This window comes from Rutilus rutilus (genome assembly GCF_951802725.1).
Source record: "Rutilus rutilus genome assembly, chromosome: 13".
Classification (NCBI taxonomy): domain Eukaryota; kingdom Metazoa; phylum Chordata; class Actinopteri; order Cypriniformes; family Leuciscidae; genus Rutilus; species Rutilus rutilus.
In genome coordinates, this window is record NC_140218.1 from 37,360,461 (window position 1) to 37,432,300 (window position 71,840).

Genomic DNA, 71,840 nt, shown 5'->3' on the forward strand with positions numbered 1-71,840 from the left:
AATGCGTGAAAACCTGTTAAACGTTTTGAGAAACACGTCTGTTTCAAGAACTGAATTAATGGTTTGGGAAATTGGGCCAACTGAATTAGTTATAATGTGTTAGCAATCGAGAAAAACTGTAAACATTTTAAAATATTGCTTATTACTTACAAAGCACTGAATGGTTTAGCTCCGCAGTACTTGAGCGAGCTCTTAACGCATTATAGTCCGTCACGTCTATTGCGATCTCAAAATTCTGGCCAGTTAATAATACCTAGAATATCAAAATCGACTGCTGGCGGTAGATCCTTTTACTATTTAGCACCAAAACTCTGGAACAGTCTTCCTAAAATTATCCGGGAAGCAGACACACTCTGTCAGTTCAAAGCTAGACTAAAAACACATCTCTTTAACCTGGCATACACATAGAAAATGATATATTCCTATTATTCAAATCAGTTAAATGATTATTAGGCTGCATAAATTAGGTCAGCCGAAACCAGGAATCACTTCCTATAACACACTGTTTATATGCTACCCTTGGGTCAAATGATGCATAGTCATCATGACATTTCGACTGCTACGCAGAAGACATTTGGGGAATTGTATGTCCCGATAAAGCCTGGTACCACGGATGCATCCTGTATCCTGTCCTGCTTCACCGAGATTAAAAAATTGGATGTTGAAAATAATTTCTGCAATTGAATGACTCCAAATCAGAGGTACTTATAATTACCCCAAGTGTCCCCAGTAGCATTAATAATCTCTCCTCTAGTCTGGGTGCCTCATCTAATAATGTTTGAAAAGAGACCCGCAACCGAGGCGTCATCTCTGATTCAGGCCCGTCCTTCGATGCTCAGGTGACTGAAGTGGTGAAGTCCTGCTTTGCACAACTGAGACAGCTAACGAAGGTCAAGTCATTCCTTTCTGCTGCAGATTTAAAAAGGTCATTCATGCTTTTATCTCCTCCAGACTTGACTATTGTAATGCACTTTATCTGGTATTAGCAGGCAAAACATCCAAAGACTGCAGCTGATTCACAATGCTGCTGCCAGGCTTTTAACACTCACTAAGAGAAGTGGGCACATTACACTGAGCCTTGCTGCCCTTTTCTGGTTACCTGTGAGTTTTACTGCTTGTTTGTAAAGCCTTGCATGGTCAGGCTCCTGATCTGCTAACTCCCCATGAGCCTGATCGCTGCTTCAGATCCTCTGCTAATGTGCGGGTGTACTTCAGTGCGGGCCGCTCAGCTGTGGAAGACCTGGGCAAGACCTGGGGAAGACCTGGGCAAGACCTGGGCAAGACCTGGGCATCTCAGGCATTCCAGCACGCTATCCTCCTGCACATCTCTTCTCAAGACTCAGCTTTTACTTAATCTCATGTTATTTGTTGTAATTATTTAAATGACTCTATCATTTTATCTTTTAAGTTGTATCTTTGTTTTTGTTTTATTAATGTTCTTATTGTCCACTTTGTAACTTTTTTTGAAAGATGCTATATCAATATAGCACAAATAATAATGAATTATTAAAACAAACAAATAAATAATCATCTTGGCAGTGACAATTTTAAGGGAATTTTGAGCATAATTTAAAAATGATAGCCAGCACATACACTAGATTTCAGACTTTCATCCTTCACAATGATGGGATCTAACTCCTCGCTATAGAAGTGATGCAGTCTCATATTCTGGTCAAACCTTAGGGATGTGGATAAAATCAAGCTCAACCAATAGACTCTTTCAACCAAAGTTTTGTTTTCCCAGCAGTGACATCAGAGAACATCATATCATATGACACATTTTTTTTTATAGAAACATTTTAATTATATATACATATATATAATTAAAATATGAAGTATTTTTTGTTGTTTTTGTAATTTTATTAATAGTTGAAATTTAGTTAATTATTATTCATAATTATAATTATTTATTTTATTATTATTTTAAATAATGCTTTAAGTTTAAGGGGTGAAAGGGTTTAAGTAGATCATAACTTTCTTATGAAATACCTTTTTTTTTTTTTTTACAGTACCTTTTATTGTGGGACCACAATTTGAATTAATTCAGTAAAATGACTGCACTGGCTATTAGTGGCAAAGACTAAAATAAACAATGAAAAACTGATAACAGGCATATGACATTACAATTCTAATAAAGGGTTACAGGTTTCTATGGGCATGTTTTAACGATAAAACCGAAATAAAAAATCTATTCATTTTGATCTCTAACTGTATGTATCCAGAACTCCTCCTCCTCGCTAACACCGTTTGCTGTCCGATAGATTCATGAGATTTAATGCCCACTCTTGTCTTGCTGGGCATTGTGATGCACGCCATAATAACAGAAAATACACCTTTTGAAACATTTGCTGTTTGGGACTTGCCTAATTTAGGGGTTAAAGATTATCCAAAACTTCTATCCAAAATGGTTTGACCAGACCCAGACTACATTCCCTTATACAGTACCGGCCAAAAGTTTGGAAACATTACGATTTTTTTTGGAAAGCTCGCCAAGGCTGTATATTTATTTGAACAAAAATACAGTAAATACAGCAATATTGTGAAATATTACACTTTAAAATATCTGTTTTAATATAATATGTAATTTATTCCTGTGATCAAAGCTGAACGTTCAGCATCTTTACTCTTCCTTGTACCTTCAGAAATCATAGTAAAATGCTGATTTTGTGCTCAATTATCATTCATTATTACTGGTGCTCAATTATTAATAATAGTTCCTATTTTTATCAATGTTAAAAACCATTTTTGCATGCTTAATACGTTTTGTGGAAACAGATACATTTTTGTCTGGATTTTTTGATGAATAGAAAGTTCAAAAGAACAGCATTTATTTGAAATAATTTTGTAATAATATTAATGCCTTTACTGTAACTTTTGACCAATTTAATGCATCATTACTAAATAAAAAGTATTATATATTTTTTTAATATTTATTACTCATCCCAAACCTTTGAATGGTAGTCGCTTTACACACTAAAATATGAAGCATCACAACTATTTTCAACATTGATGATAATGAATGTTTCTTGAGCATCAAATCATCATATTAGAGTGATGTGTGAAGGATCATGTGACACTGAAGACTGGAGTAATGATGCTGAACATTCAGCTTTGATCACAGGAATAAATTACAGCTTAAATTATATTAAAACACTTTATTTTTCACAATTTTACAGTTTTTACTGTATTTTCAATCAAATAAATGCAGCCTTGGTGAGCAGAAGAGACTTCTTTCAGAAACAAATTTTAACTGGTATAAATTATATATTAACACACACATACATATCCCAAAGCTTAATTCCTGTCAAAAATTAAAGGTGTTACCCTGACTAAGGTCTATAGGTTACAAATATGGCCAAAACATATATAAATGCAAAAATGCTTACATAAAAAATGCAAAACCGTTGTCAAAATCAAACCACATCCTTGCAAATAAATATTCCAGCAACACTTCTGATCTTGATTTAAAATCAGTTTATTGAAACACATTTCTAAAGAGCATCTGGACCTTCGGGATGAACTGTATTCAACAGGTACAGGTGGCAGGAACACACACTGAGGGAAGGTTAACATCACGTGGCCTACACACCGGACCGCCACACAGAACACACAGTGAGGGAAGGTTAACATCACGTGATGTGAACAGGTGACCTACACACCGGTCTCATGGCTTCCTCTATTCCTGCGCTCAGTGACAGGCGTCAGGGATCTCGTGATAGTAAAGACGTTCAGGCAGATTCACATTCCGCCACTTTATACATTGTGAACTGTTTTATTGTAACTGTGTGTATGTGTTTCTGCCAGAGCGTGGAGTAAACGGCTGCATGATCTAAAACAGCAGGCAGATTTACACATGACCATAAGATGTGAAGACCAAGAAATCCATGTTTAGTGAAAAGCAGGGTTTATTTTTCAAGAGTAAAATTAGGACAAAAAACAGTGACTACAAAAGGGATTATACACTTCTTTCACCAAGCAACTGAAATAACACCGTACACTGCAGGTCTCGGCCAGTTCAGTTACTTCAGCTCAAACTGTGATGGTTTGCACTAGAAAGCTTTAAAGCAAATTATGCCACGTTACAAATGTAAAAAAGTCAGAGAAATCTAGTTTTAATGGATTAATCAAAATTACATGATTGCCAAAAAGTACTAAACAGAAACACAGATGATTCCACCTATTCACGTATGAAGGCAAAAAGAAATAGAAATTCATAATCAAACATTTAAATCCAGCAAGAGACAAATGTGTAAATATTAAGAACTAAAAAAGCCAAGCTGATCTCTAGAAAGTACAGAGAAAAACACAAATGCTTTTAAGAATGTGAATGTGTCACTCATTGGGATTGGGATTGGCATCAGGATACTGGGAGAGGTCAAAGGTCAGGACTTTACTGATGACGCAGTCTCCTTGCTGTTGAGACAGAAATGCATAAGTTATTTGTACAGTGCCTTTATTTAAAACTACAGTCCTCATGGTTTGAAAACAGCTTTAAAGCGCGTCACACAGGCACGTTTAGTTCGGTTTCTATAGCGTATACACTCACCGCCACTTTATTAGGTACAGTACACCTGTTCATCTGCTGTTAATGCAAATATCTAATCAGCCAATCACGTGGCAGCGCCTCATGCTTCAGGCATGTAGAGATGATGGAGACGATCTGCTGGAGCTCAAACTGAGCATCAGAACGAGGAAGAAGAAGATTTGTCTTCCAGAAACGGCTGATCTACTGGATTTTCACACACAACCATCTCTAGCTTACAGAGAATGGCCTGAAGAAGAGTAAATATCCAGTGATCTGCAGTTCTGTGGGAGGTCAGAGGTCAGAGGAGAACGGCCAGACTGGTTCCAGTGTAAGACAACAGTAACTCAAATAAGCATAAGTCTGCAGAAGAGCATCTCTGAACGCTCGACACACACACACACACACACACACACACACACACACACACACACACACACACACACACACACACACACACACACACACACACACACACACACACACACACACACACACACACACACACACACACACACACACACACACACACACACACACACACACACACACACACACGTGAATCTCAGCAGACTGAGGCCACAGTTCACACAGGCTCAACAGGACAGCAGAAGACTGGAGAAGCGTTGCCGGGTCTGACGGGTCACACTCAGATGGCCGGGTCCAGCATGAAAGCCTGATCATCCTGCCTCGTGTCAGCGGTTCAGGCTGCTGGTGATGGTGTGTTGGATATTTCCCTCAGTCCAGTTGAGCGCTAGGGCTGTCACAATATGCATTCGAACATGACGTGAAATATCCGAAATCGAACTATAAATAAACTATCCGGTTTTTAAAGTGCCATGTGTAGCGCATTTATTACAGTCTATGATTAGACCGTTTGCTTTTTATTTTATTGTTTGCCATCTCATCCAGTGGCGGCCGCTCTAAACGTATTGTAGCGTAGGCACATGACCACATCAAGCGAATAATAGCCAATAGCCAGCTTGTTTCGAAAATGGAAGATAACGACAAGACTAAAGAGACCGCGCTGTAATTCCTGCCTATTACACACACACACACACACACACACACACACACACACACACACACACACACACAGAAAAGACGCGTGTCAGTATCGAGTTCTCTTTCGGGCTTGAACAGACCATAACACACACATTATGCCAAATGTCCGTTTTGTCGAGTGTCCTCATAAGAGCAGTCTTAAATGATTTAAATAAAGTCTTAAATGAACGTAGAGATTTGTGAGAAAATGGGACGCGTGTCAGATCGTGTCTCTGTCAGCAGCGCTGGTCTTAAAGTGTCATTAATGTTAATCAAAGAACCAAGGTAAGAGTTACTCTCTTATCCCTCACTCAGAAACTCCCTCACGAAAAGAAAAACTCTTCATGAAGTAGCAGTGAAATTCAGCGACCCTGTGGCGTTTCCTGATGGATCGAGGTTGTTCGTTAACTTCATTTTACTCGTAGATATTCGAATACATCGCTTGATATTTGATATCCGTTCGAATTAGATTTTTCTCAAAAGTGACAGCCCTATCGAGCACCATTTACACACCAGAGTAACTGTCCATCCCTTTATGACCACAGTGGACACATCTACTGATGGATCCTCCCAGCAGGGTAACACACCATAACAAATCATCTCTAACTGGTCTCTTGATCTCACTAAACTGTGAGTTCACTAAACTCAGCCGGCCTCGTCTCCAGATCTCAGTCCAGTAGAGCAGCTTTGAGATGTGGAGGAACGGGAGATTCACATCATGGATCATGACGATACGGACCCGAAGCTCTGAGGAAAGTTTCCAGAACCTTGTTGGATCTGTGCCCTGAAGAATTAAGGCAGTTCTGACGGCAAAAGCGGGTCCGACCCGGTACTAGCATGCTCTACCTAATAAAGTGGCCTGTGAGAGTGTCGCTGGATAGGTAAGCAGGTAAAGTAGAACGTGTGTATAATAGCTGTCAATTCAATTTAATCTTTTATTTTTTCCATGATATTGAATATTATCTGTATGTTTTGGGGTAAATGTACAACATTTTGTGTAGTGAGTGACGAACACACTTCCCCCAGAATTACTAGGCGATGAGTATCACTGCCATGATTACATATTTTGGTCATATTGCCCATGCCTACGCAGTTTCATCGAGAAGCTGATTTAAAGTCACTATACATCACAGTAATGTACAGAAATAAAGCATGCGTGTGTGTGTGTGTGAACTCTGACCTCTGGATACACCCCGATCAGGGAGTCTGCCTTGGTGTAAAACTCCTCTTTCAGAGAGATCACGATAGCCTGGAAGTTCTGCACCGACTGATCCTTGATGTAGTTTGCGACCTACACAACACACACAAACAACAACTCAGCACACGTCAATCTCAGAGAATGTTTTAGGTTATGAAAATCAGGAGCATTCAAGTTTTGTTCATGGTAGTGGTGACGCTGTCTCAATCATGAAGTTTGGGCTGTCAATTCACAATTTTTATTTTATTTCTAATGTTATTTAACATGTAAGAGTTACACAAACCTTAAAGGGATAGTTTGTGGAACATAAAATATGATATCTTAAAGAATATTTATAACCAAACAGTTTTGGTTACCAAAAAAATCCTGAGTAGGGAGAAAAAACAACAACAACTATTCCTTAAAATGCCTTCTTTCTGTTTTCCACATATAAAATCATAAAGGTTTGGAGTGACATAAGCTTGATGACAACAATCTCTTCAAGAACAAGTCACTGATCTACATCATCTATGAATCATACAGTAAAGCAGCGGTTCCCAAACCTTCTCTGCCAGCCCCAGTGTGACGGGTTCCTCGTCAAAGATTTATCTGAGAAACAAACCTTGCCAATGTTTGTATTGTCCAGCGCTGCATCGATCTCATCCAGCACGAAGAAGGGAGCAGGCTTATAGCTGTGGAGAAGGAGAAGGTCGTCAGTTACACACTGCTGAAGGATCTGACATGAAGGAAACACACGTCTACACACCTGTGAATGGCAAACAGTAGAGCTAGAGCAGCCACAGTCTTCTCTCCTCCAGACAGGTTGTCCATGGGCCTGAAACGTTTGCCTGGGGCCACACAGTTATAGTTGATGCCATCCAGGTATGGCTCCTCGGGGTTCTCAGGCCCCAGAAAAGCCTAGCAAAACACACACACACACACACACACCAGTGGAAAGATTTGTCTTAGTGTTCGGGAGAGGATTAGTGCTGCACTGACTAACTGAGAAAATTAAAGCATAACCTCGACAAGCCCTACACAATCCTGAAAAATAGTGTTCACAGAGCAAGCTGGAGCAGAGGCAATGCAGGTTTACACACGCACGATCTACACTTCATGGGTTGAAAGCATATGGTTTCATGTGGCCAGGCTATACACAGTTACTTTTGTTGTTTATGCAATCAAAACCACACTTGCTTTGCTGTCATGGTTTGCGTGTCTAAAAACTTTGCTTGCAAGTTGCATCTCAGTGGAGTGTAGACTAGAAGATCTGTTCCTACGCCCCTCTCGCCTAGAGCGTTTGTTCGGCCACATTCACTATGTAGACTGTAATCATTTAGTCATTATTAAGTCATTTTAAGATAGATCAGCAAGCGTCAGTAACAAAGCCCTGTGATCACAAATAAACCAGAGCAGACGAAACAGATGTTTTGATGTGTATGCGTCTTATTTCATTGGAAATATCAATAACTACCGGTTTGATTTTGCATGTTAATACATTCTCATTTACTGTAACAGCTTTTATCGTGAACAGTGGAAAAAGCTCTAGTGTCAGTTTGTCACTGAGTGAGTTTATGACATTAGAGAACAATGTTCCCAAACTTCTGTGAGAGTGACAAATAGAAACAGGCCTTTCATTGTAGTGCACAGATACAGCGCACTGAGATGCAGCTACACTTGTATTCAGAACGATTCAATTCGCAAGCAATTCCCGCAAACAACAAAACTGTGCAAATTCCTTCTGAAAGTTGTGATGGTTATTTGTTGTAGTGCTAAGGCCCCCATATACTGGTGTGGCAGCACTTCCAGCAAAACCAGGCCAAAATGAAGTTTGTTTTGTGAGTTAGAAATGGCATGCCAAAGTGAACTGGTAAACCCCTCTAGATGACCATTAGTCCATGCCTTTTTAATGTGGAATTTTTCTTTGCTTCATTTCTTCTGATCAGTCCATTGAGGTCGGCATCCGCGTGTAACAACATGCTCACACTGAAACTGTTTTTCCACTGTGTACACTGTATAAAGTGGTATATAATTAAACGTGACTTGACTGCCGAACTGGTACAAACATATCTATGATGTTAAAAAATAAATCCCGAAGAACGAAAAAGAAGTTTGCCGTGAGTGTATGGTGGCCTTTAGAGATGAAGCATCACTGTACCTGGGCACTGCTGTTGCGGGACAGAGCTTTATAGATCTCATCGATGTTGGTGGCCACAGACTCAAAGCAGGCATTGAAACGGTCAAATCTCTCCTTCTTTATCTGTTCAAACGCCTGCTTGGCTTTCTTCGCCCTCTTCCTGGCAGCTTCAAACTCTATGACAATAAAAAATAAATGACATTAAACAAACAAACAAAAAAAAGTTAATGCAATTCTGGGTGAGCTGCAACAGACAAGCTGAGTGATGCAATACAAACAGTGATGACGCTTGTAAAAGTTCCTAAAGAGATGGTAAAGAAATCTATATGAATCGAGTGGTTTAATCCAAATCTTCTGAAGTGCTTCCGCTGACCATATTTAATGTGTTTTGGTGGACCAGAGATCTCCCAGGTTTAAATATCATCTTCATGTGTGTTTGACAGATTAATGAAGACCCTTGCACTATTGTGTTTCCGCTTTACAGCTGAACTGAACTCTGTTTGCATTGATTCTCTTATTTTATCTCTGTAAAGCTGCTTTGAAACAACCTGTACTGTAAAAAGCGCTATAGAAATAAAGGTGACTTATTGCTTATTGACTTAACTTATTAACACGAATCCTACTTATTATAATTATTATATATCGTACAATGTTTTGGGTTTTTTGGCCTGTTGTCGGCTTAATTTATAAACCTGGATTTTGTGTTTAGTTCACCTACGTCTGATTAAATGTGTTGGGAGTGTGTATATATACACATACATACACAGTACCGTACAAATGTCTTAAGGCTATTATGAGCAAAATTTGCAACAAGAAGTCTGTGGAGCAGTCATAGAAAGTGTAGCAATGGCATAGCAATGTAGCAATAGCAATGTCTTTAAGTGATCTGACACTAAGTGTTGGCATTGGAAATGTGTACTTGTCAATAAAAGTATATGATATATTTAACCCTTTTGTTGTGCCTTAATCAACCCCCCCCCCCCCCAGTCCCCAAACACCACACCACCGCAAATAGAATCTAATTCTGTGGGAAACACTGCAATATATTTTGCTTTAGTTTTGCAATAAACGAAACAAATTTTGCAATATATGGAATTTTACATTTTGCAAACATAATTTTTTATGTTTGTACGACAACAGACGCATGGCTCCATCTGATCTCGTATGGAAGACATCTCATCATCGAGTTAGTCTTGAATTACATTAAAGGGACATGTTTCGCACATGTGTTCAGGATGAAGAAGTTCATACAGATTTGGAACAACTTGAGGGAGAGTAAATGGGGACAATTGTCATTTCTGGGTGAACTGTCCCTTGAAAAGAGAACTGACCAACGAAATCCATTAGAAACGTCTATCTTAGTGCCACACTAAAGCAAAAGTAAATAAATAACTGTTTTAAAACAATTTCTAGCATGCCTAAGACTTTTTATCTGTCATTTTTTTATGCCATAAGCACATTTCTTTTCCATGAGATACTAGCTAAATAATATAAATGATCAGACTGTGGACAGTGGCATTAACTGCTTAGACTAGTCTTACAAGTTAGTCATCTACATTTTTTCTTTAAGACTGGTCATCATTTTTTTAAGCAAGTTATTAAAACCCCCAAGGGTAGATTACCCCCTCGGCTAACTGCTAGTGGGTCACACTAGTCCACAAGACTCAGTCTGAACGTAAAGACTGTGTTTATGCAACTTTTCTTCTCATGCATGTGAATGCCTGACCGTCACTGGTCTCCTGGAACTTGTCCCTGACGCTCTCCAGCTTCTCCATGGCCTTCATGTTGGGCGCACTGATCCTCTGCAGGATGCTCTGCTGCTCATTGAGTCTCTGCTGTAACGTGTTCATCTCCGCCTTGAGCTCCTCCTCTGACAGAGAGTCCTGCAAGCAGCATCACTCACGTCACATTCTGAACACAACGACGTGCTTCTGAGAGTGTACACAGTAACGCAAGTCTCGATGTACCTTTAGGTCTTCTGACAAGCTGCTGAAGTCGATCTCAATGAGCGCTTCCTTGGCTAGGACAGTGCTAGATGCCTTCTGACTGCTGCTGAGGGTCTCCTCGGCCTGAGAACTGCCCTGCAACACACACACACACACACACACACACACACACACACACACACACACACACACACACACACACACACACACACACACACACACACACACACACACACACACACACACAAGCAGGATATCCGGTGGGGTTAGCAGATACACTGGTAGAAAGCTTCAACACAACTACATGCTCTTTATTAGGATTTTTACCACTGCTTATATCCCAATAATAGTTACGTTTTATTTCAAAAATAGTTTTAATTCATGAAAACTATGAAAAAACAAATGTGGGAAATTATACGAATGGCAATTATGTAGTCAAAAATGTTAACATAATTCATAAGCATCTTATATTTTCAATTCTTTTCCTGGGTTATAGTTTTTAACGGCATTGACGTTCCAGTGAAGAAGTCACCTCTTCCTGGCTGATGTCGTCCATAGTGCCTGAGCGCAGCGGGAGTCTGATGTCCTGCATCTTGCAGGCCTGCAGCAGATTGTGTCTGTCACTGCGCTTCTGCTCCAGCTTGGTCTCGATGGCCGTCACCTCCTTCTGCAGCTGCGTCAACTCCCTGACCACACACACACAGGTTTCTCCTTACAACATCATACTCATTTTCTGGGAAACATCTACGCATGAAAGCAGTGAAAGGTCTCACTTGTTAGCTCCCCCTAGTTTCTTGCGGATCTCCTCCATTTCATGGTTTTTATCATTAACCTCAGATTTCTTGGCCAAGTGCTGGTTTTTCAGATCCTGCAGTTGTGCCATGGTTTCATCAATGATCTTCATATTCCTCTGCTCTTCCTGTTTAAAAATATGACATGAAACTCAGCAAGCATTCTTTCTAGGCTCGATCATCATGAGAGTATCTGAATGATCTCTACCTTCTTGAGTCTCTCGATCTCGCTCTCATCTTTCTTGACCGTCTGTTCCCACATGATCACCTTCTCCTGGTCTTCCTTCAGCTGATTCTTCTCGTAGTCCAGCTGGATCGCCAGACGAGTCTTTTGAGTCTCAAATTCCAGGCTAACACAGAGAGTTTGAGGAAAGGATGAATTATCAGTTACAGAAAATAAGATGGTTATGATAATTGTCATAATTCTCCATCAGATGCAAATAGTCAAGTACTCTCCACAAATTCTGATTGACCTTGTTAAAAATATAAAAAGAATAATGATCAATGTCAGGCTGAATTTGTTGTTTTTTGTGCCATTTTCTTTGGTGTTGTGATGTAGGACATCTTTGTTGAAACAATTTATCCACAACAAGCAGATTATTTCAATGATCTCACCGCTTTTTTGCAATCTCATTTTGTCTCTTGACTTTCTCTTCTTCAAATTCACGAATGTTACGAACTCCAATCTCTTTACAGAAGTCCAAAAACACCTCGTCCTCCACCTGGAACGAAAGACAAAACACCCACATGACCGCTGATAGGTGACAGATGAACCACGGTAAAGCTGTTTTAGGTGACTCTGCTGTGTCCTACCAAGTTCATGCGGTCCTTCAGGTCTTTCATATCTCTCTCTCGTGACTGGACGATTCTCTTGATGTCATTAATGCGTGGACTAAAGTTAGCAAGCTCACTCTCCAGCTTTGATTTTTCCTGAAATCACCACAATAACAAGATATTTTTCACACTTACATATGAGAAAAGCAAAAAAGCAGGGAAACAAATTAGTTCTGATTTTAATTTCAGATCGGATGAGCCACATTCAAATTTGTTGAAAATACTGTTTTGCAACAAAACGCAAACCTGTGACCAGCAGTTGACCTTAATATTAATGTGTTAAGTGGCAACGCTGCTTGACAACTGTGAACGGTTTGCAGTTAGGCATGTACCATTACATCACATAGCAATAGTTTTTGATTATTAGTCAAGTCAGCTTTATTTACAATACAGATTGTTCAGGGCCTGAACTTCATTTTGGAAAATGGGTAATTTAAAACACCCTTAGGTGGGGGGATTTTTTATTTGAGGGGGGCTTTTTTATTACATTTACATTATTTAGAAATTCACAAGTCGATATTCTAAAGTGTTATATTCCTTAAACTTCACTGTCCTATTTGAAAGTGTTATTAATCACAATAAGCCGCGACGAAGGACTCGATGCGGTGCTGACGAACACACAGCTGAAGCTCCAGCGCAGACGCCGTCTCTCAGACGCAGGCGATCCGAGTTCTCTTTCACAGCTTATTGAGCTTGAATGGTCAAATACACACACAATTAAATGCACGTCAAATGCAGATTGTGTGGAGTAGGGATGCACGATATTGCATTTTGGCCGATATTCGATATGCCGATATTTTCAAACTAATTTTGTCCGATGCCGATACACACATTTTCCCCCTGATATATTTACACTTTAATTTTTCTGAAGAGAAATCCAATTCTCTCTCCTGTACTACCTTTACCGTATTACACTCATGTGTTGTAGATAAGGCAAGACAAACAAAACAACATTTGATTCTACCATAAATGTATGATTTTACAAATGTAGACAGACATTCACCCCTGAAAAATAGGCAAATTATTTCACTTGGAGAATAAATGATATGCCAGTGCCACATTTTATTTTTAAGTTCAGACTTCAAACTTCAGTCCTTAGGAGTAAAATAAATAAATTTTAAAATAAAAATAATGTACATCTTCTACTTGAACAGGTCTACCAAATGCTCCCCTGTTTTCGGTGCTGATGCAGTGGCGACCTGTTCATGTAACATGTAAGGTGGTGCTGCCAATAAAGCAACTAAAAGCAGTCACAACGAACCGCAAAAGTAATGATTATGAATATGTCAAATATAGCAAGGAGACATTTTAATTGTTTATTAATAAACAAGTGTTTTCTGTGTCGGCTGCAAAGATGAAGCTGACGATGACTAGCGATCTTCGCAGTAGTGAGTGAACGCGCCAGAGAGAAATGCACATTTCGGATTACATAGTTTTCTTTCGTTTTGAATTGTTCTGTTTAAAAATATGATTTCAAGCGTTCTGTAGATAATAGATATATTTCTCAGGTCTGTGAGGCAAGTAGGCTATGCTGAGTTTCGTTTCATTTATGAGACTAGCTCCAGTTCAATCGCGGGCGCCTCTGTGTCGTGATATCTATTATCTGCTTTACTTATTATTTATTAAATCCAGGCAATTGGTTGATGAAACATTGATTAAAATTAAGAAACAATTAATATAAAACGAAATTCACTTAGAAAGGCTTTGTGCTTCTGCTTGAGGTCTCTGTGGAAGTTTTAAAGCAGTCTCTTTTAGTGCCGCTTTCAGAGAGCTCACGTCCGTAACCGAGAACTGTCACTATTTTTCCTCATAAATGCGAACACGAAAAATACAATAAAATGAATATTTTATGCTCTGTGGCGAGCATAGTAGCTTGGAGAGTTTACATTAGTAAGCTACAGGACATCGTCTTTCAAAACATGACCTGCACGAAAGAGAAACAAAATTACTGCGTCATTGTACCCAGCACTTCTGAAAATGCATTTGCGAATGCGTCTCTGTCCCCAGCACATCTCAAACCAAACTGACACCCATGCTCGAAATGCCTCCACATTAAGTTGACACGTTAAGTTGCTGGCCCTCATGCACGGTCGTCACATGTACATAGGAAACACGCCACCCTATCAGCAAGGCTCATCGGCAGAAATATTCATATCTGCCGATGCCGATGATGGTCATTTAAAGCTTTTATCGGCCGATACCGATGTTGTGCCGATATCATCGTGCATCCCTAGTGTGGAGTATTCACATAAACACAGTCTGTTGTCTTGCACAAACTTTGCAAAACTGGATGTGTACCAGTATATTAGATCCGTGCATTTGTTCTTAAAGGGACAGTAGCCTAAAAACTGTTGCCATCATTTTCATTAATGTTAATAAAAATTATATATAAAAAAAGTCACACTGCTTTTAACAATCAGTTTAGTAACATTATGAATCAATTTATATTTAATTAATTCAGTGAAGACTATACAGGGTTTTATTTTTTTAGCATTTCTTATAACATATTAAATAAAACATTGTTTTGTACCTACTGTACCTGAACAAATTAGTTTATTCTTTTATTTATTGACCAGTTTTATATTTGCAAAAGTTTTTTGTTTTTGTATCAAGGGATTTTATTGATGTACTAAGTAGTTTTTCTATTTGTCTCAGGCCTTACAGAAGACTGCCAGTCGTGTGTGTAACGATTGCAGTCAGCTTAAAAAAATATTTGTTTTATAATATTGGGAAGAAAAAACAAGTCGTTCCAAACGCTGTATGGCTTGTAAACCTTGAAATGAGAAGTTGAGTAAGTGATGGTACCTGCATGTTCAGGGACAGGTGTCTGGTCTTGGTTTGCTCCAGATCACTCTGAGAGTATTTGAGTCTCATCTGCAAACCATGAGCTTGAGACTGAACCTGACGCAGCTCTGCCTCCTTCCTCTTGGCCTTCATTTGCTCCTAATATCAACATGCAAACAATCAGTCACGGCACATCTGCTCAAATCCCATAAACACCCTTCTAATTCAGCATGACTTACTTTAAGCTCCTCTGTGAGTTTTTCCTTTCTGTCCTTCAGTTTATCAACGGCCTTCTCATCCCAGCGCCGAGCCTTGGCCTTCAGATCACTGGCACCTCCGGAGATCACTCCAGACTTCTGGAATAACGTCCCGTCTAGAGCCACAGTCTAAGCAATACATAAAACATGTCCAGAATCAATAAACTACATCAATTTCACACAAAGAGTGAGTAGTGCTTGCCTAAGCAGTAATCACCAACTCTATGGTGTTTTGGGTTGCGGAAGCATTCAGATTAGTCGCTGGGGTGTGTGATGGATTTTTAATAGATAAGATAGTAAACTATCTTTAAAACTAACCATGATTCTAACATCTAAACCTTACTTCCCTTTTTTAGGCCTATCATTCTAACACTTGAACAAAATGTACCAAAATGTTCTGTTCTTTGAATATTGTGTCCATGAAAAATTCTGAAGACCAAGACAATATCAAAAATATACTGTCTGGAATAGTCTCATAACATTGAGTAATCGACTCTTAACCCTTTACTTATTTTTTCTGATGATTCGAGATAATTTTGCTCATGCCAGTAACAGAGGGTGAAAGGCTTGCTTTTACAAACTGAACCAATCATATTGAAAGAAGGTGACGTGAGTTAAGTCATGAGTTAGTCACGTCGATCTTACTGTTGTGTCTGTCTTTATCCCATAAAACCTGAAAAGTATTATTCTTTTTGGGTGAGATTCTCTGAGAAATGCTCGAGAACTCTCCCGGCCGTGATTAAAGCATGTGAAGGACATCGTCTGAAGTCTGTCGGTTATTATTGCTGCGCAGCAAGTTAGCTAGTGGAACAAGTTATTTAGTGAAACACTAGAGACCTTACTACCAAGTGACTGTGTTCGATAGGGGGCGAGATGTTGTTCGACTCTTTGTGAGACACTGAGGCGGGGTTAGATTGCGGTCAAGTAACTAATTCTTGGGCATTTTATTTATGCGGTAAGAATAGCTACGCTTAGGCGTCAACCCGTGCGTTCAGAGGCAACTCAACTGAGTATAATAGTTTCAGGTGTCAAGCACACTCGGTTCACCCTAAGTCAGGTGCGTAGGGAGAAACAGATCCGATTTAGTGACTTTTTTTCCCTTGTACCTTGTGTCTGTATGGTCCCCCAAAAGCGATCCTGCGAGCGTCCTCCACGTTCTCACAGACCAGGGCGTTTCCACAGGCATACTGCAGGGCTTTCTTAATGTGTGGTGGCTCATATCGAATTACATCAATCACCAATTTGGCACCACGCAGCTCACGTAGCTTCTCATCTGTGGGCTTGACCTGTTGAGGACATTATAATACATCAATCAACAAGCATGGTTCACAACACATTCAGTGAAACACACTCCAGTGACATCACCTCCAGGTAGTCCAGGGGCAGGAAGGTCTCGGGTTCGCCACGCTGCTCTTTTATGTACTGGATACAATCACGACCTGTCTTCTCAGAGTCCACAATGATAGCATCCATGTTTTTGCCCAGCACCTTCGTGACAGCGATCTGGAATTTCTTCTGTGTGGGCTGGCACAGGTCAATCAGTCTCCCGTACTGGAGTGTGAGAGGAGCATATGTGAGCATACAAATAATATAACACACATACATGTACAAAAACAATCTACAAACCCCATCAAAACGGCAGCTTTTCAAACAAAGATAATTCATATCAGAACTTGTGCACCTAAAAACTACAGCCTATGCAATGGCAGTGAAAACCAAAGTCACATTTCAGAAAATAAATATGTGCAACCCTTTTATAATTTGGTATGTGTCCATGTTCAGAATTAACTAATCAAGCTCATGTGAAATAGCAACAGTCGTCTTCACCTTACTCTGATTAACTCTAAATAAATCTTAAATGGTTACGAAGAATCAGCTGGATCTCATTGTTGAAATGTATCACTCAGGTGAGGGCTACAACATTCCCAAGGCATGAGATATACCACGGCACACAGCAAAGACAGTCATCAACGAGTGAAGAAAGTATGGCACAACAGTGACATCATCAAGAACAGGTCATCCCTCTAGAATTGACAATGAAACTAAATGTTCAGGGAGGCTTTCAAGAGGCCAACAGCAGCATTACATGAGCTGCAGCTCTTTCTAGTTGCTCTATACATGTGACAAGCCTTTTCTGACTTAACAACAAACAAGCCCGGCTAAACCTTGCAAAAACAAACCCAGCCTCCTAAAACCATGTGGGGAAATGCGTTACGATCTGAGACAAAGACTGAACTTTATGGTCAAGACTGTAGACGGTATGTCTGCAGGGTTCCTGCAGGTTTCAGTTAGTCAAATTTAAGACCTTTTTAAGACATTTTAAGACCATAAAGATTGAAATTTAAGACCTACCAAAAAAATATTCAAATCAAAGAATTCATTTTATTTCAATGAATTCAGTAATTGAAAAAGCATTAACTTAATTTACAGATAAAGCAATCACATTAGTAACTTTCCAGACCAAACGTGTGTCAGAGAAAAGAACAGAATCAGATATAATTTTTTATAGAAAATTGTACTTTGCATATTATAGGCCTACTGTAAAAAACACATAATTAGTTGATTTTAGTTGATCAAAGTTGATCATAACTAGAGATGAAATGGCATGAACATTTCATTTAATTATTATAGTGCCAAAAATTACCACTGTTATCACAGAATCCTGTTCAAAAAGTACTAATACTAGTACTATACTAATACTGGGAATACAAGTTTTATGTCGAAAAACAGCAAATAACAAATAAAATTAGCATCAATACACACTAACATAAACATTAAAATAATACGATTAAAAATGACAGCCAGATTTTAAAAGTGTCTTGCAACATGTTATATACTAACATGTACAAGTTCAAATAAAGTTGACAAAAAAGTTTTTTATAAAAAGATAAACCTCACATATTTCAGACTTTAATTTATCTTTTTTGACTCATTCTTTTTATAAAAAATTATTTACTGACATTTACAATACAGTTTAGCTTATCTTTTATTATTAATAGTAAAATTTGGACCGATTTTCCCGTGGCGTCTGTCGTTGCTATGCAACCATGCACTGCGCTCTCCACAATGACAAACGTTTTAGTGGCTAATGGATTTCCACCGCCGAAAAGCGCTTGCTGTAGCTCTGTTACAAGATTTATTTACGGAGAAGAGAAAAACACCCGTAGTGTTTGGGTGCACCCGCATCCTTCATGTCTTTTTTCATGTCGCTGCGCCTGGAAAAAAACGAGCGCGTCGCTTCAATTATAAACGCGCTTACCGCGCGCCTACATTTGAATGAACTTGAGCACGAAAAAGACGCGATATGTGAACGGCCTCTTGGCGAGCGACTTCGATACTTTTTTGCTACTTTGTAATAATTTTCTGCGGCCAGCGTTTCTGGAAATGAACGAGGGTAAACTCTTTTTTAAGACCTGACTAAATGAAATTTAAGACCGCGGATGAAAATCTGGCTGTTTTTAAGACGTTTTAAGGCCTTAAATTTAAAGTCCAGAATTTAAGACTTTTTAAGACCCCGCGGGAACCCTGTGTCTGGCACAAAGACAACAGCACATCGGAAAAACATCACTAACATTTGGAACGACATGAGGGTGAGTAACTCTGTGTCTGGGGAACTGACCCTTGAATAGCTCCTAGCACCAGACAAGTTGGGCACAAGACCTTCTGGCGTCTGCTAGAAAGCTGAAAATGAAGAGAAACGTACACCTCTCGGCATGACAATGATCCAAAAGCCACTCCACTTGAAGGTTTTTGACGGACTACATCAACACAAAAACAAAGGCTTTAGCAAAGAAAGATGAACTGTTCAGCAATGGCCCAGCCAGAGCCCAGACCTGAATGCTCTATGGTGGACCTGAGAAGGTATAGGAGACCTCTGTGTGATTTTACAGATCGGGATCATGTTTGTAAAGAAGAGTGGGAAAATATTCCCAAGTCAAGATGTGCCTTTCTAAACACACCTCAAGTAATAGTTCAGGGGTTTGTACACCTATGCAATCAGTTAATCCAAGCTTTTTATTTATCCTTTTCACTGTGCTTTAGTGCCATTGCATAGGTTGTAATTTCACAATTCATTAATTATACATTAAACGTGCACAAGATCTGATATGATTTATCTTCGTTTTGTTTTTTACATCACAAAAAAGCAGCCGTTTTAACAGGGGTGTGTAGACTATCTCCACTCTATATGAAATGAAGGCTAAAGGAGCCCCTTCTCACCACTGATCCAGGATACAGCCTCTTGATGCTCTCCAGGATCTCAGCCTTGCGCTGCTGTCTGCTGTTCTCCTGTCTGTCGATGCGAGCATCACCCAGCTGCTCCATCACCTGCACAACACACATCACACACTTCAGCAAACACAGCTCTTACTCACGCCGTAACCTTTCACTCCTCTCAAAGATTGCCTGAGTTCAGGTCGCTGTTCTCTCAGGTATAGCGTGATAATGTACAAAGATGGCACAGCCTAGTGTCATTCTGAATGATCATGAAAAAGATGCATTGGGATTGGCATTTACAGACATTCTGAACTCAATTGGAGTTAGACAACACGTGTCGGGACCTACTCATTGTCGTAATCATACTCTAGATCTAATATTATCACAAGGAATCAATGTTGATGCCGCTGAAATTCTGCAGCAGAGCGATGACATCTCAGATCATTATCTAGTCTGGTGTAATGCCTAGAACTCGATACTGCGACAGAAACTTTTAACTCTTTTCCATCACTTTAGACACAGTTGCTCCTTTGCGCTTAAAGAAGATTAAAGAAAACAGTCCAACGCCGTGGTACACAGCATTTGATGGTAGGACAGTGTTATTGCACACAGAAAGGCTTTAAAAACTAAACTAACGAGAAATAAATTCCTTTCCAGAAATAAATGGTTTCTGCGAGGATTTCCAGTAGGGATGAGCCGAAATAAAGTCTGGGCCAAAACTGAACAACGTTTTATAATTTCTAACATTTATAAGTTCAAACCGAAATTTGAGATTGTAATAAACCGTGGAGTCAGATAAAAGTTTAATTGGAATTAGATTACTTTGCCACACTGTAAAGAAAGAGCGCTCTGCGCAGGAAACCGTCTGCCACGCCATTGGCTACTGTCCTTGGGCCAATGGGGTGGACCGTATACATGCATTTGGTCTCAGTCGAGAGCTCTGACTCAGTGTCTTCTAAAAGCTGCTTTAACGTTTGCCTCTCAGACTGTACCTGGTTCAGCTCCATGTTGATCTCATCTATCCTCCGCTTGGCCTGTTCCACCTCTTCGGTGAGCTCCTCTTCCATCCTCTTCTGCTCGTCCAGAGACTGTCTGAAGAGCAGAGCGAGAGCGATGAAGCGCACACACTCACAGCTGTTTGCTGGGTCAGATGTGGCGTGGTGATGTGTTTGTACCTGCTGGTGGTGATGTAGTCCTCCAGCTTCTCAATGCGCTTCTGGTTCTCCTCGATCTCTCTGATCTTCTGCTTGATCTTGGCCTATAACGACAATCACAGCAAATCAAGCTACTCCGTGTGTTTATTTTCTCTTAATAAGTGAAGTCTGCAGTAACGTGTCGCACCTCCGTCTCTATCTTCTTCCTCTCCTCCAGGTCCAGGCGGTCCTGGTCCGCTTTCTGGTCTCTGTTGAACTTCTCCAGCTCTTGAGCCAGTGTGGCAGCTCGCTTACTCGCCTCCTCCTTCAGACGGTGATATGCCTTCACCTGAGCACACACACACACACACCACAGTTATACTGCACGCTAAGGAAGCTGTTATTTAATAATTTTCAAGGCAATGCTCTGCAAGTTTACATTTACCCTAGTAAGTATACTTTTAGCCACAGTACAACGATAAGTGCGCTCAGAAGGAGAGAGCTTTAGATTAGATTAACTAAAATGAGTGACAGCCTTTTAGTGATTATAAAGCGAGAGCTCTTTGCACGCAGTAGCCTTGACTTGCTTTTCTGTTCAAATCAGCAGTGGTTTGAGCGTGTAGATGATTTGAACAGATGGTTTATGCTGGGATGTGTAGGGTGGAGCCGCTGATCAGCTGTACCTGGTTCTCTTCCAGCTGCAGATCTTGCCCCTGGCTCTGGGCCTCCTCCTCCATGCGCTCCTCAAACTCCTGTCTGGCCATCTCCACCGACCCCTGCTCCCGGTCCAGCTCGTCCATGTCTCCCTTGCGCTTCTTGTAGCATTTCTGTGCGTTCTGCAGAGACTTACGGGCAGCCTCCAGTTTCTTTATCTTGTGAGCAGTATTCTCCTTGGCTTTAATGTACAGAGGCCTCTTCTGATTGAGATCTGCATCCTTCTCCCTGTACACATGTCAAACACAATCAGTTTACATGTCACAACTAGCGGAGCACTAATCATGTATAATCATATGTGATCAAGAGATCTCCAGACTGTTTTCCATATCCTTATGGAATAAATTCTGCAAGAGCTCAGGGCTCTACATTTCGTTTGTCTTTAAGCTATTTTTATTTATACATTTTCATAGTTGAACTTAGGGACTTTCTGCTCGGTCAGGTGATCAAGCAACATTTCGCGCCAAGGGAAAATATAAAAGCTGCCTCACGATTGTTTTCAGAGGTCCAACAAAACCTGCAGGATATACTTGATACCCTTCAAAAGTTTGAGGTCAGTAAGAATTTTTATTTTATTTTTGGGGGATACTCAATACTTTTATTCATCAAGGATGAGTTAAACTGATCAAAAGTTACAGTAAAGACATTTATAATGTTAGAAAATATTCTATTTTAAATAAATGCTGTTCTTTTGAACTTTCTACTCAAAGAATTTTTAAAAAAATGTGTCCACAACTGTTTTCAACACTGAAAATAATAATGAATGTTTCTTGAGCATAAAATCATCATATTAGAGTGATTTCTGAAGGATCATGTGACACTGAATACTGGAGTAATGATGCTGACAATTCAGCTTTGATCACAGGAATAAATTAGTTTAAAATATATTAAAATAGAAAACAGTCATTTTAAATTGTCATAATATTTCACAATATGACTTTTTTTTTATTGTTTTTTTTTTTTTAAATGAAATGAAATCAGTGTAGCCATGATGCAGTAGAAAGTGCACAGCAATGAATGGTTTACACTAAAACATCAAGGCCTGTCTTAGATTAAGCCAGGATTAGGCTTTAGTTCAATTAGGATATTTAAGCAGCTTTTATAAATGTGCCTAAGAAAAAAAAAACACACACATTACTGGTGTGTATCTTGAGACAAAACGACACTGATATATTTTAAAATGTATCAGTGCTTTCAGTTAAAACAGATCAAACGTGTGTTTTAGTCTGGGACTAGCTTAAAGGGATAGTTCACTTTGAAATTAAATTTTGGTATGTTTTAGCTTACCTGAAGGGCATCCAAGATGTAGGTGTCTTTGTTTCCTCAGTAGTTTCAATTTTGATATTTTAGGTCAAACCGTTCTTGTCTGTCAGTCATATAATGCAGGTCTGCGGTCACTGTCTCAAAACAGCATGCACAAGTCCAAATTAAAACAATTCCCCATCGTCCAAATGAAACAATTCCCCATCGTAAGTACACTTTGGTGGCCTAAGACATGAAACGAGCGGTTTGTGTGAGAAAACGAACCGTATTTATATAGTTTTTGCCTCTTGAACAAAGCCGCGTCCAACTGATCTGACGGCGCGGGCGGGTATAGATATATACACTGATGTCGCCTTGGCTAATGAACTGCAATAGCGAAGGCGACATCTAGTGTTTCTATATTTATATCCGCCCGCGTGCGGGTATAGAAACACTAGCACTAGATGTCGCCTTCGCTATTGCAGTTCATTAGCCAAGGCGACATCAGTGTATATATCTATACCCGCCCGCGCCGTCAGATCAGTTGGACGCGGCTTTGTTCAAGAGGCAAAAACTATATAAATACGGTTCGTTTTCTCACACAAACCGCTCGTTTCATGTCTTAGGCCACCAAAGTGTACTTACGATGGGGAATTGTTTCATTTGGACGATGGGGAATTGTTTTAATTTGGACTTGTGCATGCTGTTTTGAGACAGTGACCGCAGACCTGCATTATATGACTGACAGACAAGAACGGTTTGACCTAAAATATCAAAATTGAAACTACTGAGGAAACAAAGACACCTACATCTTGGATGCCCTTCAGGTAAGCTAAAACATACCAAAATTTAATTTCAAAGTGAACTATCCCTTTAAGCCTTGTCTGTGACACTGGGGACAAGAGTCTAAAACACACAAAGAAAGAGATAAAGAGATCATTTGGAGACCGTTTAACCAGACAGTGGAGCCAGAAGACTCAACAACAACATTTTATAAAGTAAACTAGCCAGAAAATATGATATATAACCCTTCTTTTAGTTTACTATGTAACACACAGACAGGTAGCCTATACAGGCTCTAGCACGACCCAAATCAAACCCGAGTTCGTTTTATTTCTTCAAAAGAGCCAGATTAAAACACCAGGTGTGTCTCTCTCGTCTACTTGTGCTCCGGCTGACCAAGCGCATCTTAACACACTCAGACTCACTTGATCTCCTTCTCAATGGTCTGCTGGTCCCTCATCATTCTGCCCAGCTCCTTCTTCTTGTCTTTCAGCTCGTCCTCCACACGGTCCATGCGTTTCCGGTCCTTGTCGATCTCCTTGTTGCGGTGGGCGAGCTCTCGGTTCAGCTTCTCAATCTCTGACTCTCTGTGGAACAGTTTGAAGAGCTGTAGCTGTACATGAGCGCGCACCACCTCGTCCTTCAGCCGCTGGTACCGCTCCGCCTGCACACGACACACGGAGAACACACACATTCAGGGTTTCTGACACTCACATGAATTAGAAGAAAGAGAAGATGTACTGGCGCTACATTAGGAGCCCACCTCTTCTTTCTCCTGCTTGGCCTCCTTCCGCTCAGCAGCGATGTTCTTCTTGCGATGGTAGTTAAACTGTGTGTCCTCCTCGGCCTTCACCATCTCCTTCTTGAGCCTGTCGTACTCCTGCGCGAGCTCTCCGGAGCGAGAGATCTCTTCAAACAGAGCAGTTCTCTCTTTAGGGTTCTTCATAGCGATCGACTCCACCGCACCCTGAGGGAGAAACACACCAGAGAGACATCTGCACTTACTGTAGATACTTCCTGGAAGTTCTGGTTTATGTCCATTTATCTGACCTGTTACTGTAGTAATTCAACAAATCCTACCATTCATGTTTATGTGCGTTTTTGCTCTCAAAAACTAAAGAGATCCTGGAGAAAGTGCAAAGGAAAAGAGGAACACAGGGCCGAATGCTAAGCACGTTTCCCACAGGCTAGGGGTGAAACGGTACATGTATTCGTATTGAACCGAAACGGTACAGGCGTCACGGTTCAGTGCATGAATATACATGGAGAATACACGGTATAAAAATAAATAAAACTCGCGTGCAAATTCATTAATGTAATGCGGAACTACTGTTAGATACGCGGGCTCTTTAGGGACACCTAATCTGTAGACCCGCCTTAGCTCTGAAGCTCCGTGGCTACAATGAACAGGCTGCAATGTCTGTTTTGTGTGTGTGTGAGAGAGAGATAGTCGCGGGCGCGATCGAGATCGAACAGTGGAAACATAAAAACACACTCCGTCATTTTGTTCATACAGGACATCATTCAAACTGCAAAGTGTTTACTTATATTTGTGTACACTTGCAATAAAACACAACATTGTGCTTTTGTCATACTGTAAACTACAACTGTCACCCAACCAAAAACACACACACTGTTTAAAAGCAAAAAATATTTATCCAACCCCATTTAAAAACAGTCTGTCGGTGCCGTCTTTTGGACATTCATCATATTGCACTGGTTTTCATTTCTTGTCCTCAAACACAGCACTAATCTGTCACACATTCTACATTAATTAAAAAAGATGTGTTTTTAATGGTAGTATTATTTTATACAGAAATAAATTATTTATAATTCAGATGAGAATAAAGTTAGTGTTCATTAAAATTAAGGAAAACAAATATATTAATCTGAAATATAGCAAATTATTTTAAAATTCATTCAGGTACAATTACCAAACATATCTCAAGGTCTTTTTGTCCTTTTTATTAATTTAATTAATAAACTAATTATATAAAACTATTGTCAGTGCACTACAAATAAACTGGTTCTATGCCTTTACTTTATTAATAAAACTTATTTAAAAAGTACAAGGCTTAAGACATTTATTTTACTTTGGTGGTCCAGCCTGAGACATGCACAATAAAAAAACAGCCTAATACATTTTTGTTTTGCTTTTCCCTCCATTGTACCGAACTCGCACCGAACCGTGATGTCTGAACCGAGACTTCTGTGTACCGTTCCACCCCTACTACAGGCCCAGTTCAGGCCCAGTTGAGCCAGGGGTTTAGATGTTTACTGGCACAAAAAAAGCCCTCAAACCTGCAGATACCAGTGACAGGGTTACAGGGTCTTTTAAGACCTTTGTCAGACCTGAAGATATAAAAATGAATGCTGTACATTAGGGGTGTGCAATATTGACCAATTATATCTCGATATTTACAAAGATTTTGTTGGTAACAATAATTAGATCACATTATTCATATTCTATGCGATGTTCAGTTCACAGTGAGCGCAAATTGTCACGTGAATAAGCAAATCCGCAAAGAAAGATTAATACAAATCTTTGTTAGATAGTATTTATATATGTCTCAGTTAAAGTGTAATCTAAAATGTAAGACATCGCATAAGTAAAAAGACTTTATGACCTTACATTTCCTTAAAAGCATCATGAGCTAAGTTGATCGTAGAGACCACTGGTGCCAGTGTTTTTATGATGTACTTATGCTTACGATGCCTTTGAGAAACGCAGCCCAGAACTGCGGATGTCACTCCACCTTTAAAACTGAACAATCATAAAGCAGCAGCTCTAATAACCTGAAAGACGAGGAAGTTTCTGGCCTTGATGAGGATTCCCAGTTTCTCCAGTTCCTCGCTGTATTCAGCCAGAGCCACCACTTTGCTGTTGATGCGGTACTCTGAGGAGGAGCCTACACAAGACATGAACAGTTCAGACACCATGCAGAAGACAAGCATTCCACTCTGTTCTAGGGCTGCACACTTAATAATAATAATAATAATAATAATAATAATAATAATAATAAAGTCAACTCCTGTGGTTTCAAATGACCCACTGAAAGTATGTTATTGAAGCAGCCAAACATGTAATCAATCACAATCATGTCTGTTGTGTGCATGAAAGGACATCTGGACAAACATGTTTCAGTCCTGAGACTTCCACAGAAGATGTGTGTCCATGTTTCAATATTTAGACCACTCAGAATCCTCGCCAGTAGAGATGCTATCCTGCATCTGTTTACTAGTCTTTATTAATGTTTGAAATAGGGATGGGACGATTACCGGTTTCACTATAAACCACCATAAAATGTACTGACGGTTAGTATTATCGTTTAAAATTTAATTATCATTAAAACCGTATTTGATTATCTCGATTTTAATAACTCACTGTAAATCCTGTCCAGCCAGCAACAGTGTGACGCAGGCGCAGCGCGCAATGTTGTTTTTTATTGGAGAAGGAATGGCGGACCGTGCTCAGGAGATTTTCAGCCTGTTAAGAGGACCAAATCTGAGGTTTGTTCATATTTTGGCTTTTACAAAAGTCCTGCGTGAAACTTAAAAGAGAACTCCGGTCAATTTTAACATTGAGCTCATTTTTTTTGTAAATTTGGAGTGCTGTCAGTACAGAGAACAACGACAAAAATCGGTGTTTCCTACACCGTGTTATCCTCTTTTTAAAATTTGCACCCTGTTGACTTCAATGGGGCAATGTTTAAACCTGCTTTTAGGCTCTTAACATCCTTGATGTGTCATTACAAGTGCCCAGGTCATGTGAGTGATTCCTTCTGAGTGAACACGAGTGAATCTGACTGCAGTAGATGTGAAAGAAATATATAAAAAATTATGTTTATTCAGCCAGCGCTCATACCTGTATTTACATCCTGTTTTCGGTCGAAGTCCACAGTAGTCGATTGTCGAGTTCATGCGTGAGATCATAAGTACTAAACCTATGCACGTGAACTCAACAATCGACTGGCTGGCTGAATAAACATAATTTTTTATATATTTCTTTCACATCTACTGCAGTCAGATTCACTCGTGTTCACTCTGAAGGAATCACTCACATGACCTGTGCACTTGTAATGACACATCAAGGATGTTAAGAGGCTAAAAGCAGGTTTAAACATTGCCCCATTGAAGTCAACAGGGTGCAAATTTTAAAAATAGAATAACACGGTGTAGGCAACACCGATTTTTGTCGTTGTTCTCTGTATTGACAGCACTCCAAATTTACAAAAAAAATGAGCTCAATGTTAAAATTGACCGGAGTTCTCCTTTAATCGAGGATGGTCACTACAATAAACACTTCAGAGCTGCCGAGTCGTCTTGTGTGACCATCACCCACTGTTTATAGCGAACGCAAGGCAAGTTAACTTTGACCTCAATACCAAAACTACGTCTGGGAAATAATTGGGCACCAAATGTTGTTTTGAGTTGAAATATTTTATCTCACTCACTTGAAATAAACGTGAAGCTTCACGAAGAAAAGTTTGCAGCAAGTGGCTTTGAGCCAAAGACAAGTTCAAACAAGACTATTAAGAGTGACGTTTTAGGGATAATAATGTATATCATTGTACACTTATTACACTTTTTTTTTTTTTTACCACATAATTACGGGGACATTTTGAATTGAGATTAATGTTTTAAATCTTACATGTTTATAAATGCATTTTGTACAGCGTACAAAACAATCATCCAAAAACAGAGACGCAAGACGGCAAGTTGTATTTGAATGAAACGAGAGAGCGCGTCCGTTGCGATACATGGATGTGCGCTGTGTTGTAATGCGTTGCTATTGACGACGGTCATTATAAGGAAGGAAATGCCAGAGAATATAATCTTGCTTAAAAAAGTGCATAGAGCTGCTTGTTTTATTTGTTGTTTGTTGATTTTCTAATATTGAATACAGTTTTCAGTGTGAGCATCAGTTATTTTTGAACACTTTCATCTCGTTTTAACAAAACCGTGATAATATTGATAATCACGATAATTTTGGTCACTATAAGCGTGATATGAAATTTTCATACCGTCCCATCCCTAGTTTGAAATGTACTATAATTATATTAGTCTAGTTGTTTTTGCTGTGGTATTTGTTAAACCATAGGCAAAAGTTCTGCTGATTTATGCTGATGTTACTCAGCTGCAATATAATATTTTACAAAAACACACAGAATAAATAATCTAAATGATTGACCCTTTTTTTTTTTACCTTAATGGAAAGAAAACTGGGAATCGCTAAAACTCAAAGATACCCCACCCTGTTAAGTGTGCAGGCCTAAAGCCAGCGTGAGCAGTGTGTGCAGTACCGATGATGATCCTGGAGAAGGTCAGGTCCTGTCCGCTGTCCTGCTGGTACACCATGCTCACAAACGCCCGGTTGGCTGCAGGCTTGCCCACTGGAGCTCCATGAATCAGATCCTTCAGAGTTTTCACACGCAGGTTACTGGTCTTCTCTGCCAGAACAAAGCTGATGGCGTCCATGAGATTGGATTTGCCTGATAATAAAAAAAACTTTCATTAGATAAACGTCAATAAAAGACAGTTGAAATACAGCACAAAAAAGAAAACTAGTTATGATTTAGAATCACAAGCTTGGGGTGTAACGACAGCCTCATGGCACGAGTAGTTAAATATCACGAAACTGAACTCACGATACGATATTATTGCGACACTCCAAGACATTAGGTTATCAAAACATGAACTGTTGATTAAAATGCTAAATTTGGTTTTACATTGTGTGTGTAAATGAACAGGCTTGGATTTAGTGCTGAAACCCAAAGCACAGGACAATAGAGACGCCAGAATAACAATATTCATGATTCTGAAGCTGAAAATACAGGATTATTGTAGATGAATATGCTTGATCTCTGTCACTGACTAGATATATTTAATATAATGTAGGCCACTTTTACTGGTAACATCAGACATCTGGCTTTATCAGGACACACAGATATTCCCCCATTGCATTATTATACATTATATTCAACATTATATACAGTAGATTAATGTAGTACTGACACTAAAACTCTGAAAACGTCATTTTTTCCTCAAAGTCATTTTTATTTTTAACTATCCACGATACATTTGTTGCATTTTTGTATTGCGATATATTGTCACACAGCCCTATCACAAGCTATTCATTCGATTCTGATCTTGATTTTATAGTTATTCATTTGGATATATCAGGTACAGTACACAATGTTTCTTAAGAAAAAAAAAATCTCTTTCAAATAAAACCCTGTAAGTACACATTGTTAAAAAACAAACAAAAACAGAGACCGGTTGCAACCGTGTAGAAGTCAACTCAGTTTTTAGGGGAAAAAAGCTTCAATACAAATATTCTCCCTTTTTGCTGTTGCACTGAATACACACACTAGGAAAATGTTAAAAATTACAATTGAAAACCATGTTCTGGAATGTTGATTATATGTGCTTTGGTGTGCATAGTTTTAAGCTATATTGACTCCTTATAGCCTTTGGACAGCGGGTGTCCTTTTGGAGTCTCCAAGTGAACCTCCTGAAGACTCCTGAAGGCTCTGAGGTCCTCCAACCATAGTCTAAACTAAATCAGGAAACACTAATAATAATAATTTCATATTGGATGGCTCAAAAACAGTAAATGTGGCCTTTGATAAATCAAGTAGTGAGATTTTTAGAGTAGTGAGAACTGATCACTTTATTGGCACTGAAAGAGGTCTGAGTAATGTTTTGTAAAGAGTAAACACCCTTTACCACATCTACACCACATCTGAGCTGCATTAGTCTGTACACATCTGGATGAATGCCACTTCAATATTCAGCTTCAGTATCACCCTTTACAGTGCACAGATGGGGTTCATTGATACTGATTTTATTTGACTGGTAAATTACTTGAATGAAATATTGAGATGTTGAAGAATTTGACAAAAGATGACGGGGACGTCATAAACTGACGGACATAAATTAATGCGGTGATATGTGCGTGTATTAATATGGTTAAACGTGTAATTATCCTTGATTGTTTATTAAAAGTGTTGTTATTATTATAAGCGAACTGTGAACACGCTTACCTGATCCATTCGGCCCAATAATCGCTGTAAACTTGTGGAAAGGCCCGATTATCTGTCTGCCTTTGTAAGATTTAAAGTTTTCGATCTCTATTAACTTTAGGTAGCCCATGGCGAATTACTTGTTCCGGAGAGTTTGATTAAAAAAATTTAAATGTGACGCTGTTCAGAGCGCCTAATGCTAGCACGAAAAAAGCAAGCAGGCTAACATCGACTCTGAGCACTTCAAATATATTCAACGGCAGACTAATATATCTTTAAAATAACCTGCACGTCAATAGTGCAATCCTGTACTGCACTAAAAAATAAACTAATATATATTTGTGATAATCGTTATAACAAAACTAAAACAGGCGGCCATTGAATCCCGCCGCAGCGCGCGCGATAACTGTCTGTTCCATAAACACAACACATATCGCGAGAAGATGCTAATTCTCTCTTAAACATGAAGGATATCGCGAGAATTTCGTACTGCGTCAGACGCCCCGCCCCAGCAAGCCCCGGCCTAGCGCGGTTTGTGTGTGTGGTTTGTGTTGCTAGACAGTAAAATAAAGGTTCCATCTCCAGATTGAAGTGATGTCCTATGCTATGAGGAAGTCTTTAAATCTTAATATTGCTGGGACTTAATGATATAATTAATTTATCCCAAATTAAGCTTTAATGTACGGTGAAAATGCATCACTATGGATACAGAGGTATCGCAGAGCACCATCTAGCAGCCATTGGCGGATGCACGACAGTTTATTGGGGTTCGAGAAGTGTTTGTGTTGTTTATCAATAACTGTGCGTCCATTCGAGAAATCCGCACACACGTATAATGTAAACCCATCATCTCTATCAATATAAGCTGCGCTGCATGTCCAAATCTGCACCTGTACTGTACACGTGTGACGTCACAACTGTAGTCTAAATGTACGTCTGTGCTGTTGAAGACACATTCAGTGCTCAAACTAACCCCTGCCTCATGTCTGTGTACTGAACTACAGCCTCCTTAGCGCCTGTGGTCCTGCTCTCAAACATACATGAAGAGAATAAACACTGCTATTGTGTGGAATTGCTTTAGGTATGGTATATCCCTCCATATAGTAGAATTGAACACAAGAAAACAAGTTCTAGTTATGCCACTGCCACTGAACAAGTCTTTTCTGGAGTATTTCTAAGGTCCCATCACAAGATATATCTCATAACTTCATTACCAGAACTCTACTGTACATCTGCAGATTGTAGATACTGTACGTTAGAGAAACTGATTTATTAGGATTAGCCCCTTGAGATGAACCATCTCGTTTTGCAGGGGGTCCTGTAACAGTCACTATATCGAAACAAGACTAAAAACAAATGAACAATACAGACAAATAACAAACCAAACAACAAAACACAAACTTTAATTGAAAAATAACAACTAATCAATGTACAACAAAGTATCTGTATCAATGGATCTAATTATAAACATCCAATATAAAAATAAAGTGTCACCTTCAATGATAGCATGTACAGTCTGACGCAAAATTAGATAAAGTTTGTTTAAACATCCAAAATGATTTAATAGATTGAATTATTCCAGTCTATTGGGCCTTTAAACATAAAAGCTCTTTTACCAATTTTTTTTTATTTTAATTTTAAAATATTGTTGAAAATAACTAGGATATTTAAAATAAATACATTTAAATATAAATTGAAGCCAATGAATGTCGTCTCGAATGCAAAGATGAAAAGCTCACTCTAGAAAGCTATTGCTGATTTCCTTCTCCCCTCCATGTCAGGGCTTTTGAAGTCCTTACATACATTGCACACATTTAAGTGTATTCATTTTTCATTATTACTATTTTAACATTTTATAAATATTGCAAAGTCATCAAAACTGACCTGTGTCAGCAAAATTGTCGGTTTATTTTGAAGCACTGATCTGAGAAATGACTGGAATAAGCTGTTTATTATAAAGGTGTGTTTCTTCACTTCTGGCCACACTGCACACTCACACCTGGAGTGTGTGGCGTAAACCACACCAGACACTGAACGCAGTACATGAGAGAATTGGAAAATAACTTTATTCATTTACAAAATACAAAGAAATCTAAGAATGAAAGAATTGTGAGAGGAAAGCAGAGCTATGATGATGTCCTCTGGCTGCTGGTGTCCACAGTGCTCTGAGTGCTGGCCTCTCTGAACTGCTGAGTCCAGCTCTGAGGATCCTGCTCAAACAGCTGCCGGAGAACACACACACACACACACACACACACACACACACACACACACACACACACACACACACGGTTACACACTCCATTCAGACACACGTGTTCAACTGAACGGCATTACACTCATGCATAAATCACCACGGCTGTTCAACAGTCATTTTAAGGGTGAACATGTCAGAGCCGTTCATCAGTAACAGAAATACAGCTTCTAAAGACCCTGTGCAAAGCAATGTCTGTGTATTAGCGGACTATGATCACGGATGCAAACACAACAGGGGTGAAAAAGACCAAAATGTAACATGGTTGGGAAAAGACATTTGAAAAAGAAAGTAATTTAATACAAGGCAGAGTGGTAATATTAGGGTTAAGTATATATATATTATATATATTTTAGCGCTGGGCAATGATTAATCACATCCAGAATACAAGTTTGTGTTTACAATAATTAAGGTGTACTGTGTATAATTATTTTGTTTAAGATTTTTTTGTATTAATATTTAAAATATTTATATAATATAAATGGTGTATAAATATATATACAGTATATACAGTGCTATGCATAAGTGAATACACCCATGCTAAAGTTGACTAAAAAGAGGAATAAAAAATCATATTTTGGAAATTGAACTTAATGCCTTGATTTAAAAAATTAGGAAAAATCCAACCTTTAAGGACACCAATTTTCTTTGTGAATGAATAATGTATCGTAAATAAATAAATGTTCTTCCTTAAAATACAGGGTGCATAAGTTTGGACACCCCTATGTTAAATCCCGCAGATTTTTATTTTTAAGTATTTTTATTTATTTTTTGTTTAGGATACTATGCATCCTGATAAAGTTCCCTTGGCCTTTGGAATTAAAATAGCCGCACATCATCACATAGCCTTCACCATACCTAGAGATTGGCATGGGGTACTTTCCATAAGATCATCTCTCAATGCAAATCAAACCAGCTATTAGGCTAACTGAAATAAAATCATGCCAATCTCTAGGTATGGTGAAGGCTATGTGATGATGTGGGGCTATTTTAATTCCAAAGGCCAAGGGAACTTTATCAGGATGCATATTATCCTGGATCCATGAAATAACTGGCCTTTAAAAATAAAAATCTGCCTGCCTCTATGGGAATTTAACATAGGGGTGTACACACTTATGCACCCTGTATTTTAAGGAAGAACATTTATTTATTTACGATACATTATTCATTCACAAAGAAAATTGGTGTCCTTAAAGGTTGGATTTTTCCTAATTTTTTAAATTAAGGCATTAAGTTCAATTTCCAAAAGATGATTTTTTATTCCTCTTTTTAGTCAACTTTAGCATGGGTGTATTCACTTATGCATAGCACTGTACATGCAAATATTTCTTAAATAGGTATGCATATGTACAGAAGCCCTGAACCGCAACGTTAAAAAAATAAAAATAAAGAAAGAAATTCAGAGAAAATTTCGAGAATAAAGTCGAATTATTTAGAGATTAAAGTAAAAATATTTAGAGATTAAAGTCAAAATATTTAGAGATTAAAGTCAAAATATTACGAGACCAGTGTTCGGTAGACCTTTTTTAAAAAATTTTTTTTTTAAGAAATGCGCTCGTGAAGTCAAACTGCCTCAGACATGGATCTAAACATCTAACCGGGGACACTTCCTATAACACCCGATGTACTCGTTACATTTAACTAATGCTAGATTATTTTGTTCACAGATTTTGCGGTTCAGGGCTTCCGTACATATGTGTGTATTTATATATATATATATACAAAATAATTATACACACATATATATTATGTAAACACAAACTTTTATTTTGGATGTGATTAATCGCAATTAATTGTTGCCAAGCACTAATATATTTATAGAATTATAAACAGGGTATTAAATAAAGAGATCTATACAGATCACTGTGTTTTGCCTGTATTCATCAAGCCACTTGTCAGCAGGATATACAGCCCTACTCCCCCCGCACACGTGTCCTCGCGCGCCACACTTTAAAACCCCTGCTTTATTAATGTGTTAAACAAGGGTGGGTGTTTAAAGTGCCCTCTCAAAAATGTAAAATTATAGTGATATATTTGATCTGAACTCTCTGCATGTCACCTGGGTGAATGTAACATCAGTAAAACTGAACAGACCTCTCCAACGAACTCCAGCATCTTGAGTTTGGACACCTCCTTCTCCGCCCGCAGACCCCAGCGAAACTCGTACTCCACCGGCTCCGTGTGGGGAATCTTCACGTACTCCAGATACCTGAAACACAGGAGACACGCGACATGAACATCACAAAGTTTTGCTAATGTTAACAGCCGTCAAGAGAACCTTCAGCTCTTGTGTTGTCAGCAAAGGGCTTTAAAGGAACAGTTAGAAATGAAAGCTCTGTCATCATTTACTCGCCCTCAAGTTGTTCCAAACCTGTATGAGTTTCTTCTTCTGCTGAACACAGAAGATGTTTTGACTTCCATAGCATTTCCTTTTCATCCTATGGGGTCCATCAGCTGTCTGGTTACTGACATTCTTCCAAAGATCTTCCTCTGTGTTCAGCAGAAGAAAGAAACTCATACAGGTTTGGAACAACTTGAGGGAGAGTAAATGATGACAGAGTTTTCATTTCTAAGTGAACTATTCCTGTAACCATTACCCACTAGGCTCTATCTAAAGTACTCATTTCATTACCAGTCCCTCTTGAAACAGCTGCTGAACGCCACTATGGTTATAGTCATAGACACATGTCAGGAGTCCTCTGATGAAGATCATGAATCTGTTTCTGTCTTCATTCTGCTGGACCCTTTATTGTCTATGGTGTGATATAAACCAGCTGTTCATGGTCTGAGGAACAGCGGCTCTGAACACACCACCTAACCTGGGACTCAAACACACAACCTGTGTGTTTCAGGGAGTGTGTTCTCGAGTCACCAGGCACTGTTGTTGTGCGGATGAGCGGCCGGAGCGCGTTGAGTGTTTTCTGTTAGAACGGTGTCGTGTTAGCGGCCCCTAAGTTAATATCTAATGATCTTTGCAACAGAAGTGAATCAATCAAAACTAACTTTAGCGGTACAATAACTTTATTCTAGAGCTGCTGTAAAGCCTAAACAATCTCTGTTACTGTAATTTCCTATTATCACTGTAAAGCTGCTTTGAAACAATCCATATTGTTAAAAGCACTATATAAATGAACTATGAATATTATTTCTCTCTCATACTGTGATCAGAATCCCCATCGGATCGCAAGGAATGTATGTATCATTCCTATTTTGTACCCGAACACAGCAAACTTTTCCCTCCACAGACGCACGTCGGTAAATTAGGGAATGAACTTGCGCTCCCGGGGGCGGTTCAGCGAAAAGAGGAGGCGTGTTCCGGCGCAAATGTTCCCTGGTGCTATTTTGCAGTTTCAGAAAACAATTCCGCCACTGACCAGGAGAAACCTCGTCTAAAGTCAGTGACGCGTTGCGCATGTTATTCAGATGCTATTTTAAGGGCGCATGCTTGGCCATAATGTAGCGTGTGCACAACGCGCATACACTTTGCTTCTCTCATCTACACAGAAGCAGCGGTTCCCATTTTTGCAAACCATAAATAATTACAAGGAAAAATATTCCACACGAGGGAAATCATTGTTGTGTCCATAAAGATGTGGAAAAATAGGCATAAATCTAGCTTACGCATTTACCCAAATTATTATACGCCTGTTTAACCGAAGCTAATCTGGGTGTGTTTCTCCGTCCTCAATGTCACTTCTCTGTGTTTTACGGCCAGGCTTGGGAGGGTTACTTTAAAAATGTATTCCGTTACAGTTCCAAATTACTTCCTAAAAAAAGTATTCAGTAACGTAATTCAAGTACTATAATATGAAAGTAAAGTAACTGATTACTTTTGGATTACTTCAAGGTCACGTATATAAATAAAGTCAAGCAAGAAGAAATATTATTAAAAAATATATATATTTTTTTTATTTATTAAGAATTTGGTCCAGTGTACAATATTTGCAAAATATACACACATGCCTGAATATATATTTATGTAAAGGGCTATACAGACATCTAGTGGCTAATGTATGGTATTACAGATTATTTTGTTTTATTTTTAACTAATTTTTAACTAAAAAATAAAAACACAACATTTAAATTTTTTACTAAATCTCCATATTAGTTTATTTTAAAATAGGCCTACATGTTGACTAAAGCCGTGATCTTTCTTAATTTGCCTGACTGAACTTGGAGCGTTGGCAGTGGGAGTTCCCCTACGTTACCTAGACAGCGAACATCCCGTTACGTAACTAAAGATTAAGAAAGGACATTTTGGGTACTGAAAAAGCTACTCTCCTAATTTCTGCAAAATAGCAGCGGAATTTCCATGAATTAAAAGCGATTTTACCCGCAGGCAGCGTCATTTCTACTAGCAGCAGTGATTCAATCTGCGTCTGAGGAGATTGTAGACAGCTGTTATTTGCGCATGCACCAGCGCGTGGCACACGTGAGTCATTACTGGCAACAGAACCAGGAACTACTGTATAATCAAGCAGCGCTTAATATAGTGTTATTATGCCAAAATACTGATTTATTTAGTTTTAAATGAAACCATTGTAATCCTGAAAGTATTCCCCCTTTTTTCAAAATGTAACTATAATCTGATTACTACATTTTTTGACGTAACTGTAACGGATTAGTTACTGGATTTTTGTATCCTGATTACATAACGCCGTTACATGTATTCCGTTACTCCCCAACCCTGATTACGGCCCTGACGAGAACGGTCGGTCTCCTCGGCTGTGAACCGCTCCTGGCAAGTCCGCCGTTATAATAGCAATCCGCCATGGAACAAGCGCTCCTGCTCTTAAAGGGAATGCGAGATGACGCTCTGATTGGTTTATTTCACGTTACGCCCAAACCACACCTATGAGTAATGAAGCTACTTCAGACCAACACATTTTAGATTTGCGTCAGGCGCAGGAGTCATTTATCCCGCCGGTATAATAGCAACAGCGCCCGAGACCCGCCCACAAAGTTACTTGCGTTTCAGATCGTTAAAATAGGGCCCCCGATGTCCCCGGAGGAACAGTGGAAACTCGGCTAATGAGTATTGAAAGTGAGGGCTTGGGAAACACACACCATTAAAAGAAAGCCAATCATTTTGTTGCAGAAAGACACGTTCACTTACTTCTGCCGTACAAACTCATCTGTGACCACCTTCTTCACGTCACCAAACTCGTCATGCTTCTCCCTGTGAGGACACACAAGTGATTTATTAAAAAAGAAAAAAAGCTAATCAGTAAAATGACTTTTTCCAAATCTTGTCCACCAACCCTGGATCCACGCGCAGCTTCTTGAGTGTATTCCACACCAGATCTGCAGCGTTCATGAAAACACACGAACACGCGTCAGAAAGAGATCAGCAGCGGTGTAGTGTGTGTGTGTGTGTGTGTGTGATGATGAAGCACTCACTCTCTTTGATGACACCACCCTTCATGAAGACGACACTGAGGATGACGAACAGCAGCCCCTTCTTCGGGGTAACAGGACGCCTGTGTGGACAGAGGAACAGCTGGATACTGCACGTGTGTTTGAGTCTCACAAACACTGCTTCTGTCTGTCTATCATATCCGATACTGCAGTGGTTCCCCTGGGGGTACGTGAGGTGACAGAAGGGGGTACGCGAACAAAATACTGAGTTTTGCCATTCATTTAATTATTAAATCGCGCTATACTGCTGTTCTCGACAATGTAGCCTACCTTTGTAAAAGTGGGGATTTAGTACTTACTAGCACGAAGAACAAATATAGACACTAGACTGTGCATTGAGATCGATTTAATATTCAAACTCTCTTCGATACAGATACATACCCTGCGTGAGTTCCTGTGTTTAATGTTGATCACATATTATACAAATATCCACACGACTGCAAATGTGACAGTGATTTTATACGACAGCTCAACAAACAAAAGGTATTAATATTAAGTGATGAATAAAAAACTGTATTGTCAGTATTTTTTGCAACAAAATAATAGCTCCAACAAAGCCACAGGACAGCAGTGTTTGTGAACCAATCTGCAGCTTTGAACAAATCGTGAGAGTCAATGATTCAATGATTCATATTCATAATTACAGCCACTTGCTTCGTTACTGAATTAATTAATGACTCGATGACTCACTCATAAAGACAGTGACTTTCCACCACCTACTGATGATATCACTGTTTCTGCAGAGCTGCTGTACAGCTGAAATTAACTCATTAGTGAACTGAACTGAATCAACACTGAATCATTATTTTCCTGTCATCTTTGGAAAGCTGCTCTGAAACATTCTGTATCATATTAAGCGCTATAGAAATAAAGGTGACTCAAAGATGTGTTCCTCCGTTGACCCTCCCTGCACTCAGCTCATGTGTTCTGGTTATGTCCTAGGGGGCTGTCTGTTTTTCAGTCGCAGATTTTTGTCTTATTCTAGAATATTCAGTAAAGATGTTTGTGCGAATCCTTTAACTGCCATCTTTTGGTATTGTGACAAAACACTTGAGTTGGACTGTATAGCCTTTACTTCTCTGCTGGCAAGAAGCTTAATTTTGATTAATTGGAAACAGTCCTTCCCCCCTTCTTGTAAACAGTGGGCCAGAGATGTGTTACAATTCCTGAGTTTGGAAAAAATAAGACTTAGAAAAAATAAGGGGCTCCGGGCCTAAGTTCACTGTCATGTGGCGTCCTTTCATAAATGATCTCCAAAACCAATTATAACTGTAACGGGACGAATTGACAGAAGCACCTCACTGCAGTACACGAGATCCAGGGGGCGGAGTTAGATCCAGATCTAAGGGGTGGAGATTGGTAGGTTTAGGGGTGGGTTTAGGGATCAGGGGGTGGAGATGGGTAGGTTAAGGAATATGTAAGGTGGGAGGAGTTGGATCTGGATCCAACTCCTCCCCCTGGATTTCATGTTCTGCAGTGAGGACCATCTCTTGATGCTGTCGTCAGGTTTTGCCTTTGATCTACTGATGTTATTCTTTCTCATTTTCTTTATATACACGATGTAAAAGCACAATGTATGTCTGTATGCATGTTGTGTTGTTGGTTGTGTTGTTATGTGGATATGTATGTTGATTGTTGTTTAAATAAAAATGAACATAAAAAAAAAAGAAAAAAAAAGAAAAAAAAGAATGGTGACTCGACTTAAACCCAGATTGACAAAATACAGTAATTTGTAAGTAGAATTGCATTACTACAGAAGCACATCAAGTCTGCACTGATCTTAACAAACAGCACTAATGAGGAAGCGCCTGAAGTCGAAGCGGACGCATTTCAGCCGTTCGTTTACACGACAACAGCGTTTGAGGGCCTGAACACACACACTTTTGTGTGACCTGTCATCAATAATACAGTGTGTTCAGTTGTTTTTGTAGATCCGTGTGAACGGGGATCATTATGACAACCTTGTCTTCTGTTCGCAAAAACCCCAGTGTTTAGTCCACCGCTGTCATGTACAGGTCTCCTCTAACTCTGGCTAATGTTGTGTGCTCGAAGATTTCATTTGTGTTATTTTCTATCTTCATTTTATGGAAGCCTTTGAAAGCACTGCATATTGATTTCTTTTGACTAATACATACTTGTACATGGAAGCGTGTTATAGTAGTGCTTATCCAGAGTGTGTGTGTGTGTGTGTGTGTGTAACTTACATACTCATAGGCTCTCCTTGAATGGGATCCAGCTTATTGATCAGGATATAAATGTGATTTTTGGGATCAGTCTCCACCAGCTTTAGTCCAAACACCTGCATCACACACACACACACACACACGCACACACTACTGTCATAAATACACCTGTATCCATAGTATGGACACCATTATTATGGTAATAAAAAGACTCATGAATGACACACACACACACGAGTTGAGCTCTGCTCATATTCACACTATAAAGGCCCTTCAGTCGAGGTGTTCAACACCTGCATCACACACACACACACACACACACACACACACACACACACACACACACACACACACACACACACACAGTACCTGCTCAAATGTGCGACACACTCGGTTCATGATGTCAGTGTAGAGGAGTTTGTAGTCCTTTATCACATGTTTGCCAATGTCTGCAGAAATCAGTCAAAAGACAGAAAACAATGAATATGTATTACATTTTAATACAACATTTCTATAATGAATCATGATTTCTCTGTAAAGCAGAACTGTGATAGGGATGTCACGGACTACAGAAGACACACCGGCTCTCCGAATGGGGATCTTCTTCTGGTCTTTAATCAAGATGAACTGGACCACCTCCGCCACCTTGGCAGAGAGCAGACACACATTCAGATATAACTATTACTGATCAACATTTATATCTATATACATTTTGGCTTGCTTAGTTGGAGAAACTTAATATTCATCATTAGCAGTGATCTGACGGCACTGGCACTGTTGGACGAGAACTGAGCTGAGCTGACGATGACATCACTGTGTAGAGCCGCTGTACAGCCAAATTGAACTCATTTCATCTTTGATGAACTTTACAGTTATTGAACTAAACTGAATTATCACTGAACTGATTTCAACTAAATAATGATTAAATAATGTTTACTATTGTTTTCTTAGAGCTAGAGAATTGTATTCTGATTGCAGGTTTAAGTGAGCATTTGATTGGACAGAAAATCTAAAGAGCCGAATGATCAAAACCCAAGATGCCCATTGGTGGACGAGAGAGACTGTGAATCTGAGAGCATATATCCAGTGTATGTGAAGATTGTCATTGTTCTGCAGCACACTGGCATATAGATAAGTAAGCATACTTATTCATATTAAGCCAACATAGCCCATTCATACTAAAAGCTGGAAAACTTCTTTGGAGATGTTTGAGTTTGGGATGTTCAGTGTTTATTGAAGCTCAGCTGAAGTCATGTTCATCTTCATCAGTGAAGAACAGCTGTAACTCACAGTCTCTCTTTAATCACCAGACTAACTCTGTCACATGATCCACAAAAGATAACGAAAGAGTTAAAGCACCTTGCGGTCGAGCTGGTCAGATGTGAAGTTCTCTCGGGCTCTCTGGACCTGTGATGATGTCACCTGGCTGAAGGACGCCTCCTCCTCATCCTCATTCAGTGTTGCCTGAGAGCGCTACACACACACACACACACACACACAATGTGTTGTGAACTTCTTACCAACGCAGCTCTCAAAATTCAGAATTTAAGTTACTCTTCTGTTTTAAAACAAGAATATTTAGTTTATTTAACACGTTTGTAAATGTGATTTCTTACTCTCTGAGTTTTGTTCTGCGAAGCTGAAACCGCTTTCTTCCTCTGAGACATAGCGATCGATCCCTGACACACACACACACACACACACACAAACAAATGGGAAATAAATACATAAATCCATGTAACGTTACTGTTTCTCTCTCATTTTGGATGTTACAAACGCAATAGCAGCTACATACGTTACGCGTTACGATATTAACATCAGGACCAACAGATTCAATTATATAAACCATTAGCATTACATATGTTTGAGTAAATGACGTAAATAATAATTATAGTAATAACAATACAGGATAAGATGTTTGAAACAGTTTTTACCTGTCAGTGATGCTCCAGTTTCCCGGTCGTTTCTTCTTCTTCTTCTTCTTCTTCTTCTTCTTCTTCTTCTTCTGCTGATGAATGAGAGTGAGCTGAAGATGATCCTCGTCACACCGCCGCCATCTGCAGGACAACAGCGCACAGCACAGACATAATACGTAGGCTACTTACTTACTTACTTACTTACTTACTTATTTATTTATTTATTATGTCTATGTTTGCCATACGCTGCTTCGTCCTGTGTGGATATGGAAGCTTGTTTCCACATGGAATAAAAAATAAAAAAGGTAATTGCGACTTTTTATCTCACAATTCTGACCTAACGGCGAAATCTCATTCATCACCTGTCCATCACCAAGGTGCGCTTTTACAGAAGGTGCGCTTTTTTATAGCGTATGGATGGCGACTGTACATTTTAATTTACACACAGCTGTCAAAAATAAAGCACTAAATTAAGAGTGGGGGAACAGAGCACACTTTCGGGCTAATAACAAGAATGATCATTATTCTATTTTATTCTATTTATTCTACGTGCAATTCATACCAATTGCCGTTAGAGGAGGCAGTTGTAAAAGGTTGAAAGATGTTCTGCGAGCTCAGGGAAACAGTGGCGAAGTCCACTGAAAGCAGATGATCAATGAAGAGAGCGCTCAGACACTCAGAGGAGTAGTTGGGGAATATTTAATATTATATTCTGTAGTAATAATGGATGCCGTCGAGTCCGACAGAAGGGTTTCTCCTCTGAAGAACTTCGTGGCTGGAGGGGTGGGGGGGCTCTGTCTCTTATTCGCTGGACACCCGCTGGACACTATCAAGGTAAAACTTCCCCAAGAATAACAAGATTCATGAAATAGCAGAGCACAATTAAGAGGAACATACATTGGCAAGGGTGTCATTTATAAAGTCATATTTTTATCTGCTTTAACATGATTTAGCAGGAGCTTTGGGGTGATACATTTGGCATTCATCTAGACAAACATAATAATGCATAATAGTGCTATTCTGCTACTATAATATGTAAATAGAAGATCAGAATAGATCACAATTATTGTGCAACATTAATTCAGTTCTGGTTTATATGACAGAATTCACCCAGCTGCCACATATTTACAGACTTAGGAATAATCATTCCTTCAGTAAATGATTGCTCAGCAGTTTTAGAGTGGTTAATGTTTCGAGGACAGATGAAGTAACACGGTCACACATTTGTGACAGTAGTGATATGTTATCCAAAGACACAGAGGGAGCGAATAACACAGATAACGCTAGCTTTTACTGACATAGGGCTGTATCAGTTTTTATTAGACCACGCTTTATCTCGAATTGTTCTCAAGACTCCCTCCAGATAAATGTGTCTTTCTTCACAGTGCAAGCGAGTTATGTCATGTTTTCAGTACTCATGTTTCCACAGGTCCGTCTGCAAACTCAGGGAAGTGTTGTCTACACAGGAACATATGACTGCCTCCGAAAGACTGTTTTCAAAGAGGTAATAGCTTTCTGTAAGCTAATGCTTTTGGAACAGCACACATAAAGTGTCCCACTACATGACCGATGACAGATCATCTGAGAAACTAACAACACTGAGTTTTTTTACAAGAACGTTCTCCAAATATTCAGTGTTGGTCTCAGTATCAATGTAGAAATGTTTTCTGAAATCACCTGCAAAGGCTGAAAAAAAGCAACTTAACATAAGTCAAGGGTCAAGAGCCCAACTAAAGCAAACCAGATCACCATGATAGTAGTCTTGAGAGAGTTAATGTCTTTTATCTTAAGTTCATCTAAGACTGTGGCTGAAGAAAGTTGTAGTTTGTGTTCTTATTTCTCTTTCTTTCAGTGCTTGTTCACAGCAGGTGTTTGAGTGATTGAAAGAATGTTTCAGGAACATCATACTAACCTTTAACATTCTCTTAACATTCAGGAAACTGGGCATTTCTATGTTCTTGGAATATTACAAATCAACATTCCTAGAATATTTAATTCTTAATCAAAATTAAGTTGAAAGAACGGTTGAGGAACATCATACCTTCTAAAACACGTTCCTCTAACGTCAAGAAAACTGGACATTTTTTACATTCCCAGAACCGACAATGAATTAGTAAAAAAGGTCTATAAATGTAATTATTAATACATTTATTCCAGTCATGACAACTCTCTGGATAAATCTTTAGTGTGTCATATTTGTATATGACAAGTGAAATATGAATTAAAGGAACACTCCACCGTTTTTTTAAATAGGGCTTATTCACCTTCTTTCCTACATTTAGATAGGTGGGCAAATGCATTTTTGTCTCAGTGCATGCATTGTTTTAGTTTGACAGGGTCAGCGCTAGCTTAGCTTAGCATAATGAATGGAATCCTTTGTTGCCAGCTAGCATGTCCTGAGTAAAAGTGATATAAAAAAAACAAAAAAACACCTAATTACTTCTTGTGGCCTGCGTATGCACAACAAGTACAAATAGTTAACACTAGGCGATTTCCTATGCAGATATTGACTTAGGACTATATTAGGGGGAAGCACAGGCGAAGCACTGCTACTTGGGCTCAGAGATATCACACCCAAGTAGCAGTGCTTCGCCTGTGCTTCCCCCTAATATAGTCCTTAATATTTAAGTCAATATCTGCCTAGGAAATCACCTAGTGTTAACTATTTGTACTTGTTGTGAATACGCAGGCCACAAGAAGTAATTAGGTGTTTTTTTTATTTTTTATATCACTTTTACTCAGGACATGCTAGCTGGCAACAAAGGATTCCATTCATTATGCTAAGCTAAGCTAGCGCTGACCCTGTCAAACTAAAACAATGCATGCACTGAGACAAAAATGCATTTGCCCACCTATCTAAATGTAGGAAAGAAGGTGAATAAGCCCTATTTAAAAAAACGGTGGAGTGTTCCTTTAAATACTTTGATTGGATGCACAACCTTTGACGTCAACAACAAAGGATATGATAAGTGAATTTAAAAGCACATAGGCCCCGTTCACACCGCAAGTCTTGATGCTCAATTCTGATTTTTTGCTCAGATCCGATTTTTTGATTGGCTGTTCACATTACCTTTTACAATGTGACCTATATCTGATTGCAGTGTGAACTGTTTGAGGTTTCAAACTAACACGCATGCGCAAAAGAACAATAACAATGACGTCAGACGCAGCACGCGGTTGCACTAAAGTTCGGGAGATTATGGAGGAAGTAAGCATATTCGAATTTATTTCAAAATGTTTGTGTAATGGAAGCCGTAACATTAATGAGCAGGTGCTGAGGAGGAGAAGAAAGAGAAAGAGAGCAAAATTGGCAATTTTTGCCTTTTGCGCGTTTATGGCTGTTACGGTAGGATCCTTCTAGTTTAGCTTGAATTGAAGTATCTCCCCATATACTAATTAGGTCTAACACCTCACTCTCCCTCCATTGACTCGCTCCATCGCTGTTCTCCATATTAGTGTCTGTTGTGTCTAAAGCTTCGCCGGCGCATAATTGTGACAAATGTCGACGTAGATTGACGTAAAAGTCGCATCAAATCCGCCTTGGTTGTTCACACTGCAGTCGCATTGAAAAAAATCAGATATGGTTCTGATTCAGTACCACATATGTATGTGGTCTAAATCTGATTTGAAAAAATCTGATCTGGGCTAGATTTGAGTGTTCACACTACCTATGAAGAAGTCTGACCTGGTCACTTGACCCCAAAAAAATCAGATTTGGGCCACTTTTGCCTGCAGTGTGAACGGGGCCACATTTATATTGCTAACCTGCTCACATAAACTTATCTTTCTTTTACCCTGTTTACTGTCTGCAGGGGGTATTGGGCCTGTATAAAGGGATGGGCGCTCCGCTAGCTGGTGTCACCCCGATGATGGCACTGAATTTCTTTGGCTTTGGGCTGGGAAAGGAACTTCTGCAACGGGACCCCACCGTACCAATCACGTTAGTACAGCAGAGACACGGGACGTTTGTCATTTAAAATGATGTCAAGTTTGTGCTGAATATGTCACATTTAACACGCTCAATTTCCATGATGTGTCTGAAGGTACAATTTGTAGTCTTAATAAAAGCTCATGTATGTTCATCTTCATGTAGCTGAAGACAGCAGCAGGTGAACAGATGTGTTTCTCCTCCTCTTTCCCGTGGCTTTATCTCTGTCAGGTACACACAGATCTGCTTGGCAGGGATGCTGGCAGGAGTGTTCACCACTGTGATCGTGGCTCCTGGAGAGAGAATCAAGTGTTTACTGCAGGCAGGGCACATTACTGACACACACACACACACACACACACACACACACACACACACACACACACACACACACACACACACACACACACACAAACACACACACACACACACACACACACACTACTGTCATAAATACACCTGTATCCATAGTATGGACACCATTATTATGGTAATAAAAAGACTCATGAATGAAGCCTAACCAATTTACTATAGCAACATACTGTATAGCTCACTCGACTTTCATTAAGAAAAGCACAAGACTATAACAGAAAAAAACTGTTCTTGAGAACCAAAACACTGTAAATTTAGGTTACTTTAGTAACCGAGTTGCTCCCTTTCGAGCGGTCACTCGTATTCACATCACATCGAACCAATCCATTCACGGCGTGATATGTTCAAGCCGAACGGCATGTTCTATGGCCCTGAGGGCAGGTGGGCTAATGCGTGCCCTGAAGAGGGTTCAGAGATTGGTAGGAACCTCTAAGAGTAATGGTGGGCCAGGCTCTTTCAGAGGCCAGCTCCAACTATACAGAGAGGATATGTGCCTGTAGTGCAGGGACTTCCAGGTTATAAAATCTGGCGAAGGTGGACGGCGAGGACCAGCCGGCTGCCGCACATATATCGCCAATAGACACCGCACTGGACTACGCCCAGGAGGAGGCCATGCCTCTGGTGGAGTGTGCTCTGATGCTAATGGGGCATTGAAGGCCCATTGAAGCGTAAGCTGATAGTAGCATCTACTATCCCTCGGGATAATCTTTGCTTTGTGTCCGCAAGCCCTTTGGTGCGGCCGCCAAAGCTTACGAAGAGCTGTTCCAACTGTCTGAACTGTGCAGGGCGCTCTATATATGCTCTTAGGGCCCGAACCAGGCAGAGCAGGTGTAATTGTTGCTCGTCTTCCGACGTGGGATGAGCAGAAAGCGAAATTACTTGTGCATTGAACGGAGTCGAAAGCACTTTGGGCATATAGCCGTGCCTTGAGGACGACTTTAGAGTCGCCTGATCCAAACTCAACGCAGGAAGTGCTAACAGAGAGCGCTTGAAGGTCGCCTACTCGCTTGACTGATGCTAAGGCTAGCAGGAGTGCAGTCTTGAGCGAGAGTGGCTTCAATCAATTCGGCCGACTGTCGCGGCTTGAATGGAGGCCCTTTAAGGGCTCTGAGGACCGTAGATAGGTCACAGGAGGGTATGGTAGGAGGGCAAGGCGGGTTGAGCCTCCTCGCCCCTTCAGGAAGCGAACAATCAAGTCGCTTTTATCCAACGATTTGCCGGCCACTGGAGAATGGAAAGCTGCAATGGCCGGCATGTAGACTTTGAGCGTGGAGGGGGTGCGACTCGCGGCCAGTAGGTCTTGTAGAAATGACAGTACCAGCTGTACTTCGCATAATGCAGGGTCCTGGCTCCGGGCTGAGCACCAGCTGGAGAAGACAAACCACTTAAGGGCATAGGGGCGTCTCATGGACAGGGCTCTAGCCTCACAAATGGTGGTGAGGACTCTCGCTGGGAGGCCTGTAAGTGTCGAGGGGCCACACATGGAGGGCCCATAGTTTGGGATGGAGGTGCTAAATCGTCCTGTTCGTCTGGGAAAGGAGGTCTTTCCTCAGGGGTATCACAATCAGTTCGGGGAACCAAGGTTGGGTCCGCCAGAGAGGGACCACTGGAAGGACTACTTGTCCGCCCTCCCTGATCCGTTTGATGACCTGAGGGAGAAGCGCGACCGGGGGAATAGCATAAAGGGGAAGGCTGGGCCATTTGTGGGCCAGCGCATCCCTGACCTTTGAGAAGAATATTGGGCAGTGAGAGTTGTCTTCGGAGGCGAAGAGGTCGACCTCTGCCCTCCCGAAAATACTCCAGATCATTTGAACCGTCTGGGGATGAAGGGTCCATTCCCCTGGGGAACATGACCCTGGTTCAGTTTGCTGGCACGTGCGTTTCTCTCAGCGATCGCAGGTTGAGTTGTGCCCATTAGAGGAGTCTTCTGGCTAGCCTGTACAGAGGTCTCGACCTGAGTCCGCCTCGGCAGTTTATGTAGGACACTACTGTTGTGTTGCCCGATCGGACTAAGACAGGGTGACCTGTCGGGTGTGGTAGGAAGGTTTTGAGGCCCAGCAAAATCACCATCATTTCTAGGCAGTTGATGCAGCCGTTTCTCCGTTCTCGTCCGGTTTGCCCTTGCACAGAGCACCCCACAACACAACACAACCCGTGTTGAAGGTGTCTGTGGTGACTACCGTCCTCCGTGAGACCGCCCCAAGCTTACCCCGGAGTCGTAAAAGCTGGGGTCTCTCCAAGGGGCCGTGACTCTGATGCAGCCGTGGTCCACCTTGACATGAAGGTGGCCTGAGCGCCACACTCGGGAAGAGACCTGGGGTTTCAGCCAGTACAGCAAGGGGCGCATTTGCAGCAGACCCAGCGGAAGTACTGTAGATGTGGAGGCCATGAGGCCTAGCATCCTTTGAAAGGTTCTGAGGGGGCAACGGGCCCCTACTCTGAAAGAGGTAGCGAGCTGCTGAATAGAGAAGACCGTCGCTGAAGGAGATTAAATCTGAATCATATGGCGAAATGAGCTGCTTTTATAGGCAGGTGCCCCGCCCCTTCTGGGGGGATCTGCGCTCCGATGGGCGGGCTGTGCAATGATTGGTTTTGCGCCGTTACGCTACTCCGCCACAGGCTCGTGCAGTTCCCACTGACCAGCCAATAGTGTGCATGTAGATCAGTGCATGGCTGTGCAGTAGCACTGTGTTATTTTATAAAAGGCTTCAGTAATTGGAGAATAGGAGTTTTCCCCATCGCATCTAGCAGACGCAATACGAGTCACTGTTTGAAAGGGAACAGCCTTTATTAAACTCAGATACTCAGGAAAACACTCGAATTAACTCCGGAGACATAAACCACACATGAACGAGTCACGTTTTGTCTGTGTTTTGGTGTCATGTTCAAGGACTAGTTTGTTTCTCTTTGTTTCTCTTTGTTTCCTGTGTTCCCGTTGTCCCTGGTTGTCATGGTAATTCATTGTTTGATTGATTAGAGTACACCTGCCCACATTAGTTCTGTTGTTCATCTGTAAATAATGCCCTCTGTTTCAGTTTGTGTTATACACGCTGTTATGTTTCTCTTCTTCTGTTTGGATTACTGTTATGTTTGGATAATGCTATCTTGTTTTTGTTAAATAAACTTTTAAGATCCTCTACTCCTCATCATCATTGTCATCATCATCTGTCCGTGACACAATGACTAAAACACAGGAGTATACATACGTATATACACACACGATACAAATAAAGGAAACTAGATAGAGGAACAGGTGTACATAATCAATTAATCAAAGAGTAACTGTTGAAACACACTAGGGAGAAATAATGAGTACCAAGGAAACTAAACAGAGCGGGGAAACAGGAACTAAAGGAAACTGGGCAAAATTCTAAACCAAACAAAACCGTTACAGAAACGTGATCAGGAAATATAGTTAAATTTACATAATGTCTGTGAAATCACATTGGGCCTAGTCACATGAGGGAACATTTATAAATCCCTTGAAACTTCAAAAGAAAGAATAGAAATAATTACAATTTTGTATTTATTTGACGATTGCATGTGTGTTTTAGACCCAGTCCTCAGCCTGTCAGCTGAAGTACACTGGACCAGTGGATTGTGGACTCAGACTTTATAAGGAAAAGGGAATTTGCAGTGTCTACAAGGGCACTGTTCTTACTCTAATCAGAGGTGTGTGTGTGTGTGTGTGTATACTGTACTGCACTGTATGTGTGTGTTCTTCAGATGACATCATTTAGTCCCTGACCTGTAAACTAAGATTAACAGGTGTCCTTTATGGATGCTGCTCAGTGACACACACATTGCTTGGCGAACCAGTTTGTCATGCCATAGCCGTTACTATGTTGTGTATAGCAACCCTATAAAAAAATTAAGTATACTTCAAGTTCAAGGTTCAATATCAAGGTACTAGTTGTAAACTTGTAAGTGTACTATTTCAATACTAATTAGGACTAAATTGGCCCTCTTTTTTTCAAGTATACTTAACAGTAGTAAACTTTGAGTACACAACTAATTTACACCTATGTTTTTTTGTTTTTACTGCAACTGTATTCAATTCAATTCACATTTATTTGAATATCATTTCAAAGCAGCTTTACAGAAAATGCATGAGTCCACATTACAATTTAGAGTGATCTGCCATCAGAGATGACTTTCTTAGTTATGTAGTTCAGAAATGTACATATACAAATCACACAGTTAGCTAATAATGTATTAATTTAAACAATATAATAATTTATGGCAGAAACAATGTAATAATTTATGGCAGAAACAATGTAACAATTTATGGCAGAAACAATGTAACAATTTATGGCAGAAACAATGTTATAATTTATGGCAGAAACAATGTAACAATTTATGGCAGAAACAATGTTATAATTTATGGCAGAAACAATGTAATAATTTATGGCAGAAACAATGTAACAATTTATGGCAGAAACAATGTAACAATTTATGGCAGAAACAATGTAACAATTTATGGCAGAAACAATGTAACAATTTATGGCAGAAACAATGTAATAATTTAAGGCAGAAACAATACATCATGTCTGTACCACCAGTAAACTTATACTGATAGTTTACGAGTCAAATACGTGTAGCACATTTTTTAGTTTATGAAAGTACACTTTGAAGTATACTCTCTGTAAACTACTATTTTAGTAGTTTTATACTGCAAGTGTACTTGTAAGTTACACTTAAGTAAGTTATCTTAACATCATAATTATAGTTTACTATTTATATTTTATTTTTGCGCATTAAAAATACTACTATGTTCCTATTTAGGTATTAATTTTTATACTTGAAATATACCTTTACTTGTACTTTAAGTAGATTTGAAGTAAATTCCATTGCACACTAGCAGTGGACTAGCCTACGCAAGAAAATCACATTCTCAGAATTATCTGATCTGTTGTCTTTATAAATCAATATTTTAAAACAAATTATTATATGCCAAAACATGTACGTTTATAAGACAGTTTTTTAAAACTATGTGGAAAAAAGTATTTAATAGGCTACTCGATCAAAAGTGTAAACACAACTACAAGCCAAGTATACTTAGAATACTCAATTATACTTTTAAGTATATCTGATCAAGAGACTGAGTACAAGTACAGGCCAAATATACTTTTCTGTCAGTATAGGTGAAGTATACTTAAGTGTAATTTTAAGTATATTTCTGGGAAGTACATACAAAATAGACTGAAAGTATACTTTCTTATTTTTTTGTTTAAAATAAGTATTCTAAAAGCACACTTGAATAAACTTATTATTGTAAGGGAATTGTTAATCTGCCTTAAGGACCACAGTATGCATTTTATGAAGATGATTGTGATAAACACTAACATATTTTTCTTTTTGATTTATTTAGATGTGCCCTCAAATGGCATATACTTTCTAACATATGACTTCTTAAAACACTACCTGACCCCTGATGGAGAGAGGTAAGAGTCAGTTTGTTGTCTTGGCTATAAATAATATCTAGATTTATAACTAATATTCTCAGATTTCCCCCAGTGTTCATCAGCTCAGCACGTCCAGAGTTCTTCTCGCGGGGGGGATTGCTGGCATGGTAAACTGGCTGATCGCTCTGCCTGCAGATGTGCTGAAGTCAAACTATCAAACCGGTACACAACAAACATTTCTTCTGAATTTGTCAATGTCAGAGTTGGGAGGGTCACTTTAAAAAAGTACAAATGACTTCATAAAACAAGTATTCAGTAATGCAATCCAAGCTCCACAATATGGAAGTACTGTAATCTGATTACTTTTGGATTCCTTCAAGGTCACATATGAAAATAAAGTCAAGTATTGCCATGCACCAGTGGGGGATCACGCGAGTATCAGCTGTCAGTTAGAGAGATGCGGATCAGTTCTAACGTCAGCCGGATCTACTGTTAAAAATAAACCTTTGATTTTCTCTGATTTACATATCCGCACCCAATCGTCACATAACAATAATTATAATTCTCAGTGTTAAGCGTAAAGATATGGTAATATATCACACTGAAGTAGGATGCTTTTAAATTAACATTTAGTTATATAAAGTAAAAGTTCTTCTTTGGCCAAATTGCATTTCCTTTATAGCCTAAACACAGGCTTTGTTTAACTAACAACAGTTTCTGTTGTCTTACACTGGAACCAGTCTGGCCGTTCTCCTCTGACCTCTGACCTCCCACAGAACTGCAGATCACTGGATATTTACTCTTCTTCAGGCCATTCTCTGTAAGCTAGAGATGGTTGTGTGTGAAAATCCAGTAGATCAGCAGTTTCTGGAAGACAAATCTTCTTCTTCCTCGTTCTGATGCTCAGTTTGAGCTCCAGCAGATCGTCTCCATCATCTCTACATGCCTGAAGCATGAGGCGCTGCCACGTGATTGGCTGATTAGATATTTGCATTAACAGCAGATGAACAGGTGTATTGTACCTAATAAAGAGTGTAGAGATAAATGCATAATAATAAATGATGTTACCCTTAATTCATTTGCAAGAATGCGGTTTTGAACATATATATTTTTTTAGAATTGCTCAATAATGGAATTTAGTTCATTGTTAACCAATTGCAACATTAATAGAACTTTTATTTTACGTTTTGGTGAGACATTTTCTTAAATATACATACATAAATTAGATTTTATTTAAAGGTTATATTTTTGCGAATACTTTGAATGGAAGAATTTTTGAAGTCCGGTTTGCTCATAATCACCAAGGGTGCCAATATTAGAGCTTTAAATGTGAACAATGTCCTGTGGTCTCTGTCCCACAGCCACAGACGGGCGTTACCGGGGTTTAGGAGACGTGCTGAGAACACTGTTACGGGACGAAGGAGCTCGCGCTCTCTACAAAGGCTTGAGCGCGGTCATGTTACGAGCATTTCCAGCTAATGCGGTGAGAAAACACACTCATGCAAAACATTTGACAATATCAGCACTTCATTTGGAGTTGTAGAAAATGGTTGGTGAGACGATTAGATCTCAGTTGGTCTCAGTGGAGATAAAAACAATAACAGAGAGGAATATGCTGCCTTAACAGGCTTCGTTTATTGTAGACCAGTTACAACAGACTGGGCCATCTGATCAGAGTCTCAGAAAGGAGGAGTTTAGAGAGACCAAACCCTTTATGGAAGAGAGGTGATGCTGCAATGCATATTCACCGTTTTCAGTCATGTGACTGGTGTGGAGAGGGCAAAACATCCACTGAACGGCGGCACAGGCCCGTCAATTTTTCATCTCTAAAGAAGAAAAACTAAAATGCCTATAAAGTTCAAGCTTTGGGCACTTGTGATGTATATACAGAACCTGCTTCTGCATTTCAATCACAGCGGGACGTTCCAGTGCTTAAACTGTACTAAAACATTGAGTTTAAAGCGGTGTTTGATTATGATTTCACTTTCTTAACTTTAGTTAGTGTGTAATGTTGCTGTTTGAGCATAAACAACATCTGCAAAGTTACAACACTGAAAGTTCAAAGCAAAGGGAGATATTTTCTTTTAAAGAGATTGCTTTTTAAGGACTACAACAAACGGCTGGTAGAGACTACACCACATTCCTCCCGGGTTAGTGACATCACTAACCCTACAATTTACATAAACCCCGCCCCCTGAACACAATTTATAGATTATCAAGACTAATCTTGATCATGCTAATCAATGAATAGAAGATAACTCCACATCAGCTACATAAATTCACCAACTAACCATTCAGAAATGTCCTGTTGCTTCTACATGTTGTCACTTCTTCTTGAGTCTCTCCACCTTTGTCTGGTTTGAACATGAAAGGTGTTGAAATTTTCAGTGCATGTGTGTGTGAGGCAAGAGGACGTGAGTTGTTGAAGCTCCGCCCCCTGAGCAGCAGCTCATTTGCATTTAAAGGGACAGACACAAAAACTGCGTTTTTGCTCACCCTCAAAAAGTGACAATTTTAACATGCTATATAAAAATATCTGTGGGGTATTTGAGCTAAAACTTCACATACACACACTCTGCGGACATCAGAGACTTATTTTACATCTTGTGAAAAGGGCATTATAGGACCCCTTTAAAAGATTCAGTCCACACCTTATTGACGACAGGCGAGCAGAATATGAACACAATGTGCCAAATGGTTAAGCTTTTTCTTTATAATAGTTTTCTATGGAAAACAAATTTAACATTTCATTTCCAGGTTCATCTGGTTGCCTGATCAATTCAATCAATAAAGTGCATATTAAATTTGGCCTTTTCATATCACTTTCTCACTACATTAGTACTTAGTACAAACGTGGTAAAAGTGGCTGGCGGGCAGTGGCTTGACGTCACGTGCAAACTATGAATTATGAGAAAATTAAAGTGTATTTTTACATTGGATGTATGTACATAAACCTATTGTAGGAAACCTTTAAAATAGCATGATAGGGGTCAGATGATCATCTAGGCAGAAATCCTGACCTTTCCAATTGTTCACAAACATTTTCTCACAACTCTGCATTTTGTAATGGGTCAGTGATACATTTTCAATTTTACAGTTGTTATTCAAGGGACACAGAATGCTAAAATGAGTGTTGATATGCTTTGAAAGGTTCTGCTTTTAAATGCTCTGTGTGTTTCTCCTGTTTTTAGGCTTGTTTTCTAGGTTTTGAGGTTGCGCTAAAGTGCCTAAACTACATTGCTCCAGACTGGTGACTTCACAATGACAACTGACGAGGGTTATTTTAATTATTTAAATACACTGTTTTTATGTAGCATGTTTTCTGACAGCCTTTAAGGGGCAGAAAGACAAATGCATATTGGTGATGTTGTGCCTTACATTTCTAAGACGCTCTCTTACAGTATGTCATGCCTATTACTTGAATGTATGTATGTATCATGAATGTTATCTTATTATGTTAATATTTGCAATTTAATAATAACAATACTGTTTAATTTACAACTGACAGTGTTTGAATTGACTGGATGTTTAAAATGTGTTTTTGCATTAAAACCATGTAATCTCACATGAGATTAATTTCTAATTGTATGTGTAAAAATAAAATGAATTCTATAGACCTATTACTTAATGTCCAAACCACAATCTTTGCACACAACAAACATTAATTCTTATATGGTAGTTAGTTGGCCACCTTACAAACAAGTCAAGAGCATCTGCATGTAATCAATCCTTTATAGTCATTGTGCCTTGATCATATAATTTCTTAAAAATAAAGAACTGAAATGAAAAGCACAAGTATTCAGACTGTTAACTCAGCACTTGTTTGAAGCCCCTTTGGCAGTGACTACAGCCTCAGGTCTGTTTGTGTGTGATGAACAAGCCTTGCACACCTGGAGTTCTGAATGAAGAATGATGGTGTCATGCTCCGAAACACACAAGTTATTTTAACTCTCTCTTTTCCAGCACTTTAGACACAGTTGCTCCGTTGCGCTTAAAGAAGATTAAAGAAAATAGTCCAATGCCGTGGTACAACGAGCACACTCGGGCCCTTAAGAGAGCAGCCAGAAAAATGGAGCGCAACTGGAAGAAAACAAAACTAGAGGTATTTCGCATTTCATGGAAGGAGAGCTCAATTACTTACAGAGAGGCTTTAAAAGCTGCTAGATCTGCTTATTTTTCAACCCTATTAGAAGAAAAACAAAACCCTAGGTATTTATTTGAAACAGTGGCTAAACTAACGAAAAATAAAGCTTCAAACCCAGAAGTTTCCAGGCAGCACAGCAGTAATGACTTTATGATCTTCTTCACTTATAAGATTGATAATATCAGGGATAAAATTATAACTATGCAACCGTCTACTACAGTATCGCATCAGGCAGTGCATTGTAGTCTCCCTGAGGAAAAATTAGATTAATTCGTTGCTATAGGAGAGGAAGAATTTACTAAACTCGTTAAATCATCTAAATCGACAACATGTATGTTAGACCCTATTCCGACTAAGCTACTGAAAGAGATGCTTCCAGAGGTCATAGATCCTCTTCTTAATATCATTAATTCATCTTTGTCTCTAGGATACGTACCAAAAACCTTTAAGCTGGCTATGATTAAACCGCTTGTTAAAAAAACGCAACTTGATCCTTCAGAATTAGTCAATTACAGGCCGATCTCGAATCTACCTTTTCTGTCAAAGATATTAGAAAAGGCGGTATCTTCACAACTATGTTCCTTTCTAGAAAGAAATGATATCTGCGAGGATTTCCCGTCAGGATTTAGACCGTACCATAGTACAGAGACTGCTCTCGTTAGAGTAACAAATGATTTGCTCATATCATCCGATCGTGGTTGTATCTCTCTATTAGTGTTACTCGATCTTTAGTGCTGCATTTGACACCATTGACCACAACATTCTTTTAAATAGACTAGAAAACTATGTTGGCACTATGTTGCACTAGCATGGTTTAAATCATACTTTTCTGACTGTTATGAAGAGATGTCTTATCGATCACAAGTTCAGTATGGCGTACCACAGGGCTCAGTACTAGGACCGCTGCTGTTCACTCTGTACATGCTACCATTAGGAGATATCATTAGGAAGCATGGCATTAGTTTTCACTGTTATGCTGATGATACTCAGCTGTATATTTCTTCAAAACCTAACGAAACTTACCAATTCACAAAATTAACAGAATGCATAGCTGATATAAAAAACTGGATGACTAGTAATTTCCTACTTCTGAATTCTGAAAAAACAGAGATTCTAATTATTGGACAAAAAACTTCCACACGTAATAACCTAGAATACTGTCTAACACTTGATGGCTGCTCTGTCAAGTCTTCGTCGTCGGTTAGGAACCTGGGTGTGCTCTTTGATGCCAATCTTTCATTTGAAAGTCACGTGTCTAGTATCTGTAAAACCGCATCTTTCCATCTTAAAAATATATCTAAATTACGTCATATGCTCTCATTGACAAATGCGGAACAATTAGTTCATGCGTTCATGACCTCAAGGCTAGATTATTGTAATGCTCTACTGGGTGGTTGCCCTGCACGCTTAATAAACAAACTACAGCTAGTCCAAAACGCAGCAGCTCGAGTTCTTACTAGAACCAGGAAGTATGACCATATTAGCCCGGTTCTGTCAACACTGCATTGGCTCCCTATTAAACATCGCATACATTTTAAAATGTTGCTGATTACTTACAAAGCACTAAATGGTTGAGCTCTGCAGTACTTGAGCGAGCTCTTAACGCATTATAGTCCTTCACGTCTATTGCGATCTCAAAATTCCGGCCAGTTGATAATACCTAGAATATCAAAATCGACTGCTGGCGGTAGATCCTTTTCCTATTTAGCACCAAAACTTTGGAACAGTCTTCCTACCATTGTCCGGGAAGCAGACACACTCTGTCAGTTCAAAGCTAGATTAAAGACACATCTCTCTGACCTAGCGTACACATAATACATTATAGACTTCTATAATTCAATGTTAGGCTGCATAGATTAGGTCAGCTAAAGCGTTGTCGGGAAAATTCGTTTTGCGTATCTACCCCCGAAGTGACAAAATAGAATATAAATTTCAAAATGTATAAGGAAACACCAGTACTTTGTTTAGGCTTGGTCTGTAGGGAATTACAAACCTGCGCACATATATTCAAACGCACATAACTATAGAACCCGTTCTTAATGCGCATGTGAACGCCATCAGCGTTTCTCACAGGTTCGCGTTTAAAGTCTGTGTAGAGAGAATGGTGTCGTCTTGGCGGCCCCTAATTTAATAACTAATGATCGTTGCGACGGAAGCAAATCAATCAAAACTAACTTTAGCTGGAAAATAACTTTATTAAAGAACCGCTATAAAGCCAAAACAATCTCTGTTACCTTAAATTATACGTTTATCTCTGTAAAGCTGCTTTGAAACGATCTACATTGTTAAAAGCGCTATATAAAAGAAGATGACTTGACTTGACTTGATGAGTTGAGTTGAGGATCCAAACGCAGAGTTTATCAAAAAGGTAATACGGTCATACACAAAAACAATCCAAACAATAACTGAGTTCAGGGCTGAGGCAAACAGAGAAACCTGAAGGAACAGGCAGAGAATCAAAAGCACCAGGACACTTGAGAAACAGGAGACACTGGCTCAGAAGTGCAGTTAGACACTCACAAGACTTAGCACTGAGTGACTGAAGTGACCAGGCTATATAGGGTGAGTGTGACGATGAACCGGGTCAGTGACATCATCACTAGTGCCAGCCTAGCGCTGGTTTGAATCCACTTGGTTTGCTGATCGCAGGAATAGTTTATTATTTATTGTATGTTGACAATGTGTATGTGGATGGACAATACCAGCATCAAGTGTTCAATGTGTTAATGTTTTGAAGGATAATAGAGAGCTGTTGTTTGTTTTAAATTTATTTCTTTATTGTGTAATTTTACATATTATAGCACATGCTATGAGCTATTACATGTTTGATTTTTTGTGGTTGTATGTTGTTCTTGTTTGTAATATGATGATTGCATGTCAGAAATGACTTTTTGAACATTCCCAAAGCTGTTTTCTGCACAGGTGTCACCTGTAATCCGCCTGACACCTCTCCCTTCGTTCGGCAGCATGTCTCGTCGGGTTCCTCAAGCCATGGAGAAGGGGTATGCTATCCAATTATGGTCTTGCCCACCTCATTTCAACACAGTTCTCCCCATGATAGAGAGACTCTGATTCCTGTTAGAGAAAGGAGCCATTGAGGAAGTGCCTCCTTTCCTCAGGGATTCCAGTTTCTACAGACAGAGAAGGACAGCATCTGATCCTGGACCTGCACCTGATCCTGGACCTGCACCTGATCCTGGACCTGCACCTGATCCTGGACCTGCACCTGATCCTGGACCTGCACCTGATCCTGGACCTGCACCTGATCCTGGACCTGCACCTGATCCTGGACCTGGACCTGGACCTGGACCTTGGACCTCTTCCATTCGGACTGTCGAAAGCAGCCTGTACTTTCACAGAGTGCATGAACGCTGGTCGAGGAGGGTTTGTCCAGATACACGTCCCTCGTCCACTGGATGATGGTGAACGCACAGGTGTCAGCTGTCCAACAGCGGAGTTAAGATGTGTTCATTTTTAAATTGAACTTTTATGAACAATTAGAAATATCCACATATGATATAGCCAAGTGTTTAAACGTATAGTATGTTTTTATTTATTTATTTTTTAAAGAAATTAATACTTTTTTATTCCCCAAGAATGCATAAAATTGATCGAAAGGACAGTAAAGACATTTATGAAAAATATGTATAATATATTTTTATAATATCACAAATAAATGTTGTTCTACTGAACTCTCTATAAAAAAAAGAAAAAAATTGAATTAAAAAAAAAAAGAAAAGAAAAAATCTACAAAAATGTGTTATAAAAAGTTTCTTGAGCATCGAATCAGCATTAGGATGAATTCAGAAGGAATGTGTGAGAAGAGTTATGATGCTGAAAATTCAGTTTCCAAAAAAATAAATAAAAAAATTGTAAAGAGATTGATTAAAAACTATTTGACTTTATATGGAACAACAAAATACATTAAGAAAGCAATTATTATGAATTCATATGAAAATGGTGGCCTACGTTTTGGGGATTTTGAAATGTTAAATAATAAATTTAAAGTAAATTTTAAGATTATTAGAAATGCTTAATGCACATTTGAACCTTTATCCACTCCCATATGCTTTCCAACCTTGCTAATATACATTTTCTTCTTAATTGTAATTATAATGTTGACAAAATACCAGTCAAATTATCTGAATTTCATCGCCAGGCCTTTTTGATCATGGTTCTTGATATTCAAGCATAACTTTTCTCCACATAAGTATTATTTATGGAACAATAAGGATATATTATAGAAACGAAAATATATATTTTTTTGAAATATTGGTTTGATAATGGCATCATATTGGTGGATCAGTTATTTAATTTAAATGGTTTTCTTTTCACTTACAGTGATTATTAGATTCCTGTAACACCAGGGGACTATAACGTTTTTGATGCAATATCTCCTCATGTATGCTGTTCAGACATCAGAAAAGAATTAATATTCAACAATGGTCCCCACCTACTAAGAGCTTATGTAGATAACATTTGTTTTTCCCTTAACTCACAAAACATAAGAGCGTTATTTCAAAGAAACAATGTGTCTCTGCCTTATACTCATATTGGAATCAATTGACAGACAATACTGTGTTTCTGATTTTATCACAAATAACATTGATGGCCAATTTGTGTTGTTTTGGAAACATTTACTATGTGGTCTTTTTGGAGAACTATACAGACAAGCACCGTCAGGTTTATATAATACATTTTATTATTTTAATAGCAAAATTCCATATTCACAAACGTAAATTTTCCTGTAAAAAAAACAAACAAACACCTGTTTTACATAATTTAAGAAAGAAATGGAGCTTTATATTGACTCAATTCGATTTTCTATGACAATTATTGAAAATTTGTAAACGTTTCAAATGTGTTTATGTAGATATCCCTGCAGTGCAAGTTGTGCAACTCTGTTTCGTTTGTTGTATTTCCTTGTATACTGTAGTATTTGTAACATACTCTTCTTTTCTGTTAATAAAAATAAATAAAATAAAATAAGTGCCCTTCAGTAGTCCTGCGACATTATTTTCGTCCTCCTAACCTAACACTAATATTAGAATAGATCCCTCAAGGCCAAGGGAACTAATAACGACAACAAAACTACACCTCCCACAATCCCTCACGGTGGGATAGTGTTTCCGGTTCCGCTGCATTTCTGCGGCTATCGGCTGACGGGACAGAAGAAGGTGGGAAGATTACAACTAACCTTACATTTTACAATAAACCAACCTCACGTAACAATTAACTTTGTTATTACAGAAAATCTCAAAAACAATGAGCCACACCCATAACTATACTCAGTGCTGTTATCTTGTTTACATTACACGTTTCAGTTTAAAATGAGGAAGTTTCTCATGTTTTGACATCTGTAGCATTCAGCATTCATTTAACTTGTTACGTCATATTTTGTCGCTGTGTTTTGTGTATTCGCTATTACTACACACACTATTTCTCAATATTGTGTAATTAACGGCTGCTCCTGTATTTTTAGTTGTACATATGCTTAAGCAGATCTATCCCAAAGTTATAACATGCCACATCTGAAGCGAACACACACTCCGCAATTGAACTGCACAGACATGTACATTCCTGACAGACCCTGTCAGCTGTTAAAGCTGTGTGTTGTGTTGTGTCAGTGAGTGTGTGTGTGAATGCTGAGAGATGCCCTTGGAGGTGGCATGGCCCTTCCCACAGTGCCCTCGCCTGGGCTGGAGGGTCTCCAGCAGGGTCATCACGGGGATGGTGGGCTCCTACAGTTACCTCTGGACCAGTGAGGCCAATGTTTCTCCATACTCGTGTTTTCAATTACGTGTGCTGTGAACTTACGGCAGATGTAACTGAATGACTTTCTCTGAATTTGCCTGACACTAGAGTATTTCAACTCTCTGATGGTGCACAACCCGGATGTTTTGCTGGACCTGGTGGACGAGCGTCCTCGGGACACGCCACTCATCACACTGTGCAATCATCAGTCCTGTATGGATGACCCACACCTCTGGGGTAGGCCGGCCTCGGGTCGCTGTATTGTAGAGTGCACAAGCCTGCAGAACACTGAAGTGCAGTTGTGCTGTTTTTCAGGAGTCCTGAAGCTCCGGCAGCTGTGGAACTTTAACAGGATGAGATGGTGTGTGTGAATGAAGGCCCAATCTGGAGACTCATGGAAAGGTGTTGTCAGTTCATATCATGTCATGTGGTGTGGTGTGGTGTGTGTGTGTGTCCAGGGCACCTGCTGCCTCTGATATCTGTTTCACGAGAGAGTTTCACTCCAGCTTCTTCAGCAGAGGGAAGTGTGTGCCTGTTGTTCGAGGTAAACTCATCTAATGACACATTTGATCATTTCTGCAGTCTGCTCTTATTTCACACAGGTTTTATACAAAAAAAAAAAGTTCTACTACATCAAAATTCAGTCAATAATGCATTTTTATTAGCAAGTAATCTTATTTGCATGTAAAACTGAAAATAGGGGTGTGCAGCGGAGCCCAAATCTGATCTCAATATCCATATCTGGAAGTGTCCGGGGCTTTGACCCCGAGGTCAGGGAATGACATGAGAAACCTGTTTTTTTTTCTGTTCACTTCATAGTTTTCATTTAACAAATATGCCTTTAATAACTCATAAAATATATATTTTTTATATAATTGCAAATTTTCTTTGTTTAATGTCTTCTAATTAAATCAATAATACTAAATGTTAAATAAAAGAAGGGAAAAAATCTTTTTATTTTAAATTTCTAGACGAACTAGAGGCAGTTTCTGTTAGGACAATCATCCATAACCTCAAGCAAGGCAAGGCAAGTTTATTTAGATAGCACTATGGCATATTTCATACACTATGGCAATTCAAAGTGCTTTACAGAGAGAGGAATAAAAATAAGCACAAAATTAAAGCAAGGATTCTACATAAAATAGCAGATTAGAGAACATGGACATGAACATGGCAGAAAATTTCTACAAATCTAAAAACAACTTTGGTAACACTTTACAATAAGGTCTCATTTGTTAACATTACTAAATGCATTTATTAACACATCATGTCGTACTAGACATGTCAATCAGTAGAATGTGTGTATGATTCGGTATCTTAGTTGATTTTACTCTTGTCAGGCTCTTATTTCTGAGAGACGCACAGGCAACAACGCAGACATTTGATTTGAGACTGCGCTGCGCTCATCTCATTTACAGTCATTCGTGTATCATATCGTACGTTAAATATACATATCAGTTAGTAGAACACGTGTGATGTATTTGAGTTGAGATCATTGTGCTCGTTTCATTCATTCATTCATTCACTTCACACACTCATTATTACAGCAGAGTGACTTTAGACTTGTATAAAGCTATAATATTCTGCTATCACAAGAAGTGTCAGATCAATATTTGTATCCTGTAAAGAGATCGTAAAGAGTAAGAGTAAGCTTAATCTTATCAGTGCAATACAATTAGAAGAAGAGTCATTTATCTCTACCTAATTGCTAACTGACAGTCAAATATGATAACTCACAAATACATGCTAATAGTACAGTTCTCAGTGCTTTTTAAATCCAATTTATATAGAAGACGCTCGAGTTGATAAGGGTTTTAAGGGATTGTAAGTGAAACGGCCCAACTGTCCTCTGTTTTTCAGGTGATGGAGTCTATCAGAAAGGAATGGATTTCCTGTTGGAAAAGCTGAATCAAGGGGATTGGGTACACATATTTCCAGAGGGTACAGACACTCATATTTTTAACCTTAATATTTGTTTAGCGTACGACTTTCCTAATGTCTTAGGAAATATGGTACGTTTTCTCCTCCAGGTAAAGTGAACATGACTGGAGACTTCATGAGGATAAAGTGGGGTAAGATTTACACTCCAATAACTAGATACCTCTTGTTTCACCCTTATGTTTAGTTAAGTAAATCCTTTTGTTTCTGTACAGGAATTGGACGTTTGATTGCAGAGTGCTCTCTTCACCCAATCATTTTACCCATGTGGCATCTAGGTGAGTTATGCACGTACAAGTTCAAGGGCCAGATTTACTAAACCGGGCAAATTAGCGTGAGAGCACAATTCCACAAATGCGCAGATGGGAGTGGCTAGTTTTGCGCGTGATCTACTGACGACACGCAAATTAAAGAACAAACGCAGTTAAATCATTTACATAATGACCATAATGACGAGCGCAAACACCAGTACACTGACCAGCTCAAACACCAGTACACTGACCAGCTCAAACACCAGTACAGTGACGAGCGCAAACACCAGTACAGTGACGAGCGCAAACACCAGTACACTGACCAGCTCAAACACCAGTACACTGACCAGCTCAAACACCAGTACACTGGCGAGCTCAAACACCAGTACACTGACGAGCGCAAACACCAGTACACTGGTGAGCGCAAACACCAGTAAATCACCTTGCGTGATTAATTTAATTACCCTCCTCCTTAAATACTGAGTCTAAAAGGAAACCTTCTTCAGATGCATATGTAATGAGGTCAGCCGCATATGTAATGAGGTCAGCCGCGAGAGTAACCCTGTCCACGCCTTTTCAACGCTGATTTTACACTGCGTGTCTTTAGTAAATCCTGACCGTTTAACGCCTGAAGAGGGTTTGCGCTGGAGCTGTCAGTAAATCTGGCCCTCAGTGGCGTAAGTGGCACCCACAGCACATGACTTCATGATGAATATCTGAGCTATTCCTTACTTGTGGACCTTTGTTTTTCAGGTCTGAATGATGTCCTACCAAATAAAGCTCCTTACATTCCTCGAGTGGGACAGGTAATACACACTTTCCTTGTGCGATGTGTCACATCGCTGATCTTCCGTTTTCACACAGTGTCCTTTCGTTCTGTGCAGCGAATAACCGTTCTCGTTGGAAAACCCTTCACAGTCAGACATCTGGTGGACGCGCTGAGAGCTGAAAACACCAGTCCGGTAGGTGGTCATGTGACAGTGAGATGAGTGATGTGTGTGTCAAACTGATAGGCTTGCAGTTGAGAGCAACATTGGTTTCCTTACAGATGGAAATGCGGAAAACCGTGACAGACTTTGTTCAAGGGGAGTTTCTCGGTTTGAAAGCCCAGGCTGAAGCTCTTCATCACAGGATACAGAACTGCACATAACAGCAAGGAACTCATCTCGGGAGACATCACCCTTCAGCTAACCCTGGCCTTACAACTGTAGAGCAGAGGATACACACCGAGAGGTGCACGTCATCACGTGATGAAGAGGCATGAGAGGTGAATGAGTGGATGTATGTGTGGACAGTCAGATATGAGCTTTTGTTGTTGTGAATGAGTTGTGACTCAAGCCATGTTCAAGACCTCAGGACACACACAGTGTGTGACCGCCTGGAAATGCCTTCAGACTGCGGAGCACAATATGTTGCATCGTCCCACAGTCGTTGATTTCTCCTTAATTCTACACAATACTTTACCCTTCAGAAACTTGGAGTGATGAAAGTAACTCTTTTACTAGTAACGCATGTCAGTGAGTCATTTGTATTAAATTCCTTGAATATCTGAACATGTTAAATTTGTTTGCATGCTCATTTGTCATAGCTGGATCAGTAATTGTGATGACAGACATATTAACAATGTTAAATTCTGGGAATGCTGAAGGATTTAGTCAATGACAGATTGAGAATTTCGAGATGACAGTCATAGCCGTTAAGAGTTTTAATATTTGGTGCAGTATTTGACTGTACATGCTCTGTAAATACATAATTCTGACTGAACACAGAAGTGGACTGAATTATTTCACAATGCATCTTATTTGCCTAAATCATGATGGAATGAGAGTTAATCAGAAGCATGTGAAAGGTGATAATATTTTGTTAAATACATTTTATGGATAAATAGATATTTGATATTGTTCAAAATATAAAGCAAAAAGTTCAATAAAAAGATAAAACTGGCTATACTGTCATTTTTATTATCATGTGTTTAAGGTGTTTTCCCACCACGACTTCTCCGTCTTAATGAAAGGTGATAAATGTGACTGAACTAAAGATCTCTCTCTCTCTCTCTCTCACTCTCACTCTCACTCTCTCACTCTCACACTCTCACACTCACTCTCTCACTCTCTCTCACTCACTCTCTCTCACTCTCTCTCACTCTCTCACTCTCTCTCTCTCTCACTCTCTCTCTCTCACTCTCTCTCTCACACTCTCACTCTCTCTCACACTCACTCTCTCTCTCTCTCACTCACTCTCTCACACTCTCACTCTCTCTCACACTCTTTCACTCTCACACTCACTCCCTCTCACTCACTCTCTCTCACTCTCTCTCTCACTCTCTCTCACTCTCTCACTCTCTCTCTCTCTCTCTCACTCTCTCACTCTCTCTCTCTCACACTCTCACTCTCTCTCACACTCACTCTCTCTCTCTCTCACTCACTCTCTCACACTCTCACTCTCTCTCACACTCTTTCACTCTCACACTCACTCCCTCTCACTCACTCACTCTCTCTCTCACTCTCTCACACTCTCACTCTCTCTCACACTCTCTCACTCTCTCTCTCTCACACACACTCTCTCACTCTCTCTCTCTCTCTTTTCTTTCACTACTGCTTCTTATCTGTCAGTGGCACATTGGGAGGATTAATTCATTTGAATAAATTGATTTATGAGCGCATGTATAAGCAGCTTTACAGAAAATGCAAGAGTCCACATTACAGTTTAGAGTGATCTGTTATCAGAGGCATTGATATTATTTTGCCATACTGCATTTTTTCTTTGTGACGCAAGAGCGCTGTCCTTTGTACATTAAGTGTGTCTGGCTTCCGGTTTCATCAGTGAAGGTTTCATGAAGTCTCGCACACTCACAGGAAAATATCTTACTTCTGTGTTGCAGAATAAGAAATATACTGTATTATGTTATCATTATATTATATAGAGTATTGTTTTCAAATCATCTGACTGCTGAAAATACGTAAGTGTGCAGGTCATTTAACTCAAAATGAGAGAACTGATAAAATCCATAAATGTCATATTAAAAAAAATTATAATCTCAAAACAACATACAGACAGTAACAAATAACATCAAAAAGAAACAGATATATAAAAAGGAGAAGGGGGAATAAATTAGACAATACGCTGAGTTTGGGACAAGGCATGATGCTGAAATGATATGACAGATATGATAAGGTACATATATGACACTATTCTATTGTTTTGGTTATTCTATAGATAAGTTTATATAAATGTAAGTCATTACACTGAAAAATAATCACATATAATACATACTATTTGTTCATCAAAGTTGAGGGTAATGATTAATAGCTGTTATAACATACAGTATAGCAAGTGCTCTTTTAGTTACAAGAGTTCAAAATCCTGAAATAACACTTTGAATGAATTTTATCTAACCTTATTAAATGTGTATGTCATCTTTAATGTTAAAATCTTAAATTTACTCAGCCTATAGTGTCATTTTATTCTAATTTGTTACCAATTAAATCTGCATCAACCAAAGCCATTTTTACACTGCAGCGCTACACTTAATACTCGGTATATTAATGGAATTAAACTCAGAATATTGTCTAAAACAAAAGTTTTAGACAATTCGTAAAAAATTCCAGGGGTGCCAATAATTGTGGCCAACGTGTTTTGGAGAAAAACATTTATTTCATAATGTGATCCCCCCCCCCCCCCCCCCCCCCCCTTCAATTCTTTTACTTCAATGAAAGGTTAGAATTTTGCACATTTTTGGAATGAAAGATCAAAAGGATAACCGATGCAGATTTATTTTTTACAGCCAGTTTTGATCATATTTACCAGGGGTGCCATTAATTGTGGAGGGCACTGTATATATAAACACTTTCTGTGATATAGAAAAGACAATTGTACATCTTTCTTGTGCATGTGTTTGTGTTCAAGCTTTTTGGAACAAGTTATACCCATCTCTCAGAAAATAATAAATGTCAGAATATGTATAAACACTTTTAATATTATTTTTCTTTATCCCAACTCAAATTCTCCTATTCAGTAGTACATTGTTCATCTTTTTATACTTGCCATTTTTTATAGCCTACACAAATGCATTTTTTTTTTTTCAAGAACCTGCTAATGTACTGTCAGTTGTTCTGGTAGACTATAATTCCTGTTTTGTCTTTGATGGGCATGAAAAACAGAAAAAATCCTTGAAAAGTCAAACATTACTTTCAATGTTTATCCTTGTATAACTTTTTTTCCACACTCTGGCATTTTATTTATTTTATTTGTATTATTTTTTATGTCTTATTTTCAACTGTTCTTGATGTCGTATACTTGTTTCAGTTTCATGTAAGTATTTTGGCGTTAAGAAAAAAGAAATAAGAAAAAAAAAATAGAAAAGAAATGAGAAGCTGGGGAAGAATTGATGACGACACGATTTGATCTTCGGTTAACCAATCAGCGGAAGGGAACGTCACTGCTCAGGCCGCTGAAGATGGCCGCGTGTGACGTCACAGCTCATCGTGCTCAAGATGGCCGCTTCGAGGACGGGCTCCGGGAACGCTAGGATGATTTTATATCTGTTTCTCTGCGTGTTCGCAGCAGCGAAGAGCGATGAGCAAGTGCCTCTGGTCGCATGGGCGAGTGACGGGTAAAGGACTGATATTATATGACACTAGTCATGGAGAATTGATGGCGATAGTTAGCTTTGGCAGTTTACTAGCGGAATGACACGGTCGCTGTCCAGTACTGAAAACACGTCTGAGCAAACAAGATGTGTTCATTCTCGAATAAAAGCCACATATTGAGTAATCTAACTCATATTTATCAACAGACGTAATCGTGTTTACATTAGTATCGAGCGGTGATGACTGTCTCAAACCCAGTAACCTGTCAAGACAACCTTTGACCGTCATTGATGTCTAGATAAGCAGTCCACTGTTATCGTTGGCCTGAAGCCGATTTTTGCGTTGTTTGTAAAAGGTCTAATCATGACTGTCATTTTATGGGTTCGTCTTTTTTTCTAATGTGTTGTGCGTGTGCAGGTTCGTCTTGTCTCCTGTGAATGCTCCATCATCAGGCCACACTGTGTCTGTGGATGAGCTGGAGTCATTCCTGAACCGAGCTCTGAGCACTTCACCTCATAATCTCCTGCTCTTCCTGCAGGACAAAGTACTTCACACATCACACACTTTTATATCTATTCGCTTATATTTCCAAACATTTCTTCTGCAAATATAATAATAATCCAGTGAGATTTTTGATTGAATAAGGAGTCCTATAACAGCTGTCTGTTACTGCATTCATAAAACACTATGTAATGTCATTGTGTTGCCACATGTTTATAAAGGACCAAACAAAACCAGAACAACAAAAAAGATCACTATATCACACATGATAGATATACATTTCTAAACACTTTACCATGAGAAACATTGTCAGAAGTAGATGATGAATTCATGTTCAGTTTTAAGAAAGACAATAATCTGAAGTGATGTATTGGTTCTTTCTGTTGTGAAGTGTATAACTCAAATGACACATGAACTCATTGTTGCTTAATCAGCCACTGGCATTAGGCTGGCTCAGGCAGTGTCCATCTTACGGTCTGAATTCCCTCTGTTTCATTCAGTTGAGTGTTGATGACTTCACAATGTACGGAGGAGTATTCGGGAACAAACAGGATAGTGTCTTCCAAAACCTGGAGGTATGCTGATGTGTTTTCCATCGGTCACTGCTTTTGATATTTATTACTGCTTATGATTTTGACTTCAGTTAACTGACAGGAGGTTGTTTTTGTAAGTGCTATCAACTGAGATTAGTGCCAGGCAATATAATTCTTCACAAATGTATTAGGAAACTAAATACTAATGTTTTGTGAAGCCAAGATATGCTCTTGAGTATACATCAGTGTATTATTTCAGGTAAAATCACCTTGAAAAGTGTTTGTTAGCCCAAACATGAATAAGCCTCTCTGATGTTCTGTTGGTGTCCCCAGGCGTCTCTGCTGTCCTCCTCCTCCTTATGGCTGCCGTGTGTGTCGTCGTCCGCCACTGCTCTGGTCTCCACACTGCTCCAGAACCAGATCGAAGCGGCTCCTCTCTACATGAACCCGGACACGCTTGCTCAACTCCGACTCAATGCGTCTGTGGCGGCCTTGCTGGTGTTCCGCCTCCCTTACAGCAGCGGGTGAGACCATCTCCTCCAGTTCAGCTAACTCTGACTCGTTTGTTTAAACATTATTTGAAACAAATCATTATGCAGTGGGAAACATTTCAAACAGTACTGTTACACTATCACATGACCTCATCCATGCAAGTAGTAAGTGCCTTTCAGTTCTCATCTCCAACAAATAGTAATTTTACATATTTAGTTAAGTGCAGGGTAATTTCACTGCAGTGGTTCATACTGAAATAGCTGAAGAAATATGAAAAATATGATGATACTGTATAACAGATTTCTCATGTAGTACCCCTAGTGGTGGAGGAGAAAAATCGATGCATCGTGAATGATTCTCTTTCCAACGATCCTGGATCGATTCTGATCATTTCAGAACGGATTCTGAGCTTATTTTTAACTGCAGATGAACGAAAACACAGTGTGTGCTTTAGAAACACCCGTATTCTGTCTGCTTCCATTTCCACACACACTCACTCACTCACTCACTCACTACCTCACTCACTCACTCACTCACTCACTCACTCACTCACTCACTCACTCACACACTCACACGCTCACTCACTCACTCACTCACTCACTCACTCACTCACTCACTCACACACACACACACACTCACTCACTCACTCACTCACTCACTCACTCACTCACTCACACTCTCTCTCTCTCTCTCTCTCTCTCTCTCTCTCTCTCTCTCTCTCTTTATGTCGTTTGGAATGCAGTGGGCTTATATATTAAATATATGAAACTCACTGACAGAAGGCTGCTTTTCATTTCAAATGCTCACGTGGGCTGTGTGTGTGTGTGTGTGTGTGTGTGTGTAAGTGGTTAAATGTACTTGCATCTCAAAATGCTTTTATGTCGTGAAATGAATGTAAACACAGTTATGCCAGTTATGTCTTAAAGGATTAAACAGACTGGACAAAACCATATTATGTTTCAAATAAATAAAATACATTTTTTCAAATAAATAAATATTTCATTTCATTTTCCACAATGTAAAAAGGTTAATACGCAGACATCTTTTTTTTAAATTAAAAAAGTGTTTTATGTGAGCGTGTTCTAGTCATCTCTTAAGGAATTTGACCAAGCATTATGATTACTCTAATTGACCTAATGACCCTTGACCTTATCCATAAAACAAAAACCCAGCTGTAGTTCAGACACATCAGTATATGTGTCAGTCTCCACTGCAGGAGCAACGACACTCTCTCATGATCAACACTTCTCACTAAATCACCTCCTAATAGATGGTCAAGTTGAACACAATGCATTATGGGATACAGTATTCCACACAGCGTGCTATGTTGTAAACTGTACATTTTGAAATGTGTAGTCGTCATCAGGGTATTTCATGATTACAGAAAATGTGTTTACTGCACATTACACAAGAATTAGAGTGGTACAATAGTACAGTATACAATTCTGAACATTTGTAGGATGAGCATTTCTTTACATAAAGGTTTTATTTAAAGTGAAAACAGACAAAAATCCCTTACATTTTGGACCTTCTTTAAATCTGAAAAGGGGATTTAAGA

General features: G+C 39.3%; 5 protein-coding genes across 5 annotated transcripts in view; 3 read left to right on the top strand and 2 right to left on the bottom strand.

Moving 5' to 3' along the window:
• Window positions 1-3,887: 3,887 nt before the first annotated feature.
• Window positions 3,888-31,045, bottom strand: smc1al (structural maintenance of chromosomes 1A, like). The gene is made up of 26 exons (XM_084427502.1): window positions 30,626-31,045; window positions 28,883-29,071; window positions 26,376-26,488; window positions 24,343-24,546; window positions 24,005-24,243; window positions 21,524-21,782; window positions 21,049-21,189; window positions 20,883-20,965; window positions 20,700-20,799; window positions 19,711-19,818; window positions 16,858-17,043; window positions 16,599-16,778; window positions 15,475-15,621; window positions 15,257-15,394; window positions 12,431-12,547; window positions 12,233-12,339; window positions 11,826-11,967; window positions 11,600-11,745; window positions 11,359-11,512; window positions 10,848-10,961; window positions 10,607-10,763; window positions 8,902-9,056; window positions 7,510-7,661; window positions 7,366-7,435; window positions 6,747-6,857; window positions 3,888-4,413 (listed from the first exon to the last, which is right to left on the bottom strand). Exons 1-26 carry the CDS (start codon window positions 30,732-30,734, stop codon window positions 4,333-4,335), a joined length of 3,702 nt encoding a protein of 1,233 aa, XP_084283628.1. The 5' UTR covers window positions 30,735-31,045; the 3' UTR covers window positions 3,888-4,332.
• Window positions 31,046-32,648: 1,603 nt separating this feature from the next.
• ndnl2 (necdin-like 2) lies at window positions 32,649-42,509 on the bottom strand. Its single transcript, XM_084428785.1, has 11 exons — window positions 42,394-42,509; window positions 42,076-42,138; window positions 41,819-41,932; window positions 41,041-41,104; window positions 40,829-40,908; window positions 40,481-40,575; window positions 38,259-38,338; window positions 38,120-38,162; window positions 37,975-38,037; window positions 34,953-35,067; window positions 32,649-32,826 (listed from the first exon to the last, which is right to left on the bottom strand). The coding sequence occupies exons 2-11, from the start codon at window positions 42,124-42,126 to the stop codon at window positions 32,731-32,733; spliced, it is 801 nt and encodes a 266-aa protein (XP_084284911.1). The 5' UTR covers window positions 42,127-42,138; window positions 42,394-42,509; the 3' UTR covers window positions 32,649-32,730.
• A 433-nt stretch (window positions 42,510-42,942) lies between these two features.
• LOC311301926 (mitochondrial carnitine/acylcarnitine carrier protein) lies at window positions 42,943-55,703 on the top strand. The gene is made up of 9 exons (XM_084427341.1): window positions 42,943-43,209; window positions 43,805-43,879; window positions 46,188-46,315; window positions 46,535-46,625; window positions 50,230-50,347; window positions 52,047-52,119; window positions 52,193-52,302; window positions 53,442-53,563; window positions 55,272-55,703. The coding sequence occupies exons 1-9, from the start codon at window positions 43,024-43,026 to the stop codon at window positions 55,332-55,334; spliced, it is 966 nt and encodes a 321-aa protein (XP_084283467.1). The 5' UTR covers window positions 42,943-43,023; the 3' UTR covers window positions 55,335-55,703.
• A 5,595-nt stretch (window positions 55,704-61,298) lies between these two features.
• On the top strand, window positions 61,299-66,112 carry tafazzin (tafazzin, phospholipid-lysophospholipid transacylase). The gene is made up of 11 exons (XM_084427342.1): window positions 61,299-61,401; window positions 61,852-61,985; window positions 62,087-62,215; window positions 62,294-62,339; window positions 62,437-62,522; window positions 63,839-63,919; window positions 64,009-64,050; window positions 64,132-64,194; window positions 64,921-64,973; window positions 65,052-65,129; window positions 65,216-66,112. Exons 2-11 carry the CDS (start codon window positions 61,877-61,879, stop codon window positions 65,315-65,317), a joined length of 789 nt encoding a protein of 262 aa, XP_084283468.1. The 5' UTR covers window positions 61,299-61,401; window positions 61,852-61,876; the 3' UTR covers window positions 65,318-66,112.
• A 2,511-nt stretch (window positions 66,113-68,623) lies between these two features.
• atp6ap1a (ATPase H+ transporting accessory protein 1a) overlaps window positions 68,624-71,840 on the top strand; it is a gene marked incomplete at its 5' end in the record, with an annotated part of 15,050 nt that continues 11,833 nt past the window's right edge. The window contains 5 exon segments of the mRNA XM_084427503.1: window positions 68,624-68,656; window positions 68,658-68,779; window positions 69,174-69,300; window positions 69,758-69,832; window positions 70,124-70,314. Coding sequence (XP_084283629.1) covers window positions 68,624-68,656; window positions 68,658-68,779; window positions 69,174-69,300; window positions 69,758-69,832; window positions 70,124-70,314 — 548 coding nt within the window.

Bases quoted from the DNA above. Each gene is read 5' to 3' on its own strand.
- tafazzin (XM_084427342.1), top strand. From the start codon at position 61,877: ATGCCCTTGGAGGTGGCATGGCCCTTCCCACAGTGCCCTCGCCTGGGC. The intron at 64,051-64,131 runs GTAAGATTTACA...GTTTCTGTACAG, and splicing joins CTTCATGAGGATAAAGTGGG to GAATTGGACGTTTGATTGCA. The intron at 64,974-65,051 runs GTAATACACACT...CGTTCTGTGCAG, and splicing joins ACATTCCTCGAGTGGGACAG to CGAATAACCGTTCTCGTTGG.
- smc1al (XM_084427502.1), bottom strand. From the start codon at position 30,734: ATGGGCTACCTAAAGTTAATAGAGATCGAAAACTTTAAATCTTACAAA. The intron at 19,819-20,699 runs GTACAGTCTGAG...TGTGTTGTGCAG, and splicing joins TCAACATGGAGCTGAACCAG to GTGATGGAGCAGCTGGGTGA. The intron at 15,395-15,474 runs GTAAGTCATGCT...TGTTGATATTAG, and splicing joins AACTCACAGAGGAGCTTAAA to GAGCAAATGAAGGCCAAGAG.
- LOC311301926 (XM_084427341.1), top strand. From the start codon at position 43,024: ATGATCAATGAAGAGAGCGCTCAGACACTCAGAGGAGTAGTTGGGGAA. The intron at 43,880-46,187 runs GTAATAGCTTTC...TACTGTCTGCAG, and splicing joins GAAAGACTGTTTTCAAAGAG to GGGGTATTGGGCCTGTATAA. The intron at 46,626-50,229 runs GCAGGGCACATT...TGTGTGTTTTAG, and splicing joins GAATCAAGTGTTTACTGCAG to ACCCAGTCCTCAGCCTGTCA.
- ndnl2 (XM_084428785.1), bottom strand. From the start codon at position 42,126: ATGTCTCAGAGGAAGAAAGCGGTTTCAGCTTCGCAGAACAAAACTCAG. The intron at 40,909-41,040 runs GTGTGTCTTCTG...TGATTTCTGCAG, and splicing joins GATCCCCATTCGGAGAGCCG to ACATTGGCAAACATGTGATA. The intron at 38,163-38,258 runs GTGAGTGCTTCA...TGAACGCTGCAG, and splicing joins GGGTGGTGTCATCAAAGAGA to ATCTGGTGTGGAATACACTC.